Source organism: Chroicocephalus ridibundus, chromosome 15 (assembly GCF_963924245.1).
Source record: "Chroicocephalus ridibundus chromosome 15, bChrRid1.1, whole genome shotgun sequence".
NCBI lineage: Eukaryota > Metazoa > Chordata > Aves > Charadriiformes > Laridae > Chroicocephalus > Chroicocephalus ridibundus.
The window spans coordinates 23772-93050 of record NC_086298.1 but is presented as its reverse complement, the minus strand read 5'-3'; the positions used below and the strand labels follow the sequence as shown (position 1 = coordinate 93050).

Here is a 69279-nt window from a genome sequence, read left to right as displayed (position 1 = left end):
CCGCTACTGATATTTCAGGTAGGCAGTGACGAAGTAGGTACCAGAAGTCTGAGGGCAATGAAGAATGACTTTAGGGCCCTGGGACGGCTGGTTAAGGGATCGGGAGCAGAAATAGAGTTCTCCTCTATCCCACCATTTGCAGGGGTAGACGAGGGGATAAATAGGAGGACCAGCAAATTAACTCCTGGCTCCGTGACTGGTGCGTCCGGCAGGACTTTGGCTTTTTTGAACATGGGCTGATCTACAGGAAACCAGGCATGCTGGCATCAGGCGGGGGAAGCCTAACCCGAAGGGGAAGAAAGAGACTGGGACAAGAATTAGCAGGGCTTATTCATAAGGCTTCAAACTAGGTATGATAGGGGATGGGGACGAAACCAGGATCACAAAAGGGGTGCCTGGGAGCAACATAGCAGTGCTCATGGGTAAAAGTGATAGCAAGGTCTTGCAGCCTGTCTCAGCGATGGTGGAGGATAGTGAATTGTGTGGCAGCATAGACACAAGGAGTAGTGATAATTTGGTAACTACAGTAGCGTCCGAGAATGATCAGGTGCAAATCAGGGCCTGTCCCCCCAAGAAAGTGGCAGGACAATTAACCCAACTGAAGTGCATCTACACTAATGCACGCAGCATGGGGAATAAGCAGGACGAGCTGGAGGCCATCGTGCAGCAGGGAAACTATGATGTGGTTGCCATCACGGAAACGTGGTGGGAAGACACACACAAGTGGAGTGCTGTAATTGATGGCTACCAGGTTTTCAGAAGAGATAGGCAAGGGAAGAGAGGTGGTGGGGTGGCCCTCTATGTTAGGGGCAGTTTTGAATGTCTAGAACTCAACAGTGTGAATGACAGTGTTGAGTGTGTATGGATAAAAATTAAGGGGAAGGCCAACAAGGCAGATATCGTGATGGGAGTTTGTTATAGACCCCCTAATCAGGATGTAAAAACCGATGAAGTATTCTATAAGCAGCTGGCAGAGGTCTCGCGATCATCTGCCCTTGTTCTTGTGGGGGATTTCAACTTCCCAGATGTCCGCTGGGAATACTACACAGCAGAGAGGGAACAGTCCCGGAGGTTCCTGGAGTGTGTGGAACCTACTAGGGGAAGTGCCCTACTGGACCTACTGTTTGTTAACAGAGAAGGTCTTGTGGGGGATGTAAAGGTTGGAGGTCGTCTTGGGCAGAGTGACCATGAAATGATAGAGTTTTCAATTCTTGGTGAAGCGAGGCGGGGAGCCAGCAAAACTGCCACCTTGGATTTCCGAAGGGCAGACCTTAACCTGTTTAGGAGCATGGTTGAGAGTGTCCCTTGGGAGGCAGTTTTGAAGAGCAAAGGTGCCCAGGAAGGCTGGTCATACTTCAAGCAGGTGCTCTTAGAAGCACAGGAGAAGGCCATCCCCATGTCCCGAAAGACGAGCCGACGGGGAAGAAGGCCAGCCTGGCTAAATAGAGAGCTTTGGCTGGACCTCAGAAAAAAAAGGAAGGCTCACGTTCTCTGGAAAAGGGGCTTAGCAACTTATGAGGATTATCAAGATATAACAAAGCTATGCAGGGGGAAGATTAGAAGGGCCAAAGCTCAATCAGAACTCAGTTTGGCCACTGCAGTTAAAGACAACAAGAAGAGATTTTTCCAGTATATCAACAGGAAAAGGAAGACTAGGGAAAATATAGGTTCACTGATGAATGAGACGGGTGCCCTAGTGGTGGAAGACACAGAGAAGGCAGAGTTACTGAATGCCTTCTTTTCTTCGGTCTTCACTGATAAAGCCGTCCCTCACGAATCCCATACCCTGGAGGCAAGGGGGAAGGTCGGGAGAGAGGAAGACTTTCCCTAAGTTGAGGAGGACCGGGTCAGAGACCACTTGGCCAAGCTGGACATTCATAAATCCATGGGCCCTGAGGGGATGCACCCGCAAGTGCTGAGAGAGCTGGCAGATGTTATCGCTAGACCGCTCTCCATTGTCTTTGCAAGGTCATGGGGAACAGGAGAGGTGCCTGAGGACTGGAGGAAGGCTGACATCACTCCAATCTTCAAAAAAGGCAAGAAGGAGGACCCAGGGAACTACAGGCCGGTTAGTCTCACCTCCGTCCCTGGGAAGGTAATGGAGCGACTCATTCTGGATGTCGTCTCCAAACACGTAGAGGAACAGGAAGTTATTGGAAGTGGTCAGCATGGATTTACCAAGGGCAAATCATGCCTGACCAATCTGATAGCTTTCTATGACGTTATAACGGGTTGGCTGGATGAGGGGAGAGCCGTAGATGTCATCTACCTTGACCTTAGCAAGGCTTTTGACACTGTCTCCCATAACATCCTCATTAGGAAGCTGAGGAAGTATGGGCTAGACGAGGTGACAGTGAGGTGGATCGAGAGCTGGCTGAGTGACAGAACTCAGAGGGTTGTGATCAGCGGCACAGAGTCCAGTTGGAGGCCTGTAACCAGTGGTGTCCCTCAGGGGTCAATACTTGGTCCAATTTTGTTCAATATATTCATTAATGACCTAGATGAGGGGACAGAGTGTATCCTCAGCAAGTTTGCTGATGATATCAAGCTGGGAGGGGTGGCTGACACTCCAGAGGGCCGTGCTGCCATCCAGCGTGACCTGGACAGGCTGGAGAGCTGGGCAGAGAAGAACCTAATGAGGTTCAACAAAAGCAAGTGTAAGGTCCTGCACCTGGGAAGGAAGAATGCCAAACACCAGTATATGTTAGGGGTGGACATGCTGGGAAGCAGCTCTGAGGAGAAGGACCTGGGGGTCCTGGTAGACAGCAAATTATCCATGAGCCAGCAGTGTGCCCTTGTCGCCAAGAAGGCCAATGGCATCCTGGGCTGCATAGGGAAGACTGTGGCCAGTAGGTCGAGGGAGGTCATTCTCCCCCTCTACTCTGCACTGGTGAGGCCACAACTGGAGTACTGTGTCCAGTTTTGGGCTCCCCAGTTCAAGAGGGTCAGGGAACTACTGGAGCGAGTCCAGCGAAGGGCAACCAAGATGATTATGGGACTGGAGCACCTCCTTTATGAGGAAAGGCTGAAAGAGCTGGGACTCTTTAGCCTGGAGAAGAGAAGGTTGAGGGGGGACCTGATTAATGTTTACAAGTACCTAAAGGGTGGGTTTAAGGAGGACGGAGCCAGGCTCTTTTCAATGGTTCCCAGTGACAGGACAAGGGGCAATGGGCACAAGCTAGAACACAGGAAGTTCCGTTCAAATACACGGAAAAACTTCTTTACAGTGAGGGTGACAGAGCACTGGAACAGGCTGCCCAGGGAGGTTGTGGAGTCCCCTTCTCGGGAGATTTTCAAGACCCGCCTGGATGCAGCCCTGAGGGATGTGCTTTAGGCAATCCTGCTCTAGCAGGGGAGTTGGACTAGATGATCTCTAGAGGTCCCTTCCAACTCTGAAGATTCCGTGATTCCGTGATCCAGTGGTTGCTTCCACCATTGTGAGCACATAGCGCTTGCCTTGACGGGTTTGTGGCAGTGTGATATAATCAATCTGCCAGGCCTCCCCATATTTGTATTTCAGCCATCGTCCTCCATACCAAAGAGGCTTCAAACGCTTCGCTTGCTTGATTGCAGTGCATGTCTCACATTCATGGATGACCTGCGCAATAGTGTCCATGGTCAAGTCCACCCCTCGGTCACGAGCCCACCTATATGTTGCGTCTCTTCCTTGATGGCCTGAGGAGTCATGGACCCACCGAGCTATGAATAGTTCACCCTTGTGTTGCCAGCCCAGATCCACCTGAGCCACTTCAATCCTAGCAGCCCGATCCACCTGCTGGTTGTTCTGATGTTCCTCCGTGGCCCGATTCTTCGGTACATGGGCATCTACATGGCGTACTTTCACAACCAGATTCTCTATCCGGGCAGCAATATCTTGCCATAGGTCATCAGCCCAGATGGGTTTGCCTCTGCGCCGCCAGTTGCCCTGCTTCCACTGCTGTAACCACCCCCACAGAGCATTTGCCACCATCCATGAGTCAGTGTAGAGATAAAGTACTGGCCATTTTTCTCGCTCGGCAATGTCCAAAGCCAGCTGAATGGCTTTCACCTCTGCAAACTGGCTCGATTCACCCTCTCCTTCACTGGCTTCTGCAACTTGTCGTGTAGGACTCCACACAGCAGCCTTCCACTTTCGATGCTTTCCCACAATCCGGCAGGACCCATCAGTGAACAGGGCATATTTCTTCTCATTTTCTGGCAGTTTATTATATGGTGGGGCCTCTTCTGCATGCGTCACCTCCTCCTCTGGTGACATTCCAAAATCCTCGCCTTCTGGCCAGTCCATGGTCACTTCCAGAATTCCTGGGCGACTGGGGTTTCCCATTCGAGTTCGCTGTGTGACCAGTGCAATCCACTTACTCCATGTAGCATCAGTTGCATGATGTGTGGTGGGGACCCTTTCTTTGAACATCCAGCCCAGCACCGGCAGTCGAGGTGCTGGGAGGAGCTGCGCTTCTGTGCCAACCACTTCCGAAGCAGCTCGAACCCCTTCATATGCTGCCAATATCTCTTTTTCTGTTGGAGTGTAGTGGGCTTTGGATCCTCTGTATCCCTGACTCCAAAACCCCAGGGGTCGACCTCGGGTCTCCCCTGGTGCTTTCTGCCAGAGGCTCCAGGTAGGGCCGTTCTCCCCGGCTGCGGTGTAGAGCACATTTTTAACATCTTGTCCTGCCCGGACTGGCCCCAGGGCCACTGCATGGACTATTTCCTGTTTGATTTGTTCAAAAGCTTGTCGTTGCTCAGGACCCCATTTAAAGTCATTCTTCTCCTGGGTTACTTGATACAGAGGGCTTACAATTAGACTGTATTCTGGAATATGCATTCTCCAAAAACCCACAATACCTAAGAAAGCTTGTGTTTCCTTTTTACTAGTTGATGGAGACATAGCTGCTATTTTGTTGATCACATCCATTGGGATCTGACGGCGTCCATCTTGCCATTTTATTCCTAAAAACTGGATCTCCTGCGCAGGTCCCTTGACCTTACTTCGTTTTATGGCAAAACCAGCTTTCAGGAGGATTCAGACTATTTTACCCCCTTTCTCAAAAACTTCTTCTGCTGTGTTGCCCCATACAATGATGTCATCAATGTACTGCAGATGTTTTGGAGCTTCACCCTGTTCCAGTGCAGTCTGGACCAGTCCATGGCAAATGGTGGGGCTGTGTTTCCACCCCTGGGGCAGTCGATTCCAGGTGTATTGGACGCCCCTCCAAGTGAAAGCAAACTGTGGCCTGCACTCTGCTGCCAAAGGGATTGAGAAGAATGCATTCGCTGTATCAATCGTGGCATACCACTTGGCTGCCTTGGACTCCAGTTCGTACTGGAGTTGTAGCATGTCTGGCACGGCAGCACTCACTGGTGGCGTGACTTCATTCAGGCCACGATAGTCTACAGTTAGCCTCCACTCTCCATTAGATTTTCGCACCGGCCATATGGGACTGTTAAAGGGTGAGCGAGTCTTGCTGATCACTCCTTGAACCTCTAGTTGACGAATCAGCTTATGGATGGGAATCAGAGAGTCTCGGTTAATGCGATATTGCCGCCAATGCACCGTTGTGGTAGCAATCAGCACCTGTTGTTCTTCGACCCTCAACAACCCCACAACAGAAGAATCCTCCGAGAGACCAGGCAAGGTAGACAACTGTTGCGTGAAAAGGGGCAAAGCGGTTTTGGCAGAAAATAAACCCCCTTGTGTTCTAACACTCCTCACCGAGGCGGGAGGCTAGGTGCAGCTAGGTTTAAATTCTGAGTGATGCCCAATTCAACATCATCAGTCCAATCGCGTTTAATATGTATTAAACTATTACGATTTGGATACACTAACAGTGGACAGCACCTTCAGTCTAGTCGTGCTCATGAACTAGCACGGCCACTCTCGAGTCTTTGGTCGCGTTCAGTGAGAAACCAAAATGACTAGCTACTTAAAAAAAAGTGCAGTTTATTTAAACAACAGATATACAGGTTCTTAGGATTGCCGGTGATAAATACACTGTCTGCAAAGCACGTGCAAATGAAAGTATTGTTACATATACAAAACGCGCGACAAAGTTATAAACGATACAGCCTGGCTCTAAATGTAGAAAAGAGAGTCTGTAGAGAAATTTCTAAGTTTCCCGAGGAAGCACTTGGTATGATCTAAGTCTTACCCAAAGGCGTCCCTATGGCGGGGAAGAGAGGCTCAGCCCGTCGACTGATCCCAGAAGTCAGTGATGTAATTCTTCGCGATGGTGTCTTCCCTGGGTATCCCCCCTCTCTCAGGCTATTTTTATACTATTTGTTATCTTCAAGGTGGAGTTTGAGTGACTTTAGTCATACATACTTTTATCATGATTGGTGTAAATTTCTCTCGCTTCACAATTAAAGGTATAGTTTACGAGAAATTCAGGGCGCAGACTCAAGAAGGAGTGGTCGCACCTTGGAGGCGGGTAGCCTTTGGGATGGAGGTGTGTTTTGGTATTATAATGACATTATAATGAGCAAAGTTCGCACAAAGGACAGCATTTCATCAAAATTTGACAAAATGTTGGCTCTGAGCATCGAGCGGGCAGCTAATTGGCAGCTTATCTGTTTCATGGTATTATCCCATTCCCGTATCCGCTATACATCATAAGGTAAAGCCGCGGAATAATTGCATCCTGTCCTGCACCTCATGTAGCTTATCAGGGAACCACAGGTGTTGCATCCTTCATGCCAGCTGCGGCTATTTTCTACCTCAGAAGCCTCTTGATTTTATACTTTTCCTTAATGTGCGAACAATGCTGTACTTTTCTATTTTTAGCCAATTTAGTATTTATTCCACAACAACTGTTTAACTTCCTCCGTCTCCAAGGCAGCTATGCCAAAGGCCCAACGGTACCCTTTTGGGTCCTTAAAATACCCTCTCCTGAGGTAATCTATACCAAGGATGCATGGAGCCTCTGGGCCAGTCACAATGGGATGTTTTTGCCACTCATTCCCAGTTAGGCTCACTTCCGCCTCCAGTACAGTCAACTCTTGGGATCCCCCTGTCACCCCAGAAATACAAATGGGTTCTGCCCCTCTATAGCTTGATGGTATTAAAGTACACTGTGCACCCGTGTCCACTAGAGCCTTATACTCCTGTGGGTCTGATGTGCCAGGCCATCGAATCCACACCGTCCCATAAACCCGGTTGTCCCTTTCCTCCACCTGACCGGAGGCAGGGCCCCTCTAATCCTGGTCATAGTAATCGTTACTCACTTCTTGCATAAATAACTTGGAACTTCCTTCAAGAGGTTCAGAAGCAACATCAGGCCTTCTGCTCTGTCTGGGGAACAGCCCACTGGAAACTGGGGCAGCACTTTTCCTGGAGGGATCCCCTTTTGTGGTTGTCCTTCCTTGCAACTCCTGTACCCATGTCCGCAGGGTCGAAGTAGGTTGTCCATCCCACTTCCTCATGTCCTCTCCGTGGTCACGCAGGTAGAACCACAGGGTGCCTCGTGGTGTGTACCCTCTGTACTCTCTCTCTTGAGTGGGGAAATGCCCGCTTCTAATAGCTGAGATGCTGGCCTGTACAGGTGGGGAGTAGGACACATTCTCTTCAAGTTGCTGGACCTTCCGCGACAGTTTCTCCACAGCTGAGACAAGGGGGGAAGAGAGACTTTCTTCATATCTCCGGAGCCGGCCAGCCACCTCATCCACCGTTGGTCCCTCTTCACCTTTCCATTCCATTACTGCCAGTGTGTTGGCATATGACGATGGTGCGCTCTGTACAAACTTCCGCCACATGGGCCTTGTGCACTGCACCTCATCAGGTGGGTAAGTCTGCATTGTCCAAGTCATAATAAATCATCTCCCGCACGGCTAATTCTCTCAGGTACTGGATACCTCTTTTCCATGGTAGTCCACTTGCTTGGCTGACATACAACATCCTCACTGAAGGGGTACCTCTCCCTCACGCCTGACAGGAGTCGTTTCCAGAGGCTGAGGGCTTGGGTCTTCTTCCCAATTGCCTTGTCAATACCACCTTCCCTAGACAGGGATCCCAGCTGCCTGGCTTCCCTACCCTCTAATTCCAGGCTACTGGCCCCGTTATCCCAGCACCGGTGAGAAGTTCTCTAGGTACCTGCCCATGTTCTCCCACATGCCATGCCACCCCTGTCTATCCAGCCTCGGAGCAGATCTCCGGGTGGTAGTCTTAAACAGTCGCTTAACACTAAACAAGACCTGTAACGTATTCAGGAGACCTAACACTAGGAACATGCTGGTTTGAGTATCCCAAGGATATTCAAAATTCTCAAAAGTTGTCATAGAATCATAGAATCACTTAGGTTGGAAAAGACCCTTGGGATCATTGAGTCCAACCATCATCTCCACTCTACAAAGTTCTCCCTTACGCAATATCCGTTAACACCACATCTAAACGAGTCTTAAACACATCCAGGGATGGTGACTCCACCACCTCCCTGGGCAGCCTATTCCAGTGTCTGACCACTCTTTCTGTGAAGAATTTTTTCCTTATGTCCAGCCTAAACCTACCCTGTTGCAGCTTGAACCCATTCCCTCTTGTTCTATCGCTAATTACCTGTGAGAAGAGACCAGCACCAACCTCTCTACAGTGTCCTTTCAAGTAGTTGCTTGATTTCAAGATTTGCTTATGCACCTGGACACGCATAAGTCTATGGGGCCGGACGGGATTCACCCAAAAGTTCTCAGGGAGCTGGCAGGAGAGCTCACCAAGCCTCTCTCCATTATCTATCAACAATCCTGGTCAACAGGAGAGGTGCCGGATGACTGGAGGGTGGCCAATGTGACGCCCATCTACAAGAAGGGCCGGAAGGAGGATCCCGGAAACTACAGGCCTGTCAGCCTGACCTCTGTACCGGGAAAGATCATGGAGAGGATCATCCTGAGTGAGCTCTCAAGGCAAGTGCGGGCAGCCAAGGGATCAGGGCCAGCCAGCATGGGTTTATGAAAGGGAGGTCCTGCCTGACCAACTTGATCTCTTTCTATGACCATGTGACCCACTTTCTCGATGAGGGGAAGGCTTTGGATGTTGTCTACCTGGACTTTGGTAAGGCCTTCGACACCGTCCCCCACGGCATTCTCCTGGAGAAACTGGAGAATCGTGGCATAGACAAGTGTACCCTCCGCTGGATAAAAAACTGGCTGGATGGCCGTGCCCAGCGAGTTGTGATTAATGGAGCAAAATCTGGTTGGCGGCCGGTCACCAGTGGTGTCCCTCAGGGCTCAGTTTTGGGGCCAGTCTTGCTCAATATCTTTATTGATGATCTAGACAAGGGGATTGAATGCACCCTCGGTAAGTTTGCGGAGGACACCAAACTAGGTGGGAGTGTTGATCTGCTTGAGGGTCGGAAGGCTTTACAGAGGGACCTGGACAGGCTGGATCAATGGGCCAAGGTCAACTGTATGAGGTTTAATAAGGCCAAGTGCCGGGTCCCGCATTTTGGTCACAACAACCCCGGGCAACGCTACAGGCTTGGGGCTGAGTGGCTGGAAAGCTGCCCGGCAGAAAAGGACTTGGGAGTGTTAGTGGACAGCTGGCTTAACATGAGCCAGCAGTGTGCCCAGGTGGCCAAGAAGGCCAATAGCATCCTGGCTTGTATTAGAAATAGTGTGACCAGCAGAAGGAGGGAGGTGATTGTCCCCCTGTACTTGTTGTGGCCCAAGTGCAGGACCCGGCACTTGGCCTTGTTGAAGCTCATACCGTTAGCATTGGCCCATGGGTCCAATCTATCCAAGTCTCTCTGTAGAGCCTCCCTATCCTCATGTAGATCAACACTCCCGCTTAGCTTCGCGTCATCTGCAAACTTGCTGATGATACACTCTATGTCCTTATCAAGGTCATCAATACAGATGTTAAACAGAAATGGTCCCAACACTGAGCCCTGTGGGACACCACTTGTGACCGGCCGCCAGCTGGATTTAACTCCATTGACCACCACTCTTTGGGACCGCCCATCCAGCCAGTGCTTGATCCAGCAGATCGTATGCTCATCCAGGCCATGAGCTGCCAGTTTTTCCATGAGAATTCTATGGGGGCCCGTGTCAAATGCTTTTTGAAAGTCTAGGTAGACAATGTCCACAGCCTTTCCCTTATCCAATAATTGGGTCATCTTGTCATAGAAGGAGATGAGGTTCGTTAGGCAGGACCTGCCTTTCCTAAACCCATGCTGACTAGGCCTGATCCCCTGCTTGTCCATTAGATGAGTTGTAATGGCACTCAAGATGATCTGCTCCATGACCTTCCCTGCTACCGAGGTCAGACTGACAGGCCTATAGTTTCCCGGATCCTTCTTTCTGCCTTTTTTGTAGATGGGCGCTACATTTGCTACCCTCCAGTCCATTGGGACCTCCCCAGTTAGCCATGACTTCAGGTAGATCATGGAAAGTGGCTTGGCGAGCACGTCTGCCAGCTCTTTCAGCACTCTTGGATGTAACCCATCCGGTCCCATAGACCTGTGCGTATCCAAGCGGCGTAGCAGGTCGTAGATCACTTCCTCTTTCATTGCAATGACCTCATTCAGCTTCCCCTCCCTGTCTCCTAGCTCACGAGGCTGGGTGCCCAGGGAACAGTAAGTTTCACTGCTAAAGACTGAGGCAAAGTAGGCATTGAGCCTTTTCCTCAGTCTCCTGAACCTCAGCCTTTTCCTCAGCCTTTGTTTCCCTCTGCATCCAGTAAGGGAGGGAGATTTTCCCTAATCCTCCCTTCGTTGTTAATGAATTTATAGAAACATTTTTTGTTATCCTTAACAGCTGTAGCTAGGTTGAGCTCGAGCTGCGCTTTGGCTCTCCTAATTTTCTCCCTGCATAGCTTCGCTATATCCTTATAGTCTTCATGAGAGACCTGCCCCCTCTTCCAGAGGTCATAGACTCTCCTTTTGTTCTTGAGGTCCAGCCAAAGGTCCCTATTTAGCCAGGCCCGTCTCCTTCCCCGCCTACTTGTTTTTCGGCACACGGGGACAGCCTCCTCCTGTGCCTTTAAGACTTCTCTCTTGAAGTATGTCCAGCCTTCCTGGGCTCCTATATCCTTCAGGGCAGCCTCCCAAGGGACTCTGTCCAGCAGTCTTCTGAACAGGTCAAAATTTGCCCTCCGCAAGTCTAAGGTGGCAGTTTTACTAACCCCTCTCCTTGTTTCCCCAAGAATCAGAAACTCGATCATCTCACGATCACTGTGCCCTAGACGGCCACCAACCTTTACTTCCCCTACAAGTTCTTCCCTGTTAACAAGAAGCAGGTCCAGGAGGGCACCTTCCCTGGTGGGCTCACTTACCAGCTGTGTGAGGAAGTTATCTTCCACACATTCCGGGAGCCTCCTGGATTGTTCCCTCTCAGCTGTGCTGTATTCCCAGCAGATATCCGGGAGGTCAAAGTCCCCCACAAGAACAACAGCAAGTGATCGCGAGATTTCCCCCAGCTGCTTATAGAAAGCTTCGTCCGCCTCACTGCTTTGGTTGGGAGGTCTATAGCAGACTCCCACAGCGATAGCAGCTTTATCGGCCCTTAACCTAATCCAAACACTCTCCACCCCGTCATCACTATACTCCATTTCTGAGCTCTCGTAGCATTCTCTAAAATACAGGGCCACTCCTCCACCTCTCCTTTCCTGTCTGTCCCTCCTGAAGAGCTTGTAGCCATCGATTGTGGCACTCCAGTCATGTGAGGCATCCCACCACGTTTCTGTGATAGCCACTGTGTCATAGTTTCCCCGGTGCATCATGGCTTCAAGCTCCCCCTGTTTGTTGCGCATACTGCGTGCATTGGTATAGATGCACTTCACATGTGCTAATGACTCCAGCACCTTTTTGTGAGTGTGGGCCCCATTTCCCACCAGACCCCTTTCAGGTGCTTCCATGATTTCTAAGTGTCTATCCCTTCTCCCCAGTGAAATGTCAGAGTGAGAGTCCTTGCTAGCCCACCATCCTTCAAGCCCTGGCATGCCTCCCTTGGATTTATTCCTGACAGGCCCAGTTGTCTCCCCTTCCCCCCTCATATCTAGTTTAAAGCCCTGTCAATGTGCCTTGCTAACTCCTGCCCCAAAATTCTTTTCCCCTTCTGGGACAGGTGCGTCCCACCTGCCACCAGCAGGCCAGGTGACTCATATAGCAGCCTGTGATCAAAAAACCCAAAGCCCTGCTGATAACACCAGTCCTGGAGCCACGAGTTGACCTGTTGCCTCTTCCTGTTAATTTCCTCATTCATGATTGCCACTGAAGGGACAGAGGAGAATACAACTTGTGCTCCTGACCCCTTAAGCCGTTGCCCCAAGGCTCTAAAATCTCTTTTAATCGATTTTGGGCTCCTCCTACCCACTTCATCACTACCCACCTGAAATACTAAGAGGGGTAGTAGTCAGAGGAGTTTACTAGGGCCGGAAGTTTGCCTAACGCATCCCTGACCCGTGCCCCAGGGAGGCAGCAGACTTCCCTGTGAAGTGGGTCTGGACGGCATATTGGCCCCTCCGCCCCCCTCAATAGAGAGTCACCCACCACAATGACCCGTCTGCTTTTCCTTTTGGAGCCACCTGTGATGCTGGGTCCATGGCGACTTGGTCTTTCTGACGTTCCTGGCCTGGGTGTATCATCCTCCTCTCCAACAGCCAGTTCCTCCTGCAGGGCTTCATATCTGTTCTGCAAAGGTAACTGGGAAGGTGGGAGGGGCCGGGAGGGCATTCTCCTGCTTCCCCGAGCAGGGACCGGTTTCCATTCCCCCTCGTCTCTGCGATCCCCTCCTATTGCCTGGTGACGAGAGGGGAGGGGGTCCTCTGACTTGTGTGGGGCCTCACCCTCTTCCCTTTCTCTCAGGGAGCGGGTCCACCAGTCACTCTCCCTCTCGCATTCTCTCATACTCCTCAACCTCTCCACTTCTTCCTTCAGCTCAGCCACCAGAATGAGCAGATCATTTACCTGTTCACGTCTTACACAAGTGTTGTCTCTGCTGCCCTCCATGGCGAGTGCCAGGCTCCGGCACTCTTTGCAGCCAGAGGCCTGGCTGCCCATATGTTTGCGTGGGGCCTCTGTCTGGGTGCCCACAGTTTTTTTAACAGCAGCCTTCGACCGGGTAGCAACCACGGCTGGATCTCTAGACCCAAGCGAGACCTTGTGACTCGACGGTCACTTGGGGGGAGCACTGGTTGCTCGCTCTGGGCAAGGACTAGTCCCTGCCCTCCCGGAGGCTTCCTATAACCTGGTGGCTTGATCGATCGGGGGAGGTGCTGTCTCCACCCCCAGGCTCACTCAGCAGCCTGCCCACCAGCTGACAGCCCTCAGCAGAGGCCGAGGGCTTCTGCCGGCTTCCAAAAGCCCCAGAAAGAGCTTTGCGTCGGCCCTTTTCGCTGCAGATCCCTTCCCCAGCGCAGTCTTACCTGCCCTGAAGCTGGTCTCTGCGGCTTGCCCTGCTCTTGCTCTTTGCGCCATAATGAAAGAATTTCCAACTCGTTCCGCTGGTTCCGGAGCAGCAGAATCAGGGTGGTTAAAGGTGTTGGGTGGCCGTGAGGCGTCTCGGTCGTATTTAAAGCACCCGTTGTGTGTTTATTTTATTAATTGGTCCTTATTTGCGTAAATTAACGCGGCGTTTGGGAGGGAACATGGAGGGTTTGATTAGTTGAAGGAAGGAAATGGAAAGAAAGGCGTCTTGTCTCTCCCAACAGTATAAAAAAGGCTGATTTTTTTTGTTTCCGGGCCACCAGATTTTGATGACTTTGTTTAATTTTTGCTGAATATTCATGTCCAGTGGAAAGAAAAATAATCTATATTTTGGTTCTGTTTTTCTCTTGAAAGGACCAATCCTCAGGTCTGGGCCTCGATAAACTCCTGTCCCCAAAGTAGGGGGCGTGTGGGAACGTTCTCCTTGGGCTTCTCAAGGCTTGTATTTTTCAAAATAAACCTCAAAGGAACGTTTTTATCTAGCCCTTAACGATTCCAAAGGGAAACCGGCTGCCTTCCGGAAACGAAGACGGGCCTCCCAGTAAGGCTGGAGTCAGCGGCAGCCCTGCCAGCTGGGAGGACTGGGAGTTTTTCACCAAAAAACCTGGAGGCTGTTTCCTTTTCAACAAAGAAAAAGAAGTGGGATGCTGCAGCGCTCAGTGATTTTTAAAATTCCATAGAAAGGGATGAGTTTTGAGCAGTTTGGCTCTGGAGGCGGGGTGGGAAAGCGAGTGCCGAGAGAATGTGGCCCATGTTCTCCGGCGCCAGGACGGCTTGCCGATGCTCCAGGCCGCTCTGGCCAGCGGCAAAGGCCTGCTGGGGCGAGACGGCGGTGGCCGGGATGGCCAGGTACTGCCGGCTCTGCCACCCCCACCATTCCCCCTCCGCCCACCTCGTCTCTCCCTGTCTCTCCGTCCCCCGGCCCACATGGCAGAGGAGCAGGCGAGGGGGGATGTGGGGGTTATGCTGAGTTCCCCCCAAAAGAGGTGGGTCACGGCCCCAAAATGTCTGGAAGTTGGGCGGGGGTCGCAGTGTTTAAAAAACGTTCAAACCTGTAACTCTGGGTGTGAGGCACTGAAATAGAGAACAAGCTCTTCTTTTGATAGCTATTGAAAAATAATATTAATTTCTGTATCTAGAAGGAGACGAAAATAAAAAGCTCTCTCTCTAAGGATGAAATTATTTCATGGTATGAAATTATTTCGTGGTATGAAATAATGCTGTGGGCCAGCCTGGGTCAAGTGCCCAGGCCGCGCTCCTCCTCATCTCTACACCTGGGAAGGCTTAAAAGCACCGAGACCGCTAATCCCACATAGGCTAGCTGGCTATGAAGTACATATTTTCCCAAATTCAGACAAGAGAGTTCTAGAAGTGCAGTTTTCCCCAGCATTACAAGAGAAGTTAGTGCCGTGTCGCTCACAGCAGAACACCGGGTAATGGCGGTGACAGATGGAAGGCAGAGGCACTGATGAGCTGGCGCAAACGCTCAATGAGTACCTGTGTGACATTTTGGAGGGTAGGAGCCGTGCTGCAGGACTGTGTGGCATCGGGCCGTGATGGTGGAGGGTGGAGGCAGCCTGGTCCTGCCTCCTTGGAAGGGCTGGGGCTTTCTGTGAGGAACAGCGAGCGCAGCCAGGGTCTGCTGGCGGGTCAGCACCAGCACGGGTCCTTTGTGCTCGCCGCTGCGGCCGAGGAGGCACCCACTTTCTCAGCAGCCACCTCGGTGCCTCTGGCGTGAACAGCCGTCTCAGTGCTGCGTCAGGGCCCAGAGCAGGCTGAGGGCATCCAGCAAGTGCTCCAGGGTCTGGAGCGTCTGTGCTATGAGGAAAGGCTGAGAGAGCTGGGCCTGGTTTGCCTGGAGAAGAGAAGGCTTGCGGGGGGGACCTTAGAAACGTGCCTACAACCTGAAGAGAGGGTGCAAAGAGGACAGAGCCAGGTTCTCCCCAGTGGTGCCCAGAGTGGAACAGGGGGTTCCCTCTGTGCATCAGGAAACACTTTTTGACTGTGAGGGTGACTGAGCACTGGCAGAGGTTGCCCAGGGAGCTTGTGAAGTCTCCCTCCTCAGAGCTATTCCGAAACCATCAGCCACCGTCCTGGTCAGCTGGCTCTGTGCAGCCGGGCTTGAGCAGCGGGGTTGGACCAGATGGACCCCAGAGGTCCCTTCCAGCCTCCACCTTTCTGAGGTTTGGTGGCATCTGGAGGCCCTGCCTCCCTGCCTGCTGTGCGGGTACAAGGGCTGTGACCACCGTGAGCCTGGGAGAGAGGCCGGAGCGGTGCTTTCCTGAGCTGTGCCCCACAGTGCACCCTTGCCCCGCTGCTCCCCCCAGGCAGAGGGCCTTGCTCGGTGGCTTCTGGAAGAAGGTGTCCACATGACTCTGCCTTTTCTTCCCTCTCTCCACAGAGTTCCTGATTTTTGGAGGAGACATCTTGAAGTTTGCTGGTAGGTTCTTGGGACGACGATGACCTCGGGCACTGAGCTGTAACATTTAACTCCTGTGGCGGCCGTTTGCTGTGCGCTCCTTCTCAAGAGGCTCTGTGCAGCGCCTTGAGCCAGCTCTTTGGCCACGCACGCACCCCTCCAGCAGTGCCCTCTCTCCAGTGCTGCAGCTGCAGAGGAGCGCTCGGGACAGGGGGTGTCACCGCTGCCAGCCGTCTGCTGCTGTGGCTGGCCCGGGATAGGAGAGGTGTCCTGGTGCCCAGGACATGGTCCTCCAGGACGATGGCCTCCCACAAGCCCATCTTCCTCCGCACGGCGGCTGGTTTCTGCTGTCTCTGCAGAACCAGACCGTAGGTCGGGGAGAGTCAGGTCTCGGCAGAGCCTTTACCTTCCCTCCCTTTCCCCAGGAGATGCTGTGCTGGTGCTGTGGAGAACACCACCCCAGGAGGTGGCCAGGACCATCAGCCTGGTGCTGCACTGTAGCCGGCAGATCCAGAAGAAGTACGGAAGGCGTGACACAGATGTGGGGCAGAAGATCCAACTGAAGATAGGTACGGGCGCTGTGCCAGACGCAGATGTGTGGCACTCTGCCATGCCACAGGGTGCTTCTGGTTTGCTGGGCTTCTGGGGCAGGCAGCTGGGGATGACGCCTGGCGCACTCAACACATTCTCAATGTCAACTCGGTTCGTCTATTTCTAGACGCCTGTTTTAGGGACTCATGTCAGCGTCTCCCCCAGGAGGAGGGAGGATGCTCTACCCTCTACCCCTCCGTAATGCCCGTCTCCCCGCTGGGCTTCAGAGGAGCTTCTGAGCAGCCGAGATGCTGGGGGCTGTAGAGTTCCAAATGTTCCCTGTGTCAGTTCTGCTTCTCCTTCTCCCCAGGGATCTCTGCAGGGACCATGAGCCTCCTGGTTTTCGGAGATGAGAGCTGGCAACACTTCTGCATTTTTGGCCCGTGCCTGGCTGAAGTTCGTGATGCCGAAGAGGTTGCGGGTGCAGGTGAAGTTGTCCTCTCGGCCACCTGCTGGGAGCTCTGTGAGCAGCACCGGCTGAGGACCAAGCATCTCGCAGGCACAAGAGCTGTGCAGGCAGGTGGATGGGACGGCCTCGAGAGCCATTCTGAGGGCCTGGGCCTGGCCATGAAGGAGGGAAGTGTCGGAAGGCTGAGGAGATGAATGTGGAGAGAGTTGTAGGTGGGAAAGCGGGCAGGCAGGGGAAGGTCTTGTCCTTCCACCTCAAGGGTAACCGTGGGCTGGGCTTTCTTGCTTTGAGGGGTCAGGAGGCGCTGGGAGGGTTTGAGCCCCAGCAGCAATGTCCTCTGTGGGCCATGGAGCTGTGGTTGCTTGGAGATGGGCATGCTTGGAGAATGGCTGTCCAGCTCCGGTGCTTCTGAGGAAGCACTGCTGTCCCATCCAGCCAGGTGGGCTACTTCTCCCCTTCTCTGGGCAGTGACGGTGGAGGGCAGGCTCTGTCCCCTGGGACTCCTGGGGAGGCCAGTGGCAGTGCTTTCATTCTGTGTGTCTTCAGGTGACGGGCATGGATCCGATGCCTTGGTCCGAATGCCAAGACGCCTTACGCAAGCTCGTACAAGACCCAATGAGACACCGCTCAAAACGGGAAGGTGAGTGCCCACTTCCCCTTGCTCTGTGATTGTCCCGAAAGGTGGGGCTTTGCTGCTTCAGGGGCCAGAGAGGAACCACCTCCTCCCTCTTCCCTCTGTCCGTTAGCACTCATGCTGTTGGGCCTCCCAGGGCGGCGGCTGCTGCCGCCTCCTCCTTCCAGGGCAGAGCTCTGCCCTCAGCATCTGGAGGTGGCAACATGAGCAAGCGCAGAAGACTCTTTCTCCCCCAGTTCCAGGGCCAGGCCCTGCTTTGCAACAGCTCGTAGTCCCGTCCGCCCAGCGACCACCTGCCTTTTCTCTCCTCAGGTGCCATGAGGCCTGCTCTTCTCTTGCCCAGTGACCTGAACGCCAAGGATGTGCTTAGGAAGTACATACCAGTCGCTGCTCTCGGGAAGGTACGGCAAGGCCACCACTGCTGGGGGCTGCATTTTCGGAGGGCAGAAGAAGTGGTGCCTTGCAGAGATGGAGTTCTTATGGGAACAGACCAATCAAAGAAAATGCACCCTGCGATGACAACGCAGGGAAACTGAGCCCAGGGGCACCGGTGCTGCACCATTGTCTGCGTTGTCCTCAGAGAGACATGGGTGGCAGGAGGAGGACTCCTGTCCCTCTGTCTTTTCCGTGGCTATGGTTATGAGTGTGCTGCGGACACAACGGTGGGATAAAGGGGAGATTCCCCTGAAGTCCCTGGAGCATCCCTGAGGGTCTCCCCTCATGTCCGTACCGGTCCCCAGATGGCGTGTTAGCGGAGCAGCCTTCTCTCCTTTGTCATTTGTGTTATGACTCGGCGTCTGCCTGCCGCAGGCTGGGCGGCCTGCCCGCCCTTTTGCACCGAGAGGAGGATTTATCCCTTCCTCTGCTATTACCCGCTATCGCCAGCACGCCTGCTCTCCCTCGGTACTGGTGTGGGCAGTAAGAGCCCGGGAGAGCAGGCTGGTGAAGCCGTCGTGCTCTTGTCTTCCAGCTCGATGCAGGACTGCCCATGGATCTCCTCTCTGAGCTACGGCCAGTCACCTGCATCTTTGTCCAGCTGCAGCTTGCTGCAGGTACCAGCTCGGAGCATCTCAGCACCGTCCTCAAGGAGGCCAGCAGGGTGATGCTAGAAATCCTCTCTCCTCACAAGGGCCACATCAACAAAGTCCTCCTGTGTGATAAAGTGAGTGGGGGGGAACGGTGGCCTCCCCCAGCGCCAGAGGGTGGGCAGTGAGCACGAGGGAGAGACTCCCTCTTAGGCGCTGTAGCAACATGTTCCACATCTGTCCTGGGCAGGGCTGCACGTTCCTCTGCGTGCTGGGACTCCCTGGAAACAAGCTGCCCTGCGAGAGCCTTCACGCCCTGCAGAGTGCTCTGGAGATCTTCAACTCGTGCTCCACCATGCTCAAGGAAAGAGAGTGAGTGTGTGGCGGGGGTCGGCGGGGTGCATGCTGCCTGGGACGGCGCAAGGGGGCTTCCCAGAAAGAGATGTGCCTTCTAGCTTGCTCTCCCTTGTCCCTGGCAGGAAGGAGGCAGTGCCCTGCGAGGTGGCAGGCAACCCCTGGGCTCAGCCCACGGCAGCCAGACGGAGTCCCTCCAAGCACACTCTGCTGGCCACCGCACTGGAAAGAGCCCTCGTGAGGGCCAGAGGCCGCTGCGGCCAGAGGCAGGCCCTTCTGGGCCACTGCCCCATGAACGGGGATGGGGCCCAGCCACCTGATCCCAAGTGGCTGTCATCGCCAGGCGGTGACATGGCGGGCGCCTTCTTCCCTCTCTCTTTGCTCACAAGATGGCTGTGGCCCTGCACGTGCTCTGCCCCTGCCCCTTGTCCCTTGCAACCTGCAGATGTTGCACCCTTGAGCTCTCCACGTCCCCGAGACCCACGCTGGCAGGGCAGCACAGCCGGTGGCCCAGGCTGGCAGCGAGGGGAGGTGTGGGAAGGGATGAAGCCATGCGATCAGGACTGCGCCTGGGGCGCTGCTCAAGCCCTGCTGTTTCTCTGTGTGCCAGGACAATGTCTGTGGCAGTTACCAGAGGGACGATGTTCTGCGGAGTCACTGGCCACCCACTGAGACACAAATACACAGGTATTGGCCTGGAAGGGTGCCGCGGGGTTGGCGGCACGGGCCACACCGACGCATGCTCTCTCTCTCTAACGCGTGCTCTCTCTCTGGCAGTCCTTGGCCAGAAGGTGAACTTGGCTGCCCGGATGATGGTGCACTACCCTGGGCTGGTGTCCTGTGATGCAGTGACTTACGCCGCCTCCTGGCTGCCTGCTTCCTACTTCAAGGAGCTGCCGGAGAGAGAGATGAAAAGCAGGAGTGAAATCGCAGGGATGGGGAAGGTTTGTCTGTCTTGGTAGACACAACCTGGCCTTGTGGGCTCGGTCTAAAGGGCTTTGGGCTGTGCTTTCCGTGCTGTGCTTGCTCCACCACGTGCCCTGGGAATGCTGACCCAAGGAGTTTTCTGTCCCAGCTGCTCCGAGCAGGAAGCTTTGGGCCAGTCTGGTCCCCATGGGGAAACGTGGACCATCGGGACACTCTTCCTCATGTCTTCCTGCAGAAATCTCAGCTCTTCTGGGCCAGGATTTCACCTTCCCTTTAGAGGACGGTTTGAAGGTTACCACTGCCGTCTCTTTGAAACTGCGGGAAGACTTGAGCCAAAGGTGCCAGGTGCTTGGCATCCCAAGCCCTTCAGGGACACAAGTCCCCCTTTCAAAGACGCTTGGTGTTCTTGGCCAAAGTGGTAAAGCTGTCTCCCAGCCAACAGCACGCCCTGGCTTCTTTCACATGTCTTCTCCTGTTTCTCTGGGTTTGGCCTCTGGGGATGGACTCTTGATACGTTCTCCTGTCCCACCGTGGCCGCTGGGCTTCTTTACGCTTGAAGCTGTCGTAGCGTGTCAGCTTGAACTTTGGCTGGGAAAGCGTGCAGGGGATAACAGCCTGCTCCAGAGAAAAGCCGGTACCCGAGGAGCACCTCCTTCCCTACCACGCCAGGCTGCTTCTCTAGGTCCCCTGGCTTCTCACCATCTCATTGACTTGTGTTGTCTTTTCCCCTGCTTCTAGCATCTTTGGCGTGGGTCTTACCAAGAAGAGGTCGGAGTACGTCCCCTTGCTGGGTAGGTGGAGAACGCCTTGCTCTTCTGAAGCCCAGGTTCTTCCCCTTGGTAACTTTTAGTGCCTTGCTGGGAAGGGAGAGGCTTTTACCAGGGATGGTGTTGCCTGCAGCAGCCCTAAGAGAGCGCCGCCTGTCTTGGTCTCTGCTTGCTTGATGTCTTTGGGTGGAAAACGAGGTAGAGCGCCTGCTGCTCCCTGCTGTCTTCCAGACCTGGTAGGAAGGTTGCTTCCAACTGTGGAGCTGCTCACAGCCTGGGGGCTAAACTGATCCCTGTCTTTGGGGTCAGGAAAGAGATTTCCTTCTGCCAAATCGATGGAGAGTTTTGAGGGTGGGTTCTCCTCCTTGTACTCCTCAGAGCTGCTTTCTTGGCAGCATCTGGGCGAAGACACGGCAATGTCAGGAGGCAGGGGATGCCTGTATTCACTCGGGGTCTTGCCGAATGTTTTGGGCCCTGTTGTGGGTTAACCCCGCTTGGCAGCTCAGCCCCACAGAGCCACTCGCTCCCCACAGTGGGATGGGGAAGAGAATCGGAAGGGTTAAAGTGAGAGCACTGGTGCGCTGAGATACAGACAGCTTAATAGGGAAAGCAAAAGCTGCACACACGCCCAAAGCAAAATCAGGCATTCATTCACTGCTTCCCATGGGCGGGCAGGCGTCTTGCCATTTTGAGGAAAGCAAGGTTTCATCACGTGTAACGGTGACGTGGGAAGACAAATGCCATCACTCCGAACGTCCCCCCTTCCTCCTTTCTGCCGGATTTTCTTGCTGAGCACAGCGTTGTATGGTCTGGAATAGGCCTTTGGGCAGTTGGGGTCAGCTGTGGCGGCTGTGGCGGCTGTGCCGCCTCCCAGCTTCTTGTGCACCCCCAGACTGTTGGCCAGCGGGGCAGCGTGAGCAATGGAAAAGGCCTCGACGAGGGCAAGGGGGCTGCGCTGCGGGGCAGGCAAGCAGGTGGCCCCGTGACTGCTCTGAGGAAGGCAGAGGTGCCCAAGCGTGGACGAGCAGGTGGGAAGGAGGCCTGGGTGCCGGCAGGCTGGCCGATGTGGTAGCGGGGAGGGAAGCTGCGGTGGAGGGTGCCCGCAAAAGGGACGGCTCTTTGCTTTTCAGCACGCCCCCAGCAGCTCGTTCTCTGGTTTGTCTTCGCAGGTCGGAAGCAGGAGACTGACCTCTTTGTCAGCTGCTTGAACGCCTATAGGGATTCAGGCCAAAGGAACATCCTGGCGGTTGAGGGCACGATGGGCTGTGGAAAGAGTCACTTACTTTCTGAACTGGCCTCTCTAGGCCAGGATGCTGGCCACAGGTACAGGTTTTCCACCTGTAGCTTTGGGACGCTGCCCCTGCCCATCCCCTGACAGCCGTGGAACGCTCCAGCCCCTCTGCCAGGGTACCTGGCCCTTGGACTGCAGCCTCCCGACAGAGCCTCCTGGAGACACTGCCTGGGAGTACCTGCGTGCTGCGCTCCTGCCTCTGCCTCTTTGGGGAGTTGGAGGTGGCTTCTGGAGCCACGGCCTTTCCTCCTTCACCCCTGGGTCAGGCGCAGATAGAAGGAAAGAGCCCAAGCTCAGTGCTTTTCATCCCACTCCAGACCCCAGAGACAGCAGGGCTGCCTGTCTCGGAAGCCCTGCTCGCCCTCGGCGTGTTTCCCAGGAGGAGCACGGGGGCCTGTGCTCTGGCAGGCAGACCGATAAGGTCTGGAGCCCAAAGGCAAACCCACCACTTGCTCCATTCTTGCCTCTCAGCCCCGTGAGTTCCTCTGCAGGGGGCACGTAGGGAGACCTTGGCCGGCGCTGCAGAGACACAGGCTCTGGACCCGGCTCTCCCGGTGGCTTGGCAGCAACTGCCCCTCTGTGCCCTTTCTCGTACGAGGAGGGAAAAGCTTGGCCTTCTGTGGGAAGCGCTTGGAGATGGGGGGCTGAAGAGCTCCCCGCAAAGGGCACCTCCGCCCCCCTTGTCTTAGAAGGCTGGGGCTGTGGGGAATCTCAGCGCCTTTTGCTTTTGCACCGCAGCGTGGTTGCCCTGGAACTGCTGGAGATCGACATGAGGCAGCCCTTCTCTGCCATCCGCATGCTGATGGCCAGGGCCCTGGGCCTCCAGGACTGTGAATCGCGCGGCGACAGGCAGCGCGTGCTGAAGACAAAGCTGCAAGGGACAATCGAAGAGAGCAGCTACTGCCTCCTCAATGACATTTTCTGCGTCAAGGTGAGAGCCAGAGGCCCCTGTGGACGTTGAGAAGGCCTTCTCCTGAGCTTGTCTGGGTCTGACCTTGAGTGGGCACGCTGCTGGGAGTGCCTTAGCTCCGGGATGGGCATTGCGGGGGTCACAGTGAGTATTTCCCATGCCTGGGCCCGGGGGGCTCCCTGTCTGTGGGGCTGCTGTCCCGCGCCGCACCCGCAGTGCCCGGTGCCTTGTTCGGCACCCTGGAAGTGGCACTGGAGAGAGGCTGTTCCTGACCTCGTGCCGAGGTCACCGCTGTGCGAGGGGTCTGCCCCAGCCAGCCCACGATTCCCACAGCCAGAGAACCGGCTCAGCCCAAGCCCCAGCTCTGCAGAGACCCTCAGCAGAGGGCCTTTGCTTTAGGCTCTGGGTGGAGTCCTCGCTGCAGCTCCCTGCCCCTGTGCTGGGCAGAGGTGAGGGGCTGAGGCCGTCAGAGGCGGTGGGCTCTGCGGTCTTGCGTGCTGGGTAGGTGTGCCGAGCCCCGGAGCCGTGTTTCTCCCTGACTCTGCTTTTCTGGCCAGTTTCCCATTTCGGACAACGATCGCGAGATGGATGAAACTCAAAGAAAACTGGAATTGCACTCGACTCGGCTGAAAGTGCTGGAGAAGGTGAGCATTTCTCCTTCCTTCCCCCTGGGTCAGAGAAGGAAAAACCCTGCCGTCTGCAGGCTCTGTACTACTGAGGCGTGAGTGGGCGGGAGGACTGCGCACCTGGGTCATGGCCCGTCAGAGCCCAAGAAAGCCCTCGCCCCCCCACTTCCCCCCGCAGCCCCACAAACACACCCGAGGACTTTCCTCCCGTAAAGTGTGCCCTGGAGGAGGAACAATGTCTTCTGGGTTCCCTTGCCCGAGCTCCCTCCTTCTGCAGGGCAAGCGATGTTAGGTATGACCCTCCAGTCTCAACGAGTCAGTAAGCTTCCGAGCGGGAAAGGGGCTGGGGAGAGACTTCAGAGCATCCTCTCAAGAGACGGAGGCTAAATCTCGTCCCCTGCAAGACAGCTGAGAATCCACTGGATTCCCCTCAGAGCAACCTGCTTTTTTTCAGACCCTTACAGGAGATTTTGGCATATTTGTCATCGACAATGCCCATTTCATCGACCCTGACTCCTGGTTCATCATGTCACCCATGCTCCAAACAATCTCCCTCTTCATGGTCATGAGCTTAGCCCCGGGCTACGAGATAACAGAGAGCTTCCGCAAAGCCGCAGCAGACAACGCCATGTCCCAGAAAATCACTTATCTTCATCTGGACAAGCTGAAAGCTTCAGTTGTGATGCAGAAAGTCTGCAATGACCTCGGAGTGGTCAGCATCCCCAGGGATCTGGTGAGGTAAGTTGGAGGCGGGGGAGCTCTTCCTGAGGACCTGAACCTCTGCCGACTGTGGTAGGGAATCAGCCCCCCAGGCAAGGGAGCGCAGGGCCACTAGAAACATCCCGGATTCTAGCGAGTGCCAGGCGTGGGTGGCTTGTTATGCCTCACCCTGGTGGGTGTGCGCTGAGAGCGGGCAACTCCCGAGACACCCAGCCTGGGAGGTGTCCGCCTTGGCTGCCGCACAGGGAGGAAGGGAGGAAGAGTCCTGAGCCCAGCTGTGTCTGGGTGTGAACAGAAAAGGCCTTGGTCTGGGTGGCTGGGCTGTGGGGGAGATTCCCCGGGGCAGAGGTCCATCCTCTCCAGGCTCCTGAGGAGAAGAAAGGCAGGGCTCGCTGCTCTGCGCTTTGGGCATTGTCCGCAATTCTTTTCCCGTGGGCTTCGGCGAAGGCTGGAGGGTTCAGAGGGCACAAAATCCCAAGGCAGTGGGAGGACGATCCCTTTCCAAAGTGAGGTGTAGCTGTGATGAAGATGCTGGCTACCCTGGTATGCCTGAGTGACTGGCCGCCCAGCTGAACTGTGTTTCACCTTACTTTCCTTGTGCTGGTCCCCGACGGGTCTGCTCCTGTGCAGGTTCCTGATCCGAACCAGCTCAGGGATCCCATATTACTGCGAGGAGCTGCTGCGCTGCCTTCGTGCCAACGACATGCTCCAGTTCTGCACCCGGAGGCAGTCTGGAAAAGCAAAGGACAACTGGGAGAGCCTGATCAGTAAGCACCTTGGCTGCGACTAGCGAGTTGCTGTGGCGTGTTCTCCACAGCAGAGTCTTGCCCCGTTGTTCCCCCATGGCTCTGGGCAGAGTCAGATCTTGGTCTGGCGGAGGTGTGGGCTCCTGTGCACCTTGCTGTTGGGACAGGCAAAGCAGGGGCAGTGAGTTCTGGTGGCTCGGAGGGACCTACATTCTTGGGGCGGGGGTTGTGGGGCTAAAACACAGGGGAAATCCTTCCGAAGCACATGTGCTTGTGGTGTTTCTTAGGCATTCCAATGGGCATGCAGTTTAACTGGGCCAAAGGCTAGCTCACTTGAGAACAAACCCCAGCTTGAGGTGAGGGACGAGCCCAGGAAACTTGAATGCCAAACCATAAATCCCCACAAGAGTGCCGGTAACGGAAGAAAACGGTGGTAATGCCATCCGAGAGAGCAATGCCAGCCAGAGTGCCGCGGCCTTGGGAAGAGCCAGGACTGAGGCCACGTCTTGCATTAGCACCAGCAGTTTCCCTGGCTGGGAACTGGTGGGAACTGTTTTGCTCTGCTTCATGACCACCACATTCAGGACAGGCACTGGACCATGTCAGGGGGGACTTGTCCCATCCCAAGTGAATCGTGAAGCGCTCGCGAGCTGTGAGTCGCTTTGCAAACTGCCTTATCGGTGCTCTCTTGCTCCGCCCAGCATCTGCAGTCGAGGCTTCATCCCTCGCAGCAACCTGGAGCTCCGACGCGGGGAATGACGGCAGGGTCTGCCTCCTCAGGCCAGGCGTGACCCTGGAGAACACCGCGCTGCCCATCCCCTTGAAAGGTAAGGAGCCGAGCGCCGCTCTGCCGGCTGGCGGCTGTGCTGGGGCTCCTTCCCGGGGCAGGGGCTGGAGGGAGGCCGGGCATCCGTGTGCTGCAGAGTCACCCTCTCAGCGTGGGGGCTCTGCTGGGAAGGCGGCTCCGGTCCCACCAGAAACAGGCCTGGGGCTGCAGGCAGCCGCTTTCCCCTCCTGTGAGCCTGCTCTCCGTCAGCAGGTAGGAGAGAAAAGGTTATCCGTGCAACACTGACATGGCTCCCTTTTCTCACCAAAACAAATACTTTGCTGGGAAAAAGCTTTGACTTGCCTCTGTCCCAACTTTGACGCAGCATCTGTGTTGCTCTTCTCTTTTTGAGTTCCCCAGCTAATGCTGGTCTCAAGGCACTTAATCCAAACCAAATCCTTCTCTTTTTTCTTCTTTTTTTTTGTTTTGTTTTGTTTTTTTTCTGCGGATCGGCATGGAAATCCTCCTGTAGCCAGGGGAGCTGGATGGGGGAGCTTTCAATGACCGTCCCTCCTCTCTGGTCATAGACATTTGTTATGAACTGTGAAGAGACGTCATGCTAAAGTATTCCTGCTGTGAAGTGGCTTTGTCCAAAAAAAAAAAAAAAAAAGAAAACCAAGAGAAAGGAATAGTGTTGTCTGGCCAAGTTAAAGGCAAGCGTTGTGGGGAGCTCTGAGTCCACCTGTGATGTGGGGAAAGTTCTCTGTGTGCGCTGTTGGGCAAAAGCCTACTCCAGATCTGGTAGGGCACATCATGGGATGCGCATACCTGCTGGGTCCTGCCCTCCCCGCCCTCGGTGGGGGAGCGTTTGTTTGAGCATCTGGCTTTTCCCCAGGCCTCATGGCCTGCGGTTCCGTCAGGAGCGGAGCCAGTTTGAAGATGCCTACCCTGGGTTGCGATTGCCCAGTAGGTGCAGCCGCAAGGAGAGGAGGCCAAAGTCTACCCCATCTCATGGGTTGAAACTTTCCAGCCTCTCCAGCCTCAGCATGGGGAAGAGGCAAGAGAGACGTGTTGTTTCTTCTTGACAGAGATTGCGCTGACTCAGCTGGATCGGATGCAGCCGCTGACGCGGATGGTTGTGAAGTTTGCAGCCATCATCGGGCCGGTGTTTACCACCCAGCTCCTGTCGCACATCCTTCCCACTGGCCTCAGGACCCATATGAATTCCTCGTTGGACGAGCTGGTGAGCGACAACATCCTGAAGCGGCTGAAAAACACAGAGGTGCCAGAAGATGTGCAAGATCCTACCGAGGGGCCAGCCACCTCTTCGCAGGTGGAGAGCGGTAAGTGGTAGCGGGCAGGTGGACAAGGGAGCTCCCAGCTGTGTCCCGGCAGGGCTCCCCAGGGCATGGTGCGCTTCCCCTGCTGTGAGGGGTGGCTGGGGCTCAGGCAGGCACGGCTCTTTGCGATGGGTTGTTCAAAGACCTTATGGGTCAGTCTCAAAGCCCGCTAGCTTTGCGCTGGAGGGAGGTTCCCACCAAGTGCCGTCCCGAGTGCTGCTCGTAGCGCAGGCACGGGAGGGCGTGTGGAGCCCCTGACATCCTCTCCCAGCCACCTGATCAAAGATGCTCTCCAGGTTGCCCCGGGGCCCTCGACGGGCTTTTATTCAGCTTTGACTCCCCTGTGGCGCAGGAGGAAGCTCAGGAGGCTGGGGACTGCCTTGCCAAGAGCAGGGAGAAAGTGCTGGACGGGGCTTGCTTGGGCTGGCGGTGACATGCCCAGCTCCTGCCTGGAGCGCAGCTGAGCGCTGTGTCCGCGGGGCTGGGCTAGCGTCAGCAAGGCAAGCTGGGCCCTTTTGCCCCGTGCTGCAAGGCTCGGTGTGCAGCAGTGCTGGTTGGCTGGCAAGGATGCACGCCAAGGCATGACTCTCGTGCCCCGGCTGCGACGGCTCTGAGCTGGGGCTGATGCCGAGGCCCTTTGCCTTGCAGGTGTGCAGAGGCCCTCTCCCAGCACGAGGACCGAGGAGCAGCAGCCTGGCGTCCTGGCCTTCTGCGTCCCACTGCTGCAGAAGGCTGCGTACGAGCTGTGGCCCGAGAGGCAGCGAGTCGCCTTGCACGGCAAGTGTGCCGCCTTCCTGGAGCAGCACGCGCACAAATGCAGGAGCTGCGGCCAAGGGGAGTTTGTCGCCTTCCACCACTTCGCCGTCACCAGCAGCCAGGATGGAGGCAGCTGTCGGGACCCTGCCGACGGAGGCGACTCATGCAGCTGGGAGGCCTTGGTGCTGGCTGGAGAAGAGCTGAAGCGGGATAGGACCCACGCCACTGGGGGTACGCTGTGCACCGTGCTCCACAGCCCGGGCCCTCCAGGAGCCCAGGGGTGTATGCTGGGGATCGGCTGGGAGGAGGTCTGCCGGGGACGAGCCCAGGCGCTGAGGACAACCACCGCAGACTTTGCTCAGCGTGTCGGCACCCTCGCAAGGGTCCTTGAAGCCCAGTGGGAGAGCGAGAGCAGCTCTTCCCCTGGGGCAGGCGAGGAGGTGTCTAACCCCCTGTTTTCTTTGCAGATGCCACAGAGCAGCAGGCTTTCACGGAGGAGGAAACTGGGTGAGCAGACAAGGGTTTGATTCTTTGTAAAGGCAGGGAGCTCAGGGGTCTCCAGAGGAGACCAAGGAAGCGCTGGCATTTGCCTGCCAGTTGTGACTCTAGCTTGAGGAAGAGGCTTTCCGTGGGGTGGGAGCTGGGAAGAGATGGCCACGGAGATGAGACAGTGCTTGAGGAAGCCCGTGGGCTCCTAGTGATGGTCACACTACGCTGGAGCAGGCCTTGCTTTCCAGTTCCTTGAGAGGAGCGCTACAAGATCTGCAGGGGAAAAGCCACCACAGGGAGCCGGGTGGTTTGCCTGGGGGAGGTGACAGAAAACCCAGCTTGTCGTCTTCTCCCTGGCTACAAAGCAGCTGTAGGAGTCATGCCTGCCCGTGGGCTCGCGCTCTGCTTTGAACAAAGGGTTTTTGATGGCCTCTCTGTGGGGCAAAAGACCAGTGTAGGTGATGCCTGTGCATTCTTTGCTCTCTTCTTCCCCTGGGAACGGTGCTCTGACTAGTGTGGCGGAGCGGCTTCTGCCAGAGGGCGAACAGACAACTGAGCTGCCCGACGAGACCGACAGGCAGCACAACGGCACACACTGGTGTGAATGCCGAGCCATCGTGGAATCGGTGCTTGTGCCTTTGGCTCGCCACTACGTGGCAATGGGCGATGCCGACCGAGCCTTTTACTACCTTCTGGAGTGTGCTGCTGCCTACCTGCACGTCTCCAACAGCTACATGGTGAGTTGCCTCGCTCGCCAGTGCCCACCGTGCACGGAGTCCTCTCAGTCAGCTGGCTCTGGGCAGGACAACTTCACCGCTGCAATAGGGCATGCCTGGACGGGGCCTTGGAAGGGACATGCTGGGGTCAGAGCCTGACTTCTTCCTCCGGCTTGCCTCTTCTGTGGACGGAGACACAGGCCACCGTGCCCATAGCAGGAGGGGAATTAGCAGGGAGGGGATCTGAAGGAGCACTGGTGCCTGTGCTCTGAGCCGGCGTGACTGTGTTGGGGCGGGCATCAGCAGGGGGAGAAACGGGTCCTCTTAAGACACATGCCAGAGGCAACAGGGGAGGACGAGGCTGGCCATGGGCTCTGCATCACGCTCACCTTCTCTCTCTGTGCTTGCGCAAAGGCCCTCATGAAACTGAACGAAGCGGAGGTCCTGAGGAAGATGAAAGCCACTGCGATAGCCTGCTTTGAAGAGGCCACCTTCTTCAGCCTCAAAGGGCAGGTAAAGAGACGGGGAAGTCTGGAGGGGTGTCCTGGGGGATGGAGCTGGATGCTTTCCCCGGCTGCGGGGCATATCCCTGGCATCACAAGCCACCGGCAGACTCCGTCAGTCTCTTGGCCGACTCGAGCAGATCAGGGTGTTTCCCTTTTCCTCTGCAGGTTTGCTGGTGTATGCAACGCCTTCGGCTGGCAGAGACAATGATGAGGGAGGCTTTGAGCTTGCTCAGAAGGAACTTCCCCGAGACCTCCCCTGGCGCCTTTGTCAAGGCTCAGGTGGAAAAGTTGCCTTGTGTCGCTTACGTGAGAGCAGCCTGCCTTCTGCAGAAGGGCCGGTAAGGAGCAGAACTGAGAACCCAGGGGAGGAAGAGCCATTTCCTACCTGGTCCCAGACCTGCCTGGGCTTGAGGCCACATGTGACCTGACGCACGGCCCTTACAGGACCGAGGGGTTAAGGAGCGATGTGCGGGTGGAATGGGGAACGACAGAGCCCCACACTCCCTCCCCCCTGCACGCTCCTTCCCCCCTGGGTAAAAAGCAGCTCGCAGCCGGGGGCTGTGCCTGCCGGCACGCGTCGACTGCGGCAGGGCCTTGGTGGTGGCTGGGGACAGCTGTGCCTGTCTAGAATAGCCACAGGATTTTCCCTTCAAGTATTCTACCACTTTATCAGGGTCCTGTAATTGTTCAGGGGTGAAGTCCCAGACCATTGGAGGTGAGAATTTCTCAGGTACCTGCCCATGTTCTCCCACATGCCATGCCACCCCTGACTATCCAGCCTCGGAGCAGATCTCCGGGTGGTAGTCTTAAATAGTCGCTTAACCCTAAACAAGACCTGGAACGTATTCAGGAGACCTAACACTAGGAACATGCTGGTTTGAGTATCCCAAGGATATTCAAAATTCTCAAAAGCTGTCATACCTGACCTGAAGGAGAAAAGGGAGGCAAAAGAGCTGGGGAAAGTGTCCCCCCCTGTTTCCCCTACAGACTAGGTGTAATTATTAATAAATTCTGAGAGATAGTGCCCAATGTACGGACAGGACAGCAAAACCACATAAACACCCCAAAATAGCTGTCTGAACAGTGATCTTATCATATCATAAACAGATATCGCACAGTACAGTAGAATGATAATCCTCATCCCTCTTCCAGACATGATAAACAGCATTGCAGGGAGTACATAAGCCATATAGGAATTTACATAACACAGCCATGAGAAGAAACCAAGCAACATGATGACCAGTGACTATTTACCTAATAAAATAAATGCATACAAAAAATTCGTTTTTCCAAGCTCTAGTTGGATTCTGTCATTATCTCAACCCTTCGAGCCCCGTGTTGGGCGTGAAAAAGGACTGTCGTGGTTTACAGAGAGCTGTAAACAGGGAGTAGAGGCTGACGAGGGGCAGGGCTCTGGAGGCAGGACCAGGAGACGGGGAAGGAGCAGTGGGTGGGGGTGAGGTGTGAGAGCGAGGAAGCTCAGAGGGCGATAACCCTTTTCTTGCCGGTTCCCAGCTTTGCTTGGGCCCCCGGGCGCTGTAGCGCCAACGCGCCCTCTCGAGCGGTCAGCTTCCCCTGGCGGCACTGCTTTGTTTGCCCCCTTCCTCTCCATCAGCTCCCTTTCCTCCCAGGAGGTGCGACTGGCTTGTCCGCCGCCCTGCTTTCCCCCAGCCCTGGCTGATTTAGCGCTGTACAGTGAGAGCCTCTGGGCCCAGCAGTTTCTCTCGTGCGGCAGGATGAAGAGGCTGGCCTGGCTGCTGCAGCAGAGCTGCTGCCTTTCCTTACTGGAGCGCCTCTTCAGCCTGGAGGGCACTTCCAGCGGACGGAGGTTCTCCCGCCTGGCAGCGCGCATGAAGGCCAACATGGACAGGGCGTTGGACTCCTGTTGGACAGCAGAACTCCCACCACGCACAGACTTAGGACACAGACAGATGCCAGCACAGACGCAGACACAGGTACAATTGGGCACACAGGCACCGTACAGAGACCTTCACAGACGCCGGCACCAATACAGGCAGGGACACCCGTACTGATACCATCAGAGATACCACCGCCCATTCCGTTGCAGGTGCAGATGCCGTTGTAGAGGCCGTGGCAGACACAGATACCGCTGCAGACGCCCTTGCAGAAACCAGGTAGTCTTTCAGATGCAACTGCAGATGGAGATGCCATGGGAGAGACAGATGCCACACCAGATACCCTTGCGTGCGCCACTGCAGATGTAGACAAAACCGGAGTGCAGAGAGCATTGCAGATGCCCTTGCAGACAGAGGGAGCGTTGCTGATGCAGGTACCATTTCAGAGGAAGGCATCTTTGGGGATGCCGGTGCGGATGCAGATAAAATTGAAGATGGTTACTGGTTGAAAGATAGAGCTCAGAGGGTTGTGATTAGGGGCACAGAGTCTAGTTGGAGACCAGTGACGAGTGGTGTTCCCCAGGGGTCAGTACTGGGTCCAGTCCTGTTCAACATATTCATCAATGACCTGGATGAGGGGATAGAGTGCACCCTCAGCAAGTTTGCTGATGACACCAAGCTGGGTGGGGTGGCTGACACACCGGAAGGCTGTGCCACCATACAGAGAGACCTGGACAGGTTGGAGATCTGGGCAGAGAGAAACCTTATGAAGTTCAACAAGGGCAAGTGTAGGGTGCTGCACCTGGGGAGGAACAACCCCATGCACCAGTACAGGTTGGGTGCTGACCTGCTGGAGAGCAGCTCTGTGGAAAGAGACCTGGGAGTCCTGGTGGACAACAGGATGACCATGAGCCAGCAATGTGCCCTTGTGGCCAAGAAGGCCAATGGCATCCTGGGGTGCATCAAGAGGAGCGTGGCCAGCAGGTCAAGGGAGGTCATCCTCCCCCTCTACTCTGCCTTGGTGAGGCCGCACCTGGAGTACTGTGTCCAGTTCTGGGCTCCCCGGTTCAAGAGGGACAGGGAACTGCTGGAAAGGGTGCAGCGGAGGGCTACGAGGATGATTAGGGGACTGGAACACCTCTCTTATGAGGAAAGACTGAGGGATTTGGGTCTCTTCAGTCTGGAAAAAAGACGTCTGAGGGGTGACCTTATCAACGCTTATAAATACTTAAAGGGTGGGTGTCAGGACGATGGGGCCAGGCTCTTTTCAGTGGTGCCCGGGGACAGGACAAGAGGCAATGGGCACAAACTGGAACATAGGAAGTTCCACCTAAACATGAGGAGGAACTTCTTTACCCTGAGGGTGGCAGAGCACTGGAACAGGCTGCCCAGAGAGGTGGTGGAGTCTCCAACTCTGGAGACATTCAAAACCCACCTGGACATGTTCCTGTGTAACCTGCTCTAGGTGACCCTGCTCTGGCAGGGGGGTTGGACTAGATGATCTCCAGAGGTCCCTTCCAACCCTATGATTCTATGATTCTATGATTCTATGATTCTATGGAAACGCAGATGGAGACCACGTTGCAGGTGCTGTTGCAGGTGCAGTTAGCGTGGCAGATGCAGATATCATAGACTGGTTTGGGTTGGAAGGGACCTTGGAGCGTCATCCCTTGGCTTTTCACGAGCAAGCCTGATAACATCCCCCTCCCGCAACAAGCCTAGTTTAAAGCTTGGTCAGTGAACCCCGCTGGCTCATGAGCGAATACCCTCTTCCCCCTTGCAGAAAGATGAACCCCATCCAACGCCAGCAAGCCTGGTGCCGTGTAGACCATCCCATTGTTCAAAAAACCCAAAGTTGTTGCAGTGACACCAGCCACGGAGCCATGTGTTGACAGACTGAGCACGTCTGCTTCTTTCAGAGTCACTGCCTATAACTGGGAGAAGGGAAGAAAAGATAACCTGCACCCCAGGTTCCCTTATTAACCTTCCCAAGGCCCTGAAGTCTCTTTTGATTACCCTTGGGCTACGTCTTGCCACCTCATCGCCACCCACATGAAAGAGCGTGGGTGTTTTATATTTTCGCAATAGGGTTATCATCCACTAAGCCTAGGTCATCTGTAATGAATTTGTAACAAATTATTTGCTAGCAAATGATGTTTCAAACTAGAATTTCAATTTAGAAATTTTTTTCTTAAACAGGGACCATTCAGGACAACTTTACCGACTTCTTCTGTCACCAGAGCTGTATGTTTGTTTTCCAAATAAAACGGTTCTTATGAAAACTCAGGAGTTCTGTTCTCCGCCATACAACTCTGCAATGACCAAGTCAAGTGGTATCGCCAGAGCGTTTCAATCTACTAGACTTCAGGAGACATTGATTAGCATTTGTAAAGCAACTTGACAGTGTTTTGGAGGGCTACAAAAGTAGAATTTGTAATGGCATGTTGCAGTTCCTTCTCTGTTGGATGGAGGAGTCAATATTAGCACAATTAGCCACTTCCCATCCCAAGCAGTTTTGAAAGAATCCAGCGTGTTTTGAAAGAATCCAGCGTATTCTGAAATAATCGGGGAAGGAAGGCACTGTTTCAAGCCTCTTCTGTCAAGGTACATTGGTACTGAAGTTCAAAAATAAGCACACATATTATGTGAGTTATCTCTGAAATAAGTCCGTTCACTGACAGAGAGCCGCCACCGTTTCTATTGTAATTTCACCAAAGACACCAAAGAGTAAGACATTTGTCAGTGTCAGGCACAATTTGCCTTTGGTGAAGCCATGTTGGCTGTCACCAATCACCTCCCTATTTCCCATGTGCCTTAGTAGCGTTTCCAGGAGGATCTGCTCCATGACCTTGCCAGGCACGGAGGTGAGACTGACCGGCCTGTAGTTCCCTGGGTCTTCCTTTCTTCCCTTTTTGAAAATGGGCGTTCTGTTTCCCCTTTTCCAATCAGCAGGAACTTCACCAGACTGCCACGACTTCTCAAATATAATGGAAAGAGGCTTGGCGACTTCATCTGACAGCTCCCTCAGGACCCGTGGATGGATTTCATCTGGTCCCATGGACTTATGCACCTTCAGGTTCCTCAGATGGTCCTGAACCTGATCTTCTCCTACAGTGGGCGCTGCTTCATTCTCATAGACCCTGCTTTTGCATCCTGCAACTTGGGTGGTGTGGGTGGAGCCCTTGCTGGTGAAGGCCGAGGCGAGAAAGTCATTCAGCATCTCAGCCTTCTCCATGTCCTGGGTGACCAGGTCTCCTGTGTCCTTCCTGAGAGGGCCCACACCTTCCCTAGTCTTGCCTGTACCCGTGACGTACTCATAGGAGTTTTTCTTGTTACCCTTGATGCCCCTAGCCAGATTTAACCAGGGCTGGGAAGTTTTCAAGTGACGTCCCTGACCCTGGCCCCGGGGAGGCAGCATACCTCCCTGTCAAGAGGGTCTGCGCGGCATATTGGGCCTTCTGTCCCCCTCAGAAGGCAGTGTCCTACTACTATAACCCGCCTCTTCTCCCTTGCAGAGGCAGTTTTTAAACTGGGGGTAGGCCTTGCTGGTCCCGGCATCTCTTCTGGTGTAGCCAAACCATCTTCCATGCCATCCATGGGCTGGCCTACCTCCTCAAGAGCCTCATACCTGTTGTGCAGAGGCACCTGGTTGGGGGATGTGGGCAAGGAGGGAGTTCGCTTCCCTCCCTTCGTAGGGACTAGCCTCCATTCACTGGCCTCCTTTTGGCCACTGCCTTCAGTGGCAGGGCGAAGGGACCAGATCTCCTTCAGCTCGGGGTTTTTTTGGGGGCTCTTCTGGTTTTTGACTCAGGGAGGTCAGAGTCTGCTTCCACCAATCCATTCCTTTCTCACTCTCCCTGATGCTCCGCAGCCTTTCTGTTTCCTCTTTCAGCTCTGCTGCCAGGCTGAGTAGATCATCCCCCTGGTGGCACCTCACGCAGCTGTCACCTCTTCTACCACCCACCAGCCCTGGGAGATTAAGGCACTCTCTGCAGCCGGCGACCTGGGGGGCTGCGTGCTTCCAGGGGAGCTCAGTTGGTACGGCCGCGCCTGCTCTGGCAGCTCTGGCAGAATTTGTCTATTTTTTAAGACAGAATGCTTTAGGACAATATAACCTTGTAGTAGAAGGTTATCTCTCAAAACAAGGGGCCCAGGGTTACTGAGGAATGCAGAGACTAGTCAAAGCTAACACTTTTGTTGCGCCAGCAAGAATAAAGAAGTAGAGCAGAGGTCTGCAGTTCACCCAGAAGTCACAATGATGAAGAGGAATGGAGGAACTAAATGACCACCGGATGCCTCTGAAGACCACCGAGAGACTCCAGTGCGCATGTGGGACTGGGCAGTAACCTGTAATAATGAGTTAATGAATAGGTAATCATTTCTTGGAAAACTGGTGAACATGCATACATAGCATGTTTTTAAACTGTGCATCTAAATCAGTCAGCGCGCACATTAGGTGGAGCAATCCCCTGTGCGCCTGGTGCTGCAATAAAGAATACCTGCTTAATAGTCAGCAAGGCTGTTGAGTCTTAACTTCGGCATTTCACTGCATCATGGGCTTTCCCAATATGGGAAAGAATCAGAAGAAAAAGGCAAAACTCGTGGGTTGAGCCAAAGACAATTTAACAGAACAGCAAAGGTAACAAGAAAACAACACCAATACCACGGATAGAGGGATATACAAACATGATTACAGTACCACTGCTCACTGACCGGACCCGGGACGCCCCAGCCTGCTCCCAAGTGAGACTTCCTTCCCCCCTTCCCTGGCAGCTTCTGGCTACAGGCTGGGCATGGCTCCCATGGGATGGAATACGTGTGTCCCTGCCGGAGCCCGGGGAGAATTAACCCTGTCCCCACTGGAACCAGGACAGGGTGGTAACTGGGTTCCACAGATGGAGTCAGGAACACACGGATCAGGATCAAAGGCAGATGAACAGACAGGGTCGTCCTCGGACATCGACCATTGAAGGAAGAGAGCTGACCCTTTGATCCCTCAGCTTTTATACTGAGCATGGGGCAGATGGGATAGAATACCCCTGTTGGCCAATTTTGGGTCACCTGTCCTGTCTGCTTCTCCCCGGAGGTGGGACCCCTCTGCGCTTTGCCGCTTCTGACCCCTCCAATGGGGTAAATAACGAAATGAGCTGACCTTGGTTGTTATAGCAATAAGTATAATCAAGAGCCTCTGCGCACACCATTCCGTGGCACAAACTCTCTTATCACTCTGAACGAACCGTTTCAGACACAACATGCTGTTAATTTCAGAGAGTTAGAAGAGGCCGAGCTAACAAATAAAATTACTGAACAGGAAGTTGATTCTGTTTTACCTCAAACCAGGACATTCCACCCCTTATTCCATACCATTTCTGTCATGCTCAGATCACTTATACTTTCTCTATCGAATCTATCCATACACCATATGTACAGATAGATAGACAGATACATGCAGGTTACTCAATTATGATTTTACCTACAAAAGTCCACTAAGTTCATTTATTTCATAACTGTAGGATTTCATCTCTCATAGCAGAATCTCAGGGTAGGAAAGATGAATGAAATTCTCAGGGAGGAATGAAGTTCATCGTGGTTCGTGCCCATGGGTATCATGTCCATCTCAAAGAGTTTTGCTGGATGCCACTTGATGAAGCTGGTTCAGTGTCCTGGTTCCGGCGGGGATAGGGTTAATTTTTCCTGGTATTCCATGCCATGTGAGCCATGCCCACCCTGAGCTGCCAGGGGAGGGGGCAGGAAGTCGCCTTTTGGAGCAGGCTGCAGCGGCGGGTTCCGTAATCGTGTTTGTATATTCCTCTGTCCGTGTGATTGGTGTTGTTTGCTTGTTCCCTTTGCCGTTCTGTTAAACTGCCTTTGTCTCAACCCAAGAGTCTTGCCTTTTTTTTCTTCCGATTCTTCCTGAATGAGGAAGGCCTGAGCGAGCGTCTGAGGCTAAACCACGACAGTCCTTTTTCACGCCCAACACGGGGCTCGAAGGGTTGAGATAATGACAGAATCCAACTAGAGCTTGGAAAAACGAATTTTTTGTATGCATTTATTTTATTAGGTAAATAGTCACTGGTCATCATGTTGCTTGGTTTCTTCTCATGGCTGTGTTATGTAAATTCCTATATGGCTTATGTACTCCCTGCAATGCTGTTTATCATGTCTGGAAGAGGGATGAGGATTATCATTCTACTGTACTGTGCGATATCTGTTTATGATATGATAAGATCACTGTTCAGACAGCTATTTTGGGGTGTTTATGTGGTTTTGCTGTCCTGTCCGTACATTGGGCACTATCTCTCAGAATTTATTAATAATTACACCTAGTCTGTAGGGGAAACAGGGGGGGACACTTTCCCCAGCTCTTTTGCCTCCCTTTTCTCCTTCAGGTCAGGTATGACAGCTTTTGAGAATTTTGAATATCCTTGGGATACTCAAACCAGCATGTTCCTAGTGTTAGGTCTCCTGAATACGTTACAGGTCTTGTTTAGGGTTAAGCGACTATTTAAGACTACCACCCGGAGATCTGCTCCGAGGCTGGATAGTCAGGGGTGGCATGGCATGTGGGAGAACATGGGCAGGTACCTGAGAAATTCTCACCTCCAATGGTCTGGGACTTCACCCCTGAACAATTACAGGACCCTGATAAAGTGGTAGAATACTTGAAGGGAAAATCCTGTGGCTATTCTAGACAGGCACAGCTGTCCCCAGCCACCACCAAGGCCCTGCCGCAGTCGACGTGTGCCGGCAGGCACAGCCCCCGGCTGCGAGCTGCTTTTTACCCAGGGGGGAAGGAGCGTGCAGGGGGGAGGGAGTGTGGGGCTCTGTCGTTCCCCATTCCACCCGCACATCGCTCCTTAACCCCTCGGTCCTGTAAGGGCCGTGCGTCAGGTCACGTGTGGCCTCAAGCCCAGGCAGGTCTGGGACCAGGTAGGAAATGGCTCTTCCTCCCCTGGGTTCTCAGTTCTGCTCCTTACCGGCCCTTCTGCAGAAGGCAGGCTGCTCTCACGTAAGCGACACAAGGCAACTTTTCCACCTGAGCCTTGACAAAGGCGCCAGGGGAGGTCTCGGGGAAGTTCCTTCTGAGCAAGCTCAAAGCCTCCCTCATCATTGTCTCTGCCAGCCGAAGGCGTTGCATACACCAGCAAACCTGCAGAGGAAAAGGGAAACACCCTGATCTGCTCGAGTCGGCCAAGAGACTGACGGAGTCTGCCGGTGGCTTGTGATGCCAGGGATATGCCCCGCAGCCGGGGAAAGCATCCAGCTCCATCCCCCAGGACACCCCTCCAGACTTCCCCGTCTCTTTACCTGCCCTTTGAGGCTGAAGAAGGTGGCCTCTTCAAAGCAGGCTATCGCAGTGGCTTTCATCTTCCTCAGGACCTCCGCTTCGTTCAGTTTCATGAGGGCCTTTGCGCAAGCACAGAGAGAGAAGGTGAGCGTGATGCAGAGCCCATGGCCAGCCTCGTCCTCCCCTGTTGCCTCTGGCATGTGTCTTAAGAGGACCCGTTTCTCCCCCTGCTGATGCCCGCCCCAACACAGTCACGCCGGCTCAGAGCACAGGCACCAGTGCTCCTTCAGATCCCCTCCCTGCTAATTCCCCTCCTGCTATGGGCACGGTGGCCTGTGTCTCCGTCCACAGAAGAGGCAAGCCGGAGGAAGAAGTCAGGCTCTGACCCCAGCATGTCCCTTCCAAGGCCCCGTCCAGGCATGCCCTATTGCAGCGGTGAAGTTGTCCTGCCCAGAGCCAGCTGACTGAGAGGACTCCGTGCACGGTGGGCACTGGCGAGCGAGGCAACTCACCATGTAGCTGTTGGAGACGTGCAGGTAGGCAGCAGCACACTCCAGAAGGTAGTAAAAGGCTCGGTCGGCATCGCCCATTGCCACGTAGTGGCGAGCCAAAGGCACAAGCACCGATTCCACGATGGCTCGGCATTCACACCAGTGTGTGCCGTTGTGCTGCCTGTCGGTCTCGTCGGGCAGCTCAGTTGTCTGTTCGCCCTCTGGCAGAAGCCGCTCCGCCACACTAGTCAGAGCACCGTTCCCAGGGGAAGAAGAGAGCAAAGAATGCACAGGCATCACCTACACTGGTCTTTTGCCCCACAGAGAGGCCATCAAAAACCCTTTGTTCAAAGCAGAGCGCGAGCCCACGGGCAGGCATGACTCCTACAGCTGCTTTGTAGCCAGGGAGAAGACGACAAGCTGGGCTTTCTGTCACCTCCCCCAGGCAAACCACCCGGCTCCCTGTGGTGGCTTTTCCCCTGCAGATCTTGTAGCGCTCCTCTCGAGGAACTGGAAAGCAAGGCCTGCTCCAGCGTAGTGTGACCATCACTAGGAGCCCACGGGCTTCCTCAAGCACTGTCTCATCTCCGTGGCCATCTCTTCCCAGCTCCCACCCCACAGAAAGCCTCTTCCTCAAGCTAGAGTCACAACTGGCAGGCAAATGCCAGCGCTTCCTTGGTCTCCTCTGGAGACCCCTGAGCTCCCTGCCTTTACAAAGAATCAAACCCTTGTCTGCTCACCCAGTTTCCTCCTCCGTGAAAGCCTGCTGCTCTGCGGCATCTGCAAAGAAAACAGGGGGTTAGACACCTCCTCGCCTGCCCCAGGGGAAGAGCTGCTCTCGCTCTCCCACTGGGCTTCAAGGACCCTTGCGAGGGTGCCGACACGCTGAGCAAAGTCTGCGGTGGTTGTCCTCAGCGCCTGGGCTCGTCCCTGGCAGACCTCCTCCCAGCCGATCCCCAGCATACACCCCTGGGCTCCTGGAGGGCCCGGGCTGTGGAGCACGGTGCACAGCGTACCCCCAGTGGCGTGGGTCCTATCCCGCTTCAGCTCTTCTCCAGCCAGCACCAAGGCCTCCCAGCTGCATGAGTCGCCTCCCTTGGCAGGGTCCCGACAGCTGCCTCCATCCTGGCTGCTGGTGACGGCGAAGTGGTGGAAGGCGACAAACTCCCCTTGGCCGCAGCTCCTGCATTTGTGCGCGTGCTGCTCCAGGAAGGCGGCACACTTGCCGTGCAAGGCGACTCGCTGCCTCTCGGGCCACAGCTCGTACGCAGCCTTCTGCAGCAGTGGGACGCAGAAGGCCAGGACGCCAGGCTGCTGCTCCTCGGTCCTCGTGCTGGGAGAGGGCCTCTGCACACCTGCAAGGCAAAGGGCCTCGGCATCAGCCCCAGCTCAGAGCCGTCGCAGCCGGGGCACGAGAGTCATGCCTTGGCGTGCATCCTTGCCAGCCAACCAGCACTGCTGCACACCGAGCCTTGCAGCACGGGGCAAAAGGGCCCAGCTTGCCTTGCTGACGCTAGCCCAGCCCCGCGGACACAGCGCTCAGCTGCGCTCCAGGCAGGAGCTGGGCATGTCACCGCCAGCCCAAGCAAGCCCCGTCCAGCACTTTCTCCCTGCTCTTGGCAAGGCAGTCCCCAGCCTCCTGAGCTTCCTCCTGCGCCACAGGGGAGTCAAAGCTGAATAAAAGCCCGTCGAGGGCCCCGGGGCAACCTGGAGAGCATCTTTGATCAGGTGGCTGGGAGAGGATGTCAGGGGCTCCACACGCCCTCCCGTGCCTGCGCTACGAGCAGCACTCGGGACGGCACTTGGTGGGAACCTCCCTCCAGCGCAAAGCTAGCGGGCTTTGAGACTGACCCATAAGGTCTTTGAACAACCCATCGCAAAGAGCCGTGCCTGCCTGAGCCCCAGCCACCCCTCACAGCAGGGGAAGCGCACCATGCCCTGGGGAGCCCTGCCGGGACACAGCTGGGAGCTCCCTTGTCCACCTGCCCGCTACCACTTACCGCTCTCCACCTGCGAAGAGGTGGCTGGCCCCTCGGTAGGATCTTGCACATCTTCTGGCACCTCTGTGTTTTTCAGCCGCTTCAGGATGTTGTCGCTCACCAGCTCGTCCAACGAGGAATTCATATGGGTCCTGAGGCCAGTGGGAAGGATGTGCGACAGGAGCTGGGTGGTAAACACCGGCCCGATGATGGCTGCAAACTTCACAACCATCCGCGTCAGCGGCTGCATCCGATCCAGCTGAGTCAGCGCAATCTCTGTCAAGAAGAAACAACACGTCTCTCTTGCCTCTTCCCCATGCTGAGGCTGGAGAGGCTGGAAAGTTTCAACCCATGAGATGGGGTAGACTTTGGCCTCCTCTCCTTGCGGCTGCACCTACTGGGCAATCGCAACCCAGGGTAGGCATCTTCAAACTGGCTCCGCTCCTGACGGAACCGCAGGCCATGAGGCCTGGGGAAAAGCCAGATGCTCAAACAAACGCTCCCCCACCGAGGGCGGGGAGGGCAGGACCCAGCAGGTATGCGCATCCCATGATGTGCCCTACCAGATCTGGAGTAGGCTTTTGCCCAACAGCGCACACAGAGAACTTTCCCCACATCACAGGTGGACTCAGAGCTCCCCACAACGCTTGCCTTAACTTGGCCAGACAACACTATTCCTTTCTCTTGGTTTTCTTTTTTTTTTTTTTTTTTGGACAAAGCCACTTCACAGCAGCAATACTTTAGCATGACGTCTCTTCACAGTTCATAACAAATGTCTATGGCCAGAGAGGAGGGACGCTCATTGAAAGCTCCCCCATCCAGCTCCCCTGGCTACAGGAGGATTTCCATGCCGATCCGCAGAAAAAAAACAAAACAAAACAAAAAAAAAGAAGAAAAAAGAAGAAAAAAGAGAAGGATTTGGTTTGGATTAAGTGCCTTGAGACCAGCATTAGCTGGGGAACTCAAAAAGAGAAGAGCAACACAGATGCTGCGTCAAAGTTGGGACAGAGGCAAGTCAAAGCTTTTTCCCAGCAAAGTATTTGTTTTGGTGAGAAAAGGGAGCCATGTCAGTGTTGCACGGATAACCTTTTCTCTCCTACCTGCTGACGGAGAGCAGGCTCACAGGAGGGGAAAGCGGCTGCCTGCAGCCCCAGGCCTGTTTCTGGTGGGACCGGAGCCGCCTTCCCAGCAGAGCCCCCACGCTGAGAGGGTGACTCTGCAGCACACGGATGCCCGGCCTCCCTCCAGCCCCTGCCCCGGGAAGGAGCCCCAGCACAGCCGCCAGCCGGCAGAGCGGCGCTCGGCTCCTTACCTTTCAAGGGGATGGGCAGCGCGGTGTTCTCCAGGGTCACGCCTGGCCTGAGGAGGCAGACCCTGCCGTCATTCCCCGCGTCGGAGCTCCAGGTTGCTGCGAGGGATGAAGCCTCGACTGCAGATGCTGGGCGGAGCAAGAGAGCACCGATAAGGCAGTTTGCAAAGCGACTCACAGCTCGCGAGCGCTTCACGATTCACTTGGGATGGGACAAGTCCCCCCTGACATGGTCCAGTGCCTGTCCTGAATGTGGTGGTCATGAAGCAGAGCAAAACAGTTCCCACCAGTTCCCAGCCAGGGAAACTGCTGGTGCTAATGCAAGACGTGGCCTCAGTCCTGGCTCTTCCCAAGGCCGCGGCACTCTGGCTGGCATTGCTCTCTCGGATGGCATTACCACCGTTTTCTTCCGTTACCGGCACTCTTGTGGGGATTTATGGTTTGGCATTCAAGTTTCCTGGGCTCGTCCCTCACCTCAAGCTGGGGTTTGTTCTCAAGTGAGCTAGCCTTTGGCCCAGTTAAACTGCATGCCCATTGGAATGCCTAAGAAACACCACAAGCACATGTGCTTCGGAAGGATTTCCCCTGTGTTTTAGCCCCACAACCCCCGCCCCAAGAATGTAGGTCCCTCCGAGCCACCAGAACTCACTGCCCCTGCTTTGCCTGTCCCAACAGCAAGGTGCACAGGAGCCCACACCTCCGCCAGACCAAGATCTGACTCTGCCCAGAGCCATGGGGGAACAACGGGGCAAGACTCTGCTGTGGAGAACACGCCACAGCAACTCGCTAGTCGCAGCCAAGGTGCTTACTGATCAGGCTCTCCCAGTTGTCCTTTGCTTTTCCAGACTGCCTCCGGGTGCAGAACTGGAGCATGTCGTTGGCACGAAGGCAGCGCAGCAGCTCCTCGCAGTAATATGGGATCCCTGAGCTGGTTCGGATCAGGAACCTGCACAGGAGCAGACCCGTCGGGGACCAGCACAAGGAAAGTAAGGTGAAACACAGTTCAGCTGGGCGGCCAGTCACTCAGGCATACCAGGGTAGCCAGCATCTTCATCACAGCTACACCTCACTTTGGAAAGGGATCGTCCTCCCACTGCCTTGGGATTTTGTGCCCTCTGAACCCTCCAGCCTTCGCCGAAGCCCACGGGAAAAGAATTGCGGACAATGCCCAAAGCGCAGAGCAGCGAGCCCTGCCTTTCTTCTCCTCAGGAGCCTGGAGAGGATGGACCTCTGCCCCGGGGAATCTCCCCCACAGCCCAGCCACCCAGACCAAGGCCTTTTCTGTTCACACCCAGACACAGCTGGGCTCAGGACTCTTCCTCCCTTCCTCCCTGTGCGGCAGCCAAGGCGGACACCTCCCAGGCTGGGTGTCTCGGGAGTTGCCCGCTCTCAGCGCACACCCACCAGGGTGAGGCATAACAAGCCACCCACGCCTGGCACTCGCTAGAATCCGGGATGTTTCTAGTGGCCCTGCGCTCCCTTGCCTGGGGGGCTGATTCCCTACCACAGTCGGCAGAGGTTCAGGTCCTCAGGAAGAGCTCCCCCGCCTCCAACTTACCTCACCAGATCCCTGGGGATGCTGACCACTCCGAGGTCATTGCAGACTTTCTGCATCACAACTGAAGCTTTCAGCTTGTCCAGATGAAGATAAGTGATTTTCTGGGACATGGCGTTGTCTGCTGCGGCTTTGCGGAAGCTCTCTGTTATCTCGTAGCCCGGGGCTAAGCTCATGACCATGAAGAGGGAGATTGTTTGGAGCATGGGTGACATGATGAACCAGGAGTCAGGGTCGATGAAATGGGCATTGTCGATGACAAATATGCCAAAATCTCCTGTAAGGGTCTGAAAAAAAGCAGGTTGCTCTGAGGGGAATCCAGTGGATTCTCAGCTGTCTTGCAGGGGACGAGATTTAGCCTCCGTCTCTTGAGAGGATGCTCTGAAGTCTCTCCCCAGCCCCTTTCCCGCTCGGAAGCTTACTGACTCGTTGAGACTGGAGGGTCATACCTAACATCGCTTGCCCTGCAGAAGGAGGGAGCTCGGGCAAGGGAACCCAGAAGACATTGTTCCTCCTCCAGGGCACACTTTACGGGAGGAAAGTCCTCGGGTGTGTTTGTGGGGCTGCGGGGGGAAGTGGGGGGGCGAGGGCTTTCTTGGGCTCTGACGGGCCATGACCCAGGTGCGCAGTCCTCCCGCCCACTCACGCCTCAGTAGTACAGAGCCTGCAGACGGCAGGGTTTTTCCTTCTCTGACCCAGGGGGAAGGAAGGAGAAATGCTCACCTTCTCCAGCACTTTCAGCCGAGTCGAGTGCAATTCCAGTTTTCTTTGAGTTTCATCCATCTCGCGATCGTTGTCCGAAATGGGAAACTGGCCAGAAAAGCAGAGTCAGGGAGAAACACGGCTCCGGGGCTCGGCACACCTACCCAGCACGCAAGACCGCAGAGCCCACCGCCTCTGACGGCCTCAGCCCCTCACCTCTGCCCAGCACAGGGGCAGGGAGCTGCAGCGAGGACTCCACCCAGAGCCTAAAGCAAAGGCCCTCTGCTGAGGGTCTCTGCAGAGCTGGGGCTTGGGCTGAGCCGGTTCTCTGGCTGTGGGAATCGTGGGCTGGCTGGGGCAGACCCCTCGCACAGCGGTGACCTCGGCACGAGGTCAGGAACAGCCTCTCTCCAGTGCCACTTCCAGGGTGCCGAACAAGGCACCGGGCACTGCGGGTGCGGCGCGGGACACCAGCCCCACAGACAGGGAGCCCCCCGGGCCCAGGCATGGGAAATACTCACTGTGACCCCCGCAATGCCCATCCCGGAGCTAAGGCACTCCCAGCAGCGTGCCCACTCAAGGTCAGACCCAGACAAGCTCAGGAGAAGGCCTTCTCAACGTCCACAGGGGCCTCTGGCTCTCACCTTGACGCAGAAAATGTCATTGAGGAGGCAGTAGCTGCTCTCTTCGATTGTCCCTTGCAGCTTTGTCTTCAGCACGCGCTGCCTGTCGCCGCGCGATTCACAGTCCTGGAGGCCCAGGGCCCTGGCCATCAGCATGCGGATGGCAGAGAAGGGCTGCCTCATGTCGATCTCCAGCAGTTCCAGGGCAACCACGCTGCGGTGCAAAAGCAAAAGGCGCTGAGATTCCCCACAGCCCCAGCCTTCTAAGACAAGGGGGGCAGAGGTGCCCTTTGCGGGGAGCTCTTCAGCCCCCCATCTCCAAGCGCTTCCCACAGAAGGCCAAGCTTTTCCCTCCTCGTACGAGAAAGGGCACAGAGGGGCAGTTGCTGCCAAGCCACCGGGAGAGCCGGGTCCAGAGCCTGTGTCTCTGCAGCGCCGGCCAAGGTCTCCCTACGTGCCCCCTGCAGAGGAACTCACGGGGCTGAGAGGCAAGAATGGAGCAAGTGGTGGGTTTGCCTTTGGGCTCCAGACCTTATCGGTCTGCCTGCCAGAGCACAGGCCCCCATGCTCCTCCTGGGAAACACGCCGAGGGCGAGCAGGGCTTCCGAGACAGGCAGCCCTGCTGTCTCTGGGGTCTGGAGTGGGATGAAAAGCACTGAGCTTGGGCTCTTTCCTTCTATCTGCGCCTGACCCAGGGGTGAAGGAGGAAAGGCCGTGGCTGCAGAAGCCACCTCCAACTCCCCAAAGAGGCAGAGGCGGGAGCGCAGCACGCAGGTGCTCCCAGGCAGTGTCTCCAGGAGGCTCTGTCGGGAGGCTGCAGTCCAAGGGCCAGATACCCTGGCAGAGGGGCTGGAGCGTTCCACGGCTGTCAGGGGATGGGCAGGGGCAGCGTCCCAAAGCTACAGGTGGAAAACCTGTACCTGTGGCCAGCATCCTGGCCTAGAGAGGCCAGTTCAGAAAGTAAGTGGCTCTTTCCACAGCCCATCGTGCCCTCAACCGCCAGGATGTTCCTTTGGCCTGAATCCCTATAGGCGTTCAAGCAGCTGACAAAGAGGTCAGTCTCCTGCTTCCGACCTGCGAAGACAAACCAGAGAACGAGCTGCTGGGGGCGTGCTGAAAAGCAAAGAGCCGTCCCTTTTGCGGGCACCCTCCACCGCAGCTTCCCTCCCCGCTACCACATCGGCCAGCCTGCCGGCACCCAGGCCTCCTTCCCACCTGCTCGTCCACGCTTGGGCACCTCTGCCTTCCTCAGAGCAGTCACGGGGCCACCTGCTTGCCTGCCCCGCAGCGCAGCCCCCTCGCCCTCGTCGAGGCCTTTTCCATTGCTCACGCTGCCCCGCTGGCCAACAGTCTGGGGGTGCACAAGAAGCTGGGAGGCGGCACAGCCGCCACAGCCGCCACAGCTGACCCCAACTGCCCAAAGGCCTATTCCAGACCATACAACGCTGTGCTCAGCAAGAAAATCCGGCAGAAAGGAGGAAGGGGGGACGTTTGGAGTGATGGCATTTGTCTTCCCACGTCACCGTTACACGTGATGAAACCTTGCTTTCCTCAAAATGGCAAGACGCCTGCCCGCCCATGGGAAGCAGTGAATGAATGCCTGATTTTGCTTTGGGCGTGTGTGCAGCTTTTGCTTTCCCTATTAAGCTGTCTGTATCTCAGCGCACCAGTGCTCTCACTTTAACCCTTCCGATTCTCTTCCCCATCCCACTGTGGGGAGCGAGTGGCTCTGTGGGGCTGAGCTGCCAAGCGGGGTTAACCCACAACAGGGCCCAAAACATTCGGCAAGACCCCGAGTGAATACAGGCATCCCCTGCCTCCTGACATTGCCGTGTCTTCGCCCAGATGCTGCCAAGAAAGCAGCTCTGAGGAGTACAAGGAGGAGAACCCACCCTCAAAACTCTCCATCGATTTGGCAGAAGGAAATCTCTTTCCTGACCCCAAAGACAGGGATCAGTTTAGCCCCCAGGCTGTGAGCAGCTCCACAGTTGGAAGCAACCTTCCTACCAGGTCTGGAAGACAGCAGGGAGCAGCAGGCGCCCCACCTCGTTTTCCACCCAAAGACATCAAGCAAGCAGAGACCAAGACAGGCGGCGCTTTCTTAGGGCTGCTGCAGGCAACACCATCCCTGGTAAAAGCCTCTCCCTTCCCAGCAAGGCACTAAAAGTTACCAAGGGGAAGAACCTGGGCTTCAGAAGAGCAAGGCGTTCTCCACCTACCCAGCAAGGGGACGTACTCCGACCTCTTCTTGGTAAGACCCACGCCAAAGATGCTAGAAGCAGGGGAAAAGACAACACAAGTCAATGAGATGGTGAGAAGCCAGGGGACCTAGAGAAGCAGCCTGGCGTGGTAGGGAAGGAGGTGCTCCTCGGGTACCAGCTTTTCTCTGGAGCAGGCTGTTATCCCCTGCACGCTTTCCCAGCCAAAGTTCAAGCTGACACGCTACGACAGCTTCAAGCGTAAAGAAGCCCAGCGGCCACGGTGGGACAGGAGAACGTATCAAGAGTCCATCCCCAGAGGCCAAACCCAGAGAAACAGGAGAAGACATGTGAAAGAAGCCAGGGCGTGCTGTTGGCTGGGAGACAGCTTTACCACTTTGGCCAAGAACACCAAGCGTCTTTGAAAGGGGGACTTGTGTCCCTGAAGGGCTTGGGATGCCAAGCACCTGGCACCTTTGGCTCAAGTCTTCCCGCAGTTTCAAAGAGACGGCAGTGGTAACCTTCAAACCGTCCTCTAAAGGGAAGGTGAAATCCTGGCCCAGAAGAGCTGAGATTTCTGCAGGAAGACATGAGGAAGAGTGTCCCGATGGTCCACGTTTCCCCATGGGGACCAGACTGGCCCAAAGCTTCCTGCTCGGAGCAGCTGGGACAGAAAACTCCTTGGGTCAGCATTCCCAGGGCACGTGGTGGAGCAAGCACAGCACGGAAAGCACAGCCCAAAGCCCTTTAGACCGAGCCCACAAGGCCAGGTTGTGTCTACCAAGACAGACAAACCTTCCCCATCCCTGCGATTTCACTCCTGCTTTTCATCTCTCTCTCCGGCAGCTCCTTGAAGTAGGAAGCAGGCAGCCAGGAGGCGGCGTAAGTCACTGCATCACAGGACACCAGCCCAGGGTAGTGCACCATCATCCGGGCAGCCAAGTTCACCTTCTGGCCAAGGACTGCCAGAGAGAGAGCACGCGTTAGAGAGAGAGAGCATGCGTCGGTGTGGCCCGTGCCGCCAACCCCGCGGCACCCTTCCAGGCCAATACCTGTGTATTTGTGTCTCAGTGGGTGGCCAGTGACTCCGCAGAACATCGTCCCTCTGGTAACTGCCACAGACATTGTCCTGGCACACAGAGAAACAGCAGGGCTTGAGCAGCGCCCCAGGCGCAGTCCTGATCGCATGGCTTCATCCCTTCCCACACCTCCCCTCGCTGCCAGCCTGGGCCACCGGCTGTGCTGCCCTGCCAGCGTGGGTCTCGGGGACGTGGAGAGCTCAAGGGTGCAACATCTGCAGGTTGCAAGGGACAAGGGGCAGGGGCAGAGCACGTGCAGGGCCACAGCCATCTTGTGAGCAAAGAGAGAGGGAAGAAGGCGCCCGCCATGTCACCGCCTGGCGATGACAGCCACTTGGGATCAGGTGGCTGGGCCCCATCCCCGTTCATGGGGCAGTGGCCCAGAAGGGCCTGCCTCTGGCCGCAGCGGCCTCTGGCCCTCACGAGGGCTCTTTCCAGTGCGGTGGCCAGCAGAGTGTGCTTGGAGGGACTCCGTCTGGCTGCCGTGGGCTGAGCCCAGGGGTTGCCTGCCACCTCGCAGGGCACTGCCTCCTTCCTGCCAGGGACAAGGGAGAGCAAGCTAGAAGGCACATCTCTTTCTGGGAAGCCCCCTTGCGCCGTCCCAGGCAGCATGCACCCCGCCGACCCCCGCCACACACTCACTCTCTTTCCTTGAGCATGGTGGAGCACGAGTTGAAGATCTCCAGAGCACTCTGCAGGGCGTGAAGGCTCTCGCAGGGCAGCTTGTTTCCAGGGAGTCCCAGCACGCAGAGGAACGTGCAGCCCTGCCCAGGACAGATGTGGAACATGTTGCTACAGCGCCTAAGAGGGAGTCTCTCCCTCGTGCTCACTGCCCACCCTCTGGCGCTGGGGGAGGCCACCGTTCCCCCCCACTCACTTTATCACACAGGAGGACTTTGTTGATGTGGCCCTTGTGAGGAGAGAGGATTTCTAGCATCACCCTGCTGGCCTCCTTGAGGACGGTGCTGAGATGCTCCGAGCTGGTACCTGCAGCAAGCTGCAGCTGGACAAAGATGCAGGTGACTGGCCGTAGCTCAGAGAGGAGATCCATGGGCAGTCCTGCATCGAGCTGGAAGACAAGAGCACGACGGCTTCACCAGCCTGCTCTCCCGGGCTCTTACTGCCCACACCAGTACCGAGGGAGAGCAGGCGTGCTGGCGATAGCGGGTAATAGCAGAGGAAGGGATAAATCCTCCTCTCGGTGCAAAAGGGCGGGCAGGCCGCCCAGCCTGCGGCAGGCAGACGCCGAGTCATAACACAAATGACAAAGGAGAGAAGGCTGCTCCGCTAACACGCCATCTGGGGACCGGTACGGACATGAGGGGAGACCCTCAGGGATGCTCCAGGGACTTCAGGGGAATCTCCCCTTTATCCCACCGTTGTGTCCGCAGCACACTCAGAACCATAGCCACGGAAAAGACAGAGGGACAGGAGTCCTCCTCCTGCCACCCATGTCTCTCTGAGGACAACGCAGACAATGGTGCAGCACCGGTGCCCCTGGGCTCAGTTTCCCTGCGTTGTCATCGCAGGGTGCATTTTCTTTGATTGGTCTGTTCCCATAAGAACTCCATCTCTGCAAGGCACCACTTCTTCTGCCCTCCGAAAATGCAGCCCCCAGCAGTGGTGGCCTTGCCGTACCTTCCCGAGAGCAGCGACTGGTATGTACTTCCTAAGCACATCCTTGGCGTTCAGGTCACTGGGCAAGAGAAGAGCAGGCCTCATGGCACCTGAGGAGAGAAAAGGCAGGTGGTCGCTGGGCGGACGGGACTACGAGCTGTTGCAAAGCAGGGCCTGGCCCTGGAACTGGGGGAGAAAGAGTCTTCTGCGCTTGCTCATGTTGCCACCTCCAGATGCTGAGGGCAGAGCTCTGCCCTGGAAGGAGGAGGCGGCAGCAGCCGCCGCCCTGGGAGGCCCAACAGCATGAGTGCTAACGGACAGAGGGAAGAGGGAGGAGGTGGTTCCTCTCTGGCCCCTGAAGCAGCAAAGCCCCACCTTTCGGGACAATCACAGAGCAAGGGGAAGTGGGCACTCACCTTCCCGTTTTGAGCGGTGTCTCATTGGGTCTTGTACGAGCTTGCGTAAGGCGTCTTGGCATTCGGACCAAGGCATCGGATCCATGCCCGTCACCTGAAGACACACAGAATGAAAGCACTGCCACTGGCCTCCCCAGGAGTCCCAGGGGACAGAGCCTGCCCTCCACCGTCACTGCCCAGAGAAGGGGAGAAGTAGCCCACCTGGCTGGATGGGACAGCAGTGCTTCCTCAGAAGCACCGGAGCTGGACAGCCATTCTCCAAGCATGCCCATCTCCAAGCAACCACAGCTCCATGGCCCACAGAGGACATTGCTGCTGGGGCTCAAACCCTCCCAGCGCCTCCTGACCCCTCAAAGCAAGAAAGCCCAGCCCACGGTTACCCTTGAGGTGGAAGGACAAGACCTTCCCCTGCCTGCCCGCTTTCCCACCTACAACTCTCTCCACATTCATCTCCTCAGCCTTCCGACACTTCCCTCCTTCATGGCCAGGCCCAGGCCCTCAGAATGGCTCTCGAGGCCATCCCATCCACCTGCCTGCACAGCTCTTGTGCCTGCGAGATGCTTGGTCCTCAGCCGGTGCTGCTCACAGAGCTCCCAGCAGGTGGCCGAGAGGACAACTTCACCTGCACCCGCAACCTCTTCGGCGTCACGAACTTCAGCCAGGCACGGGCCAAAAATGCAGAAGTGTTGCCAGCTCTCATCTCCGAAAACCGGGAGGCTCATGGTCCCTGCAGAGATCCCTGGGGAGAAGGAGAAGCAGAACTGACACAGGGAACATTTGGAACTCTACAGCCCCCAGCATCTCGGCTGCTCAGAAGCTCCTCTGAAGCCCAGCGGGGAGACGGGCATTACGGAGGGGTAGAGGGTAGAGCATCCTCCCTCCTCCTGGGGGAGACGCTGACACGAGTCCCTAAAACAGGCGTCTAGAAATAGACGAACCGAGTTGACATTGAGAATGTGTTGAGTGCGCCAGGCGTCATCCCCAGCTGCCTGCCCCAGAAGCCCAGCAAACCAGAAGCACCCTGTGGCATGGCAGAGTGCCACACATCTGCGTCTGGCACAGCGCCCGTACCTATCTTCAGTTGGATCTTCTGCCCCACATCTGTGTCACGCCTTCCGTACTTCTTCTGGATCTGCCGGCTACAGTGCAGCACCAGGCTGATGGTCCTGGCCACCTCCTGGGGTGGTGTTCTCCACAGCACCAGCACAGCATCTCCTGGGGAAAGGGAGGGAAGGTAAAGGCTCTGCCGAGACCTGACTCTCCCCGACCTACGGTCTGGTTCTGCAGAGACAGCAGAAACCAGCCGCCGTGCGGAGGAAGATGGGCTTGTGGGAGGCCATCGTCCTGGAGGACCATGTCCTGGGCACCAGGACACCTCTCCTATCCCGGGCCAGCCACAGCAGCAGACGGCTGGCAGCGGTGACACCCCCTGTCCCGAGCGCTCCTCTGCAGCTGCAGCACTGGAGAGAGGGCACTGCTGGAGGGGTGCGTGCGTGGCCAAAGAGCTGGCTCAAGGCGCTGCACAGAGCCTCTTGAGAAGGAGCGCACAGCAAACGGCCGCCACAGGAGTTAAATGTTACAGCTCAGTGCCCGAGGTCATCGTCGTCCCAAGAACCTACCAGCAAACTTCAAGATGTCTCCTCCAAAAATCAGGAACTCTGTGGAGAGAGGGAAGAAAAGGCAGAGTCATGTGGACACCTGTAGGAATGTGTCTGAGAGAAAATGGTCACGTGAGCCAGCCTCCCTACTATGAGAGATTAGATTAAGAGCAAAACAGGTGGTAGAAGATGGAATTAGTACATGGGAAAAACGGGAACTGAGAAGGTAGAAAACATGTTGTGCTAATGACTAAGTAATTTACTATGTGAATTCTTGTAACCAATCTGATCTGTGAATGAACTGCATGGACAGCGCGTGAACAGAGACTGTAAGCCAATCATATAGCTGCCGCTAGCGTGTGCTCTTATTGCCTGTCTATATATACTCTGTGAAAACTTGAATAAAGGGAGAACGATCATACTCATATTGAGATTCCATCGTTACTCCGGGTCCGTCTCCCACTCCGACGTCCTCCGACATCTGGTAGCAGAGGATGGTTCAGCGCGACTGAGTTCTCCGAGACTGCGGTAAGCAGCTAGAGGAGGGGAGTGGGAAACTTCGGCTGGGAGACGTGCTGCTTGGGCGCATCAGCGGGAGCAGACAACGGCGTGAGGTCGCTCCTCACCTCCCAGGCGCAGCTATGGAAACAGAAGCTGCGGCCACGCTACTCGCTGGGATCCTCTCTAAGAGAGGGATTGAAACACCAGCGAAACTGTTGCTCAAACTGATTAAGCCGGGGCAGGAGATGGGACAACAAGTAACAAAAGAAGAAGGGGCTATGTTAAGACTTCTCCTGCATATCCTCTCCAAGAGAGGGGTGAAATATGATGAGCATATGCTCCGAAGGTGGTTAACCTGGTGCAGAGAGAACGGATTCGCACCAGAGCCCCAGACAGCTTTTAAACCAGGAATATGGGAGGCTGTTGGGAAAAAACTGTGGGAAATGATAAGTAAAGGAGACAAAGAGGCATCACCGTTAGCGACGACATGGTGGTTGGTGTTATCGACCTTACAAGATATGAACGCGGAGCGAGCCACAGCAGCCGGGGCTTTTGCAGCATTACAACCCATGGGAGGGGGATCGAACAGGCCAGGTCCGAAGGTCCGGGACGATCCCCTGCTGATCCCCTCTGCTCCATCTGAGGCCAATGGAGGAGGCAGAATGTCAGCAGAGAAGGACAGAGCCGGAGCTGTTTGGTCCTGCCATTGCCCACCTCGCCCCCTCCCCTCCCCAGTCGTCTCCCTGAGATAAAAGTGCTGTTTTTGTATGTCTGCTGTGTAAGTGTGTGTGGGCGCCGGCTTATACCTGCTGATCAGCATGTGTGCTACTGTTTGCTTTTTGTTGTGTGCAGTGTCGTTAGGTGACTCCGCTTGAGCAGGTGTTCTGTCCGGTGTGGTACTGTTCTCGTATGCACCTAGGGCTGACACTCCGTCAAGTGAAGAAGTTTGTGTATACACAATGTTTAGACGTAAGGCGAGCGCGCCTCAGGTAGATATACCAGGATGGGCTGTAGAACCGATGGAAGTCCTGAAATATTGGGGGAGTTTTCATGAGCCGACACGTTTACACTCTCGGGAACGGCTCGCCCGTGCAGGGCGTATCGCTGGTTGTTTGTTGTTTGTCTATAAGGTCATGGTTGATTGGGAAAAGGAGTCGAGCCAAAATCTATAGGATGCTCTGTATGAAAATGAGAAACTTAAGGAAAAATGAGAAACTGAGCTCTTGGTGCAAAGGCAGACTTTTATGTCAGTCGTAAGTGATGGGTGAAAAAAAAAAAAAAAAAAAAAGAAAAAAGAAAAAAAGAAAAAAAAAGAAAAAAGAAAAAAAAAGAAAAAAGAGAAAAAAGAAAGAAAAAGAAAAAAAAAAAAGAGAAAAAAAAAAAAAAAAAAAAGAAACCAAACAGGAACAATTAGATGGGAAATGTGCCATGTTAGCACAAAAGTGTGCCATGTTAGCACAAAAGTATGCCATAAGCATTATGAGAAAGCATCAGAAAAAGAGAAATAGGACACCTGATTCAAAGCAGTACCATAGAGATATGGTTTTGGTTTTTTCCTATATGTGTATATGTTATTGCATGCCTTAGTAGATTGCTCTGTGTTATACCCTGCGAGACTAAAATGAACCCCAGCAGAAGCGGTCTCTTGAGCAAGGGGGTGGAATATGGGAAAGCAACGTCAGATCGGCGAGGAGGACTGTAAATACACGCAAGGGACTCGCACCTGGGTGCTGGAAAACACAGATATCACACCAATTGTTATTCAGTCTCGGGTGCTTGCAAGAAAAACATTTGGATGACATAAGCCTGTAATGGACTCACAGACACCTTATCTAGCTGTTTGAGAATCTTGGCCTGTTGTGGAAGAAGATTAAAGCACAGTACCAGCAAGAACAGGGAGTCCGCATGCGCTCTTGCTAACACGGACTCTTTTGCTGCCAAGGATTTGTGATAACAAGGACTCTATTGCTGCCAAGGATAAGTTTAACAATGCTACTAGTACCGCTATTTCTGAGTTATTGCTAGATGTAGATAGTATTCGATATGCGATGTTGCAAAACAGAACTGCTACTGATTTTTTGCTTTCAGCTCACAGACATGGTTGTCAAGATTTTAAAGGACTGTATTGTGTGAATCTAAGTGACCACTCCAAATCCATCCATGCCCAGTTGCAGGAACTGCACCGACCGAACCAGCAACTTGTGGAGGCCACTGGGTGAAATCTCTTTGCTGGATGGACTTGGGGGTGGGGTTGGTTGAAGCAAATTATACTCATTGCCTGTGTGGAAGGAATTTGTCTGTTATGTTTAGTATGCTGTTTGCTGTGTTTAATAAGTATTATACGGTTAGTTGTAAATGCTGCTTTGCATCGTACCCTTGAACAAGTTGTAGAATATGTTGCTCTAAAAACTATGTGTGTATCCATGAGAACCTGACCTTCACAGAAGAAGATAACAAGAAGGGATTACAACAATGTAGTCACGTATCAGACAGCTGCTGTTAGCAAAGCTGGATCATGAGTTTGGTGAGACTCGCTGCATACACTGGCCACGTGTGCAGCGACTCTGGCCTGTACTTTTCTACTCGATCCAGTGCAGGAGAGTCTGGTGGGACTCGCTGCGTGCACTGGCCATGCATGCAGCGACTCTAGCCTGTACTTCTCCACTCAATCCAGTGCAGGATATAAGGAGGCTGTCTCAGGTCAGAGAGGAGGAGAGAGACATGAGCGCACTTTGAAGGTACAGGGGATGCCCTGAAGCACTGTGTCTGCTCCCCCCCCCGCCCCGTAAGTTTTATGTTCATTAACCCCAACAGCTCTGAAGGCATTACAGTATGTTGCAAGATAAGATATAGTCTAGTACTGCTGCAAGACGCATTGAACACCTTCCTACAAGAATTTCAACTTTATGCCCTGATAGGACAGTGGGATGATGCAAAGAGCCTGACTGCGTTAGAGTGGGTATTTTTGCCACATACCTTTTCAAAACCAGTAACTATGATGATTGAAATGTTACCACGATTGTTTTTCCAGGGTCGCTCGTGCTGTCAGCAACCGCAATGTATTTGAAATACTACAAAAGGATTTCTCGTGGGTAAATCCAAAGAAATTGGCTTTCTGGGCTAAATTTAGGAATCTGGGTATTTATTGCCTTAGCAGGGTTCTTTTTGATTCTGTTTTTAATTGTGTTTAGTATATAACCTGCTAAGAGCGTCACAACAAGGATAACATGTCCAAATTAAAAGCGGTCAAAAATGGTTTCGATGATTGGTCAAACTCATAGGGTATAACGGGATGGTTATCAGACTTACTAAAACAAGGGCTCATGCTACTGTTGGTTATATTATTATTGATTATGGTAGCCTCGTGTGTTCTCTGCAAAGTGACTGACATGATAGAAAATGCCATGCATAAGGTCTGGCTGGCTCAAGAAGAAAAAGGGGGGATTGTAGGAATGTGTCTGAGAGAAAATGGTCACGTGAGCCAGCCTCCCTACTATGAGAGATTAGATTAAGAGCAAAACAGGTGGTAGAAGATGGAATTAGTACATGGGAAAAACGGGAACTGAGAAGGTAGAAAACATGTTGTGCTAATGACTAAGTAATTTACTATGTGAATTCTTGTAACCAATCTGATCTGTGAATGAACTGCATGGACAGCGCGTGAACAGAGACTGTAAGCCAATCATATAGCTGCCGCTAGCGCGTGCTCTTATTGCCTGTCTATATATACTCTGTGAAAACTTGAATAAAGGGAGAACGATCATACTCATATTGAGATTCCATCGTTACTCCGGGTCCGTCTCCCACTCCGACGTCCTCCGACAGACACCTTCTTCCAGAAGCCACCGAGCAAGGCCCTCTGCCTGGGGGGAGCAGCGGGGCAAGGGTGCACTGTGGGGCACAGCTCAGGAAAGCACCGCTCCGGCCTCTCTCCTAGGCTCACGGTGGTCACAGCCCTTGTACCCGCACAGCAGGCAGGGAGGCAGGGCCTCCAGATGCCACCAAACCTCAGAAAGGTGGAGGCTGGAAGGGACCTCTGGGGTCCATCTGGTCCAACCCCGCTGCTCAAGCCCGGCTGCACAGAGCCAGCTGACCAGGACGGTGGCTGATGGTTTCGGAATAGCTCTAAGGAGGGAGACTTCACAAGCTCCCTGGGCAACCTCTGCCAGTGCTCAGTCACCCTCACAGTCAAAAAGTGTTTCCTGATGCACAGAGGGAACCCCCTGTTCCACTCTGGGCACCACTGGGGAGAACCTGGCTCTGTCCTCTTTGCACCCTCTCTTCAGGTTGTAGGCACGTTTCTAAGGTCCCCCCCGCAAGCCTTCTCTTCTCCAGGCAAACCAGGCCCAGCTCTCTCAGCCTTTCCTCATAGCACAGACGCTCCAGACCCTGGAGCACTTGCTGGATGCCCTCAGCCTGCTCTGGGCCCTGACGCAGCACTGAGACGGCTGTTCACGCCAGAGGCACCGAGGTGGCTGCTGAGAAAGTGGGTGCCTCCTCGGCCGCAGCGGCGAGCACAAAGGACCCGTGCTGGTGCTGACCCGCCAGCAGACCCTGGCTGCGCTCGCTGTTCCTCACAGAAAGCCCCAGCCCTTCCAAGGAGGCAGGACCAGGCTGCCTCCACCCTCCACCATCACGGCCCGATGCCACACAGTCCTGCAGCACGGCTCCTACCCTCCAAAATGTCACACAGGTACTCATTGAGCGTTTGCGCCAGCTCATCAGTGCCTCTGCCTTCCATCTGTCACCGCCATTACCCGGTGTTCTGCTGTGAGCGACACGGCACTAACTTCTCTTGTAATGCTGGGGAAAACTGCACTTCTAGAACTCTCTTGTCTGAATTTGGGAAAATATGTACTTCATAGCCAGCTAGCCTATGTGGGATTAGCGGTCTCGGTGCTTTTAAGCCTTCCCAGGTGTAGAGATGAGGAGGAGCGCGGCCTGGGCACTTGACCCAGGCTGGCCCACAGCATTATTTCATACCACGAAATAATTTCATACCATGACATAATTTCATCCTTAGAGAGAGAGCTTTTTATTTTTGTCTCCTTCTAGATACAGAAATTAATATTATTTTTCAATAGCTATCAAAAGAAGAGCTTGTTCTCTATTTCAGTGCCTCACACCCAGAGTTACAGGTTTGAACGTTTTTTAAACACTGCGACCCCCGCCCAACTTCCAGACATTTTGGGGCCGTGACCCACCTCTTTTGGGGGGAACTCAGCATAACCCCCACATCCCCCCTCGCCTGCTCCTCTGCCATGTGGGCCGGGGGACGGAGAGACAGGGAGAGACGAGGTGGGCGGAGGGGGAATGGTGGGGGTGGCAGAGCCGGCAGTACCTGGCCATCCCGGCCACCGCCGTCTTGCCCCAGCAGGCCTTTGCCGCTGGCCAGAGCGGCCTGGAGCATCGGCAAGCCGTCCTGGCGCCGGAGAACATGGGCCACATTCTCTCGGCACTCGCTTTCCCACCCCGCCTCCAGAGCCAAACTGCTCAAAACTCATCCCTTTCTATGGAATTTTAAAAATCACTGAGCGCTGCAGCATCCCACTTCTTTTTCTTTGTTGAAAAGGAAACAGCCTCCAGGTTTTTTGGTGAAAAACTCCCAGTCCTCCCAGCTGGCAGGGCTGCCGCTGACTCCAGCCTTACTGGGAGGCCCGTCTTCGTTTCCGGAAGGCAGCCGGTTTCCCTTTGGAATCGTTAAGGGCTAGATAAAAACGTTCCTTTGAGGTTTATTTTGAAAAATACAAGCCTTGAGAAGCCCAAGGAGAACGTTCCCACACGCCCCCTACTTTGGGGACAGGAGTTTATCGAGGCCCAGACCTGAGGATTGGTCCTTTCAAGAGAAAAACAGAACCAAAAGATAGATTATTTTTCTTTCCACTGGACATGAATATTCAGCAAAAATTAAACAAAGTCATCAAAATCTGGTGGCCCGGAAACAAAAAAAATCAGCCTATTTTATACTGTTGGGAGAGACAAGACGCCTTTCTTTCCATTTCCTTCCTTCAACTAATCAAACCCTCCATGTTCCCTCCCAAACGCCGCGTTAATTTACGCAAATAAGGACCAATTAATAAAATAAACACACAACGGGTGCTTTAAATACGACCGAGACGCCTCACGGCCACCCAACACCTTTAACCACCCTGATTCTGCTGCTCCGGAACCAGCGGAACGAGTTGGAAATTCTTTCATTATGGCGCAAAGAGCAAGAGCAGGGCAAGCCGCAGAGACCAGCTTCAGGGCAGGTAAGACTGCGCTGGGGAAGGGATCTGCAGCGAAAAGGGCCGACGCAAAGCTCTTTCTGGGGCTTTTGGAAGCCGGCAGAAGCCCTCGGCCTCTGCTGAGGGCTGTCAGCTGGTGGGCAGGCTGCTGAGTGAGCCTGGGGGTGGAGACAGCACCTCCCCCGATCGATCAAGCCACCAGGTTATAGGAAGCCTCCGGGAGGGCAGGGACTAGTCCTTGCCCAGAGCGAGCAACCAGTGCTCCCCCCAAGTGACCGTCAAGTCACAAGGTCTCGCTTGGGTCTAGAGATCCAGCCGTGGTTGCTACCCGGTCAAAGGCTGCTGTTAAAAAAACTGTGGGCACCCAGACAGAGGCCCCACGCAAACATATGGGCAGCCAGGCCTCTGGCTGCAAAGAGTGCCGGAGCCTGGCACTCGCCATGGAGGGCAGCAGAGACAACACCTGTGTCAGATGTGAACAGGTAAATGATCTGCTCATTCTGGTGGCTGAGCTGAAGGAAGAAGTGGAGAGGTTGAGGAGTATGAGAGAATGCGAGAGGGAGAGTGACTGGTGGACCCGCTCCCGGAGAGAAAGGGAAGAGGGTGAGGCCCCACACAAGTCAGAGGACCCCCTCCCCTCTCGTCACCAGGCAATAGGAGGGGATCGCAGAGACGAGGGGGAATGGAAACCGGTCCCTGCTCGGGGAAGCAGGAGAATGCCCTCCCGGCCCCTCCCACCTTCCCAGTTACCTTTGCAGAACAGATATGAAGCCCTGCAGGAGGAACTGGCTGTTGGAGAGGAGGATGATACACCCAGGCCAGGAACGTCAGAAAGACCAAGTCGCCATGGACCCAGCATCACAGGTGGCTCCAAAAGGAAAAGCAGACGGGTCATTGTGGTGGGTGACTCTCTATTGAGGGGGGCGGAGGGGCCAATATGCCGTCCAGACCCACTTCACAGGGAAGTCTGCTGCCTCCCTGGGGCACGGGTCAGGGATGCGTTAGGCAAACTTCCGGCCCTAGTAAACTCCTCTGACTACTACCCCTCTTAGTATTTCAGGTGGGTAGTGATGAAGTGGGTAGGAGGAGCCCAAAATCGATTAAAAGAGATTTTAGAGCCTTGGGGCAACGGCTTAAGGGGTCAGGAGCACAAGTTGTATTCTCCTCTGTCCCTTCAGTGGCAATCATGAATGAGGAAATTAACAGGAAGAGGCAACAGGTCAACTCGTGGCTCCAGGACTGGTGTTATCAGCAGGGCTTTGGGTTTTTTGATCACAGGCTGCTATATGAGTCACCTGGCCTGCTGGTGGCAGGTGGGACGCACCTGTCCCAGAAGGGGAAAAGAATTTTGGGGCAGGAGTTAGCAAGGCACATTGACAGGGCTTTAAACTAGATATGAGGGGGGAAGGGGAGACAACTGGGCCTGTCAGGAATAAATCCAAGGGAGGCATGCCAGGGCTTGAAGGATGGTGGGCTAGCAAGGACTCTCACTCTGACATTTCACTGGGGAGAAGGGATAGACACTTAGAAATCATGGAAGCACCTGAAAGGGGTCTGGTGGGAAATGGGGCCCACACTCACAAAAAGGTGCTGGAGTCATTAGCACATGTGAAGTGCATCTATACCAATGCACGCAGTATGCGCAACAAACAGGGGGAGCTTGAAGCCATGATGCACCGGGGAAACTATGACACAGTGGCTATCACAGAAACGTGGTGGGATGCCTCACATGACTGGAGTGCCACAATCGATGGCTACAAGCTCTTCAGGAGGGACAGACAGGAAAGGAGAGGTGGAGGAGTGGCCCTGTATTTTAGAGAATGCTACGAGAGCTCAGAAATGGAGTATAGTGATGACGGGGTGGAGAGTGTTTGGATTAGGTTAAGGGCCGATAAAGCTGCTATCGCTGTGGGAGTCTGCTATAGACCTCCCAACCAAAGCAGTGAGGCGGACGAAGCTTTCTATAAGCAGCTGGGGGAAATCTCGCGATCACTTGCTGTTGTTCTTGTGGGGGACTTTGACCTCCCGGATATCTGCTGGGAATACAGCACAGCTGAGAGGGAACAATCCAGGAGGCTCCCGGAATGTGTGGAAGATAACTTCCTCACACAGCTGGTAAGTGAGCCCACCAGGGAAGGTGCCCTCCTGGACCTGCTTCTTGTTAACAGGGAAGAACTTGTAGGGGAAGTAAAGGTTGGTGGCCGTCTAGGGCACAGTGATCGTGAGATGATCGAGTTTCTGATTCTTGGGGAAACAAGGAGAGGGGTTAGTAAAACTGCCACCTTAGACTTGCGGAGGGCAAATTTTGACCTGTTCAGAAGACTGCTGGACAGAGTCCCTTGGGAGGCTGCCCTGAAGGATATAGGAGCCCAGGAAGGCTGGACATACTTCAAGAGAGAAGTCTTAAAGGCACAGGAGGAGGCTGTCCCCGTGTGCCGAAAAACAAGTAGGCGGGGAAGGAGACGGGCCTGGCTAAATAGGGACCTTTGGCTGGACCTCAAGAACAAAAGGAGAGTCTATGACCTCTGGAAGAGGGGGCAGGTCTCTCATGAAGACTATAAGGATATAGCGAAGCTATGCAGGGAGAAAATTAGGAGAGCCAAAGCGCAGCTCGAGCTCAACCTAGCTACAGCTGTTAAGGATAACAAAAAATGTTTCTATAAATTCATTAACAACGAAGGGAGGATTAGGGAAAATCTCCCTCCCTTACTGGATGCAGAGGGAAACAAAGGCTGAGGAAAAGGCTGAGGTTCAGGAGACTGAGGAAAAGGCTCAATGCCTACTTTGCCTCAGTCTTTAGCAGTGAAACTTACTGTTCCCTGGGCACCCAGCCTCGTGAGCTAGGAGACAGGGAGGGGAAGCTGAATGAGGTCATTGCAATGAAAGAGGAAGTGATCTACGACCTGCTACGCCGCTTGGATACGCACAGGTCTATGGGACCGGATGGGTTACATCCAAGAGTGCTGAAAGAGCTGGCAGACGTGCTCGCCAAGCCACTTTCCATGATCTACCTGAAGTCATGGCTAACTGGGGAGGTCCCAATGGACTGGAGGGTAGCAAATGTAGCGCCCATCTACAAAAAAGGCAGAAAGAAGGATCCGGGAAACTATAGGCCTGTCAGTCTGACCTCGGTAGCAGGGAAGGTCATGGAGCAGATCATCTTGAGTGCCATTACAACTCATCTAATGGACAAGCAGGGGATCAGGCCTAGTCAGCATGGGTTTAGGAAAGGCAGGTCCTGCCTAACGAACCTCATCTCCTTCTATGACAAGATGACCCAATTATTGGATAAGGGAAAGGCTGTGGACATTGTCTACCTAGACTTTCAAAAAGCATTTGACACGGGCCCCCATAGAATTCTCATGGAAAAACTGGCAGCTCATGGCCTGGATGAGCATACGATCTGCTGGATCAAGCACTGGCTGGATGGGCGGTCCCAAAGAGTGGTGGTCAATGGAGTTAAATCCAGCTGGCGGCCGGTCACAAGTGGTGTCCCACAGGGCTCAGTGTTGGGACCATTTCTGTTTAACATCTGTATTGATGACCTTGATAAGGACATAGAGTGTATCATCAGCAAGTTTGCAGATGACGCGAAGCTAAGCGGGAGTGTTGATCTACATGAGGATAGGGAGGCTCTACAGAGAGACTTGGATAGATTGGACCCATGGGCCAATGCTAACGGTATGAGCTTCAACAAGGCCAAGTGCCGGGTCCTGCACTTGGGCCACAACAAGTACAGGGGGACAATCACCTCCCTCCTTCTGCTGGTCACACTATTTCTAATACAAGCCAGGATGCTATTGGCCTTCTTGGCCACCTGGGCACACTGCTGGCTCATGTTAAGCCAGCTGTCCACTAACACTCCCAAGTCCTTTTCTGCCGGGCAGCTTTCCAGCCACTCAGCCCCAAGCCTGTAGCGTTGCCCGGGGTTGTTGTGACCAAAATGCGGGACCCGGCACTTGGCCTTATTAAACCTCATACAGTTGACCTTGGCCCATTGATCCAGCCTGTCCAGGTCCCTCTGTAAAGCCTTCCGACCCTCAAGCAGATCAACACTCCCACCTAGTTTGGTGTCCTCCGCAAACTTACCGAGGGTGCATTCAATCCCCTTGTCTAGATCATCAATAAAGATATTGAGCAAGACTGGCCCCAAAACTGAGCCCTGAGGGACACCACTGGTGACCGGCCGCCAACCAGATTTTGCTCCATTAATCACAACTCGCTGGGCACGGCCATCCAGCCAGTTTTTTATCCAGCGGAGGGTACACTTGTCTATGCCACGATTCTCCAGTTTCTCCAGGAGAATGCCGTGGGGGACGGTGTCGAAGGCCTTACCAAAGTCCAGGTAGACAACATCCAAAGCCTTCCCCTCATCGAGAAAGTGGGTCACATGGTCATAGAAAGAGATCAAGTTGGTCAGGCAGGACCTCCCTTTCATAAACCCATGCTGGCTGGCCCTGATCCCTTGGCTGCCCTGCACTTGCCTTGAGAGCTCACTCAGGATGATCCTCTCCATGATCTTTCCCGGTACAGAGGTCAGGCTGACAGGCCTGTAGTTTCCGGGATCCTCCTTCCGGCCCTTCTTGTAGATGGGCGTCACATTGGCCACCCTCCAGTCATCCGGCACCTCTCCTGTTGACCAGGATTGTTGATAGATAATGGAGAGAGGCTTGGTGAGCTCTCCTGCCAGCTCCCTGAGAACTTTTGGGTGAATCCCGTCCAGCCCCATAGACTTATGCGTGTCCAGGTGCATAAGCAAATCTTGAAATCAAGCAACTACTTGAAAGGACACTGTAGAGAGGTTGGTGCTGGTCTCTTCTCACAGGTAATTAGCGATAGAACAAGAGGGAATGGGTTCAAGCTGCAACAGGGTAGGTTTAGGCTGGACATAAGGAAAAAATTCTTCACAGAAAGAGTGGTCAGACACTGGAATAGGCTGCCCAGGGAGGTGGTGGAGTCACCATCCCTGGATGTGTTTAAGACTCGTTTAGATGTGGTGTTAACGGATATTGCGTAAGGGAGAACTTTGTAGAGTGGAGATGATGGTTGGACTCAATGATCCCAAGGGTCTTTTCCAACCTAAGTGATTCTATGATTCTATGACAACTTTTGAGAATTTTGAATATCCTTGGGATACTCAAACCAGCATGTTCCTAGTGTTAGGTCTCCTGAATACGTTACAGGTCTTGTTTAGTGTTAAGCGACTGTTTAAGACTACCACCCGGAGATCTGCTCCGAGGCTGGATAGACAGGGGTGGCATGGCATGTGGGAGAACATGGGCAGGTACCTAGAGAACTTCTCACCGGTGCTGGGATAACGGGGCCAGTAGCCTGGAATTAGAGGGTAGGGAAGCCAGGCAGCTGGGATCCCTGTCTAGGGAAGGTGGTATTGACAAGGCAATTGGGAAGAAGACCCAAGCCCTCAGCCTCTGGAAACGACTCCTGTCAGGCGTGAGGGAGAGGTACCCCTTCAGTGAGGATGTTGTATGTCAGCCAAGCAAGTGGACTACCATGGAAAAGAGGTATCCAGTACCTGAGAGAATTAGCCGTGCGGGAGATGATTTATTATGACTTGGACAATGCAGACTTACCCACCTGATGAGGTGCAGTGCACAAGGCCCATGTGGCGGAAGTTTGTACAGAGCGCACCATCGTCATATGCCAACACACTGGCAGTAATGGAATGGAAAGGTGAAGAGGGACCAACGGTGGATGAGGTGGCTGGCCGGCTCCGGAGATATGAAGAAAGTCTCTCTTCCCCCCTTGTCTCAGCTGTGGAGAAACTGTCGCGGAAGGTCCAGCAACTTGAAGAGAATGTGTCCTACTCCCCACCTGTACAGGCCAGCATCTCAGCTATTAGAAGCGGGCATTTCCCCACTCAAGAGAGAGAGTACAGAGGGTACACACCACGAGGCACCCTGTGGTTCTACCTGCGTGACCACGGAGAGGACATGAGGAAGTGGGATGGACAACCTACTTCGACCCTGCGGACATGGGTACAGGAGTTGCAAGGAAGGACAACCACAAAAGGGGATCCCTCCAGGAAAAGTGCTGCCCCAGTTTCCAGTGGGCTGTTCCCCAGACAGAGCAGAAGGCCTGATGTTGCTTCTGAACCTCTTGAAGGAAGTTCCAAGTCATTTATGCAAGAAGTGAGTAACGATTACTATGACCAGGATTAGAGGGGCCCTGCCTCCGGTCAGGTGGAGGAAAGGGACAACCGGGTTTATGGGACGGTGTGGATTCGATGGCCTGGCACATCAGACCCACAGGAGTATAAGGCTCTAGTGGACACGGGTGCACAGTGTACTTTAATACCATCAAGCTATAGAGGGGCAGAACCCATTTGTATTTCTGGGGTGACAGGGGGATCCCAAGAGTTGACTGTACTGGAGGCGGAAGTGAGCCTAACTGGGAATGAGTGGCAAAAACATCCCATTGTGACTGGCCCAGAGGCTCCATGCATCCTTGGTATAGATTACCTCAGGAGAGGGTATTTTAAGGACCCAAAAGGGTACCGTTGGGCCTTTGGCATAGCTGCCTTGGAGACGGAGGAAGTTAAACAGTTGTTGTGGAATAAATACTAAATTGGCTAAAAATAGAAAAGTACAGCATTGTTCGCACATTAAGGAAAAGTATAAAATCAAGAGGCTTCTGAGGTAGAAAATAGCCGCAGCTGGCATGAAGGATGCAACACCTGTGGTTCCCTGATAAGCTACATGAGGTGCAGGACAGGATGCAATTATTCCGCGGCTTTACCTTATGATGTATAGCGGATACGGGAATGGGATAATACCATGAAACAGATAAGCTGCCAATTAGCTGCCCGCTCGATGCTCAGAGCCAACATTTTGTCAAATTTTGATGAAATGCTGTCCTTTGTGCGAACTTTGCTCATTATAATGTCATTATAATACCAAAACACACCTCCATCCCAAAGGCTACCCGCCTCCAAGGTGCGACCACTCCTTCTTGAGTCTGCGCCCTGAATTTCTCGTAAACTATACCTTTAATTGTGAAGCGAGAGAAATTTACACCAATCATGATAAAAGTATGTATGACTAAAGTCACTCAAACTCCACCTTGAAGATAACAAATAGTATAAAAATAGCCTGAGAGAGGGGGGATACCCAGGGAAGACACCATCGCGAAGAATTACATCACTGACTTCTGGGATCAGTCGACGGGCTGAGCCTCTCTTCCCCGCCATAGGGACGCCTTTGGGTAAGACTTAGATCATACCAAGTGCTTCCTCGGGAAACTTAGAAATTTCTCTACAGACTCTCTTTTCTACATTTAGAGCCAGGCTGTATCGTTTATAACTTTGTCGCGCGTTTTGTATATGTAACAATACTTTCATTTGCACGTGCTTTGCAGACAGTGTATTTATCACCGGCAATCCTAAGAACCTGTATATCTGTTGTTTAAATAAACTGCACTTTTTTTTAAGTAGCTAGTCATTTTGGTTTCTCACTGAACGCGACCAAAGACTCGAGAGTGGCCGTGCTAGTTCATGAGCACGACTAGACTGAAGGTGCTGTCCACTGTTAGTGTATCCAAATCGTAATAGTTTAATACATATTAAACGCGATTGGACTGATGATGTTGAATTGGGCATCACTCAGAATTTAAACCTAGCTGCACCTAGCCTCCCGCCTCGGTGAGGAGTGTTAGAACACAAGGGGGTTTATTTTCTGCCAAAACCGCTTTGCCCCTTTTCACGCAACAGTTGTCTACCTTGCCTGGTCTCTCGGAGGATTCTTCTGTTGTGGGGTTGTTGAGGGTCGAAGAACAACAGGTGCTGATTGCTACCACAACGGTGCATTGGCGGCAATATCGCATTAACCGAGACTCTCTGATTCCCATCCATAAGCTGATTCGTCAACTAGAGGTTCAAGGAGTGATCAGCAAGACTCGCTCACCCTTTAACAGTCCCATATGGCCGGTGCGAAAATCTAATGGAGAGTGGAGGCTAACTGTAGACTATCGTGGCCTGAATGAAGTCACGCCACCAGTGAGTGCTGCCGTGCCAGACATGCTACAACTCCAGTACGAACTGGAGTCCAAGGCAGCCAAGTGGTATGCCACGATTGATACAGCGAATGCATTCTTCTCAATCCCTTTGGCAGCAGAGTGCAGGCCACAGTTTGCTTTCACTTGGAGGGGCGTCCAATACACCTGGAATCGACTGCCCCAGGGGTGGAAACACAGCCCCACCATTTGCCATGGACTGGTCCAGACTGCACTGGAACAGGGTGAAGCTCCAAAACATCTGCAGTACATTGATGACATCATTGTATGGGGCAACACAGCAGAAGAAGTTTTTGAGAAAGGGGGTAAAATAGTCTGAATCCTCCTGAAAGCTGGTTTTGCCATAAAACGAAGTAAGGTCAAGGGACCTGCGCAGGAGATCCAGTTTTTAGGAATAAAATGGCAAGATGGACGCCGTCAGATCCCAATGGATGTGATCAACAAAATAGCAGCTATGTCTCCATCAACTAGTAAAAAGGAAACACAAGCTTTCTTAGGTATTGTGGGTTTTTGGAGAATGCATATTCCAGAATACAGTCTAATTGTAAGCCCTCTGTATCAAGTAACCCAGGAGAAGAATGACTTTAAATGGGGTCCTGAGCAACGACAAGCTTTTGAACAAATCAAACAGGAAATAGTCCATGCAGTGGCCCTGGGGCCAGTCCGGGCAGGACAAGATGTTAAAAATGTGCTCTACACCGCAGCCGGGGAGAACGGCCCTACCTGGAGCCTCTGGCAGAAAGCACCAGGGGAGACCCGAGGTCGACCCCTGGGGTTTTGGAGTCAGGGATACAGAGGATCCAAAGCCCACTACACTCCAACAGAAAAAGAGATATTGGCAGCATATGAAGGGGTTCGAGCTGCTTCGGAAGTGGTTGGCACAGAAGCGCAGCTCCTCCCAGCACCTCGACTGCCGGTGCTGGGCTGGATGTTCAAAGAAAGGGTCCCCACCACACATCATGCAACTGATGCTACATGGAGTAAGTGGATTGCACTGGTCACACAGCGAACTCGAATGGGAAACCCCAGTCGCCCAGGAATTCTGGAAGTGACCATGGACTGGCCAGAAGGCGAGGATTTTGGAATGTCACCAGAGGAGGAGGTGACGCATGCAGAAGAGGCCCCACCATATAATAAACTGCCAGAAAATGAGAAGAAATATGCCCTGTTCACTGATGGGTCCTGCCGGATTGTGGGAAAGCATCGAAAGTGGAAGGCTGCTGTGTGGAGTCCTACACGACAAGTTGCAGAAGCCAGTGAAGGAGAGGGTGAATCGAGCCAGTTTGCAGAGGTGAAAGCCATTCAGCTGGCTTTGGACATTGCCGAGCGAGAAAAATGGCCAGTACTTTATCTCTACACTGACTCATGGATGGTGGCAAATGCTCTGTGGGGGTGGTTACAGCAGTGGAAGCAGGGCAACTGGCGGCGCAGAGGCAAACCCATCTGGGCTGATGACCTATGGCAAGATATTGCTGCCCGGATAGAGAATCTGGTTGTGAAAGTACGCCATGTAGATGCCCATGTACCGAAGAATCGGGCCACGGAGGAACATCAGAACAACCAGCAGGTGGATCGGGCTGCTAGGATTGAAGTGGCTCAGGTGGATCTGGGCTGGCAACACAAGGGTGAACTATTCATAGCTCGGTGGGTCCATGACTCCTCAGGCCATCAAGGAAGAGACGCAACATATAGGTGGGCTCGTGACCGAGGGGTGGACTTGACCATGGACACTATTGCGCAGGTCATCCATGAATGTGAGACATGCACTGCAATCAAGCAAGCGAAGCGTTTGAAGCCTCTTTGGTATGGAGGACGATGGCTGAAATACAAATATGGGGAGGCCTGGCAGATTGATTATATCACACTGCCACAAACCCGTCAAGGCAAGCGCTATGTGCTCACAATGGTGGAAGCAACCACTGGATCACGGAATCACGGAATCTTCAGAGTTGGAAGGGACCTCTAGAGATCATCTAGTCCAACTCCCCTGCTAGAGCAGGATTGCCTAAAGCACATCCCTCAGGGCTGCATCCAGGCGGGTCTTGAAAATCTCCCGAGAAGGGGACTCCACAACCTCCCTGGGCAGCCTGTTCCAGTGCTCTGTCACCCTCACTGTAAAGAAGTTTTTCCGTGTATTTGAACGGAACTTCCTGTGTTCTAGCTTGTGCCCATTGCCCCTTGTCCTGTCACTGGGAACCATTGAAAAGAGCCTGGCTCCGTCCTCCTTAAACCCACCCTTTAGGTACTTGTAAACATTAATCAGGTCCCCCCTCAACCTTCTCTTCTCCAGGCTAAAGAGTCCCAGCTCTTTCAGCCTTTCCTCATAAAGGAGGTGCTCCAGTCCCATAATCATCTTGGTTGCCCTTCGCTGGACTCGCTCCAGTAGTTCCCTGACCCTCTTGAACTGGGGAGCCCAA

General features: G+C 54.3%; 2 protein-coding genes across 2 annotated transcripts; one reads left to right on the top strand and one right to left on the bottom strand.

Annotated features, from left to right (window-relative positions):
• The first annotated feature begins 14852 nt into the window (after window positions 1-14852).
• Window positions 14853-31481, top strand: LOC134523904 (adenylate cyclase type 10-like). The gene is made up of 24 exons (XM_063353417.1): window positions 14853-14919; window positions 15805-15843; window positions 16248-16391; window positions 16724-16995; window positions 17369-17462; window positions 17769-17857; window positions 18427-18618; window positions 18732-18853; window positions 19446-19522; window positions 19613-19779; window positions 21422-21557; window positions 21699-21852; window positions 22559-22751; window positions 23288-23374; window positions 23811-24094; window positions 24707-24843; window positions 25524-25649; window positions 26677-26931; window positions 27577-28191; window positions 28711-28910; window positions 29304-29402; window positions 29561-29733; window positions 31011-31350; window positions 31464-31481. The coding sequence occupies exons 1-24, from the start codon at window positions 14853-14855 to the stop codon at window positions 31479-31481; spliced, it is 4080 nt and encodes a 1359-aa protein (XP_063209487.1).
• A 6743-nt stretch (window positions 31482-38224) lies between these two features.
• LOC134523903 (adenylate cyclase type 10-like) lies at window positions 38225-57348 on the bottom strand. Its single transcript, XM_063353416.1, has 22 exons — window positions 57282-57348; window positions 52128-52166; window positions 51580-51723; window positions 50976-51247; window positions 50509-50602; window positions 50114-50202; window positions 49353-49544; window positions 49118-49239; window positions 48449-48525; window positions 48192-48358; window positions 46414-46549; window positions 46119-46272; window positions 45220-45412; window positions 44597-44683; window positions 43877-44160; window positions 43128-43264; window positions 42322-42447; window positions 41031-41285; window positions 39771-40385; window positions 39052-39251; window positions 38560-38658; window positions 38225-38401 (listed from the first exon to the last, which is right to left on the bottom strand). Exons 1-22 carry the CDS (start codon window positions 57346-57348, stop codon window positions 38225-38227), a joined length of 3726 nt encoding a protein of 1241 aa, XP_063209486.1.
• Window positions 57349-69279: the final 11931 nt, after the last annotated feature.

Coding starts and splice junctions, on each gene's coding strand:
- LOC134523904 (XM_063353417.1), top strand. CDS start 14,853: ATGGAAGGCAGAGGCACTGATGAGCTGGCGCAAACGCTCAATGAGTAC. Junction 16,996..17,368: donor TGGCCATGAAGGAGGGAAGT/GTCGGAAGGCTG, acceptor GTGTGTCTTCAG/GTGACGGGCATGGATCCGAT. Junction 21,558..21,698: donor GCCCAAGCGTGGACGAGCAG/GTGGGAAGGAGG, acceptor TTGTCTTCGCAG/GTCGGAAGCAGGAGACTGAC.
- LOC134523903 (XM_063353416.1), bottom strand. CDS start 57,348: ATGGAAGGCAGAGGCACTGATGAGCTGGCGCAAACGCTCAATGAGTAC. Junction 49,545..50,113: donor CAGTCGCTGCTCTCGGGAAG/GTACGGCAAGGC, acceptor CTTGTCTTCCAG/CTCGATGCAGGACTGCCCAT. Junction 38,659..39,051: donor ACGTCTCCAACAGCTACATG/GTGAGTTGCCTC, acceptor GCTTGCGCAAAG/GCCCTCATGAAACTGAACGA.